This window comes from Macaca nemestrina, chromosome 5 (assembly GCF_043159975.1).
Source record: "Macaca nemestrina isolate mMacNem1 chromosome 5, mMacNem.hap1, whole genome shotgun sequence".
NCBI lineage: Eukaryota > Metazoa > Chordata > Mammalia > Primates > Cercopithecidae > Macaca > Macaca nemestrina.
In genome coordinates, this window is record NC_092129.1 from 89,771,749 (window position 1) to 89,843,837 (window position 72,089).

A 72,089-nucleotide genomic window follows, 5' to 3' on the forward strand; every position below is an offset into this window, starting at 1 on the left:
GGAAGTAACTAACTTGCTTTTGATTATATAGATTCATGGGAGGAAGGGACTTACCTTGTTTCAGATGAGACACTGGACTGTGGACTTACGAGTTAATGCTAAAATGAGTTAAGATTTTGGTGGACTGTTGGGAAGGCATGACTGATTGATTTTGAAATGTGAGGACATGAGATTTGGGAGGGGCCAGGGATGGAGTATGTTTTGGCTGTGTCCCCACTCAAATCTCATCTTGAATTCTGACTCCCACAATTCCTACGTGTCATGGGAAGAACAGGGTGGGAGGTGATTTAATTATGGGAGCAGGTCTTTTCTGCTCTGTTCTCGTGATAGTCAATGAGTCTCATGAGATCTGATGAATTTAAAAGGGGGAGTTTCCCTGTACAAGCTCCTCTTCCCTTGTCTGGCATCATGTGAGACATTGCCTTTCACCTTCTGCCATGATTGTGAGGCCTCTCCAGCCACGTGGAAATTTAAGTCCAATAAACCTCTGTCTTTTGTAAATTGCCCAGTCTCAGGTATGTCTTTATTAGCAGTGTGAAAGTGGACTAATACACTCTGGGTCTAGTGTCGTTTCTGAGGAAGGAATGAACTGTTCCTTTTCAATCTGATTCCAGCTTCAGATCACCATTGCACCCTGACCTTATCCTTGGTGCTTTTTGGTCTGACTAAAGCATATTCTCTAATAAGTTCAAGATGGCTCTACATTCAGGTTAAGCAACTATTACACTTACTGTCCTAATTTAGCATTAAGGTCTTTTCACAAAATACACTGCGATTTTGATACTATATGCCACTCTTCATTGGATCTTTCTGATGGCCAAGAGTTTCCTTTGACTCCTGAAAAACATGTAAGTCTAGAGCTGGAACACATGAACATGAATACCTAAGCACATTTTCCAATATTTCTACCCCAACTGCAATAGCAGGAATTAGCATATGCAAGAATACAGCTACACATTTGCTGAAATCTAGTTAACTGAGAAATCATTTACTAAGATAAAATGGTTCTAGAATGGCAAACTCTCAAGGAATGAAAGACACTGAGAGCTATGGAACTATTTTTGTGTAAGAAAAATAAAATCCTTTAATAATGTTCAAAATGAGAATTCAAAATATATATACATAAAATATATGCACCAATTAATCTTTGTGTTAATAGAAGCTTCAAAGTACTATAAAATTTAGTAGAATAGGTAACTTTATTTTAAATAACTTTCTTAACCCTGCCTATTAAGATCACAATAAACATATAATAATTTTTATTAAGGAAATTAATCTTTACACACAAAATCAGCTATGTAATTTTACTTACAAAACAATAAAAACCGTTCTTTACTGTGGCAACAAAAGCAGCATTTTGACAAATGAAAAAAATGCAAACAAATTAAAACAATGCTTTTCTTTTTACTTGCTTGACTGTCTCTATTTATTTTCTATGATCGTTTGACACAAACATGGATTACTTTCATATCTACTGAAACATAAATGATAAGGTTCTTAAAGGTTGAATTAAAAGTCTGGGCGTTCAATATTTTAGAAGCTGAATAAACAAAACGAAATTGGGGTTTGTGATTACAGAGGATTTATCATTTTTCCCTTTCCATATGAAAATATATAATAGAAAATTACCCATGGGAAACATTTTTAAATTTAATGTTGCATTCCTATCAACTTTAATATGCCAAGTCAGCAATTTAATTACTTTCACTAAGGATTAATACTTTGTCTAGAATGGAGTAGAGGTAGACTGATCTTTTTGTATTCAAATATTTTAAAATATAAAGTTTAAAATGTCATAAGGAATTATATAAAATAGTATTTTTAAATATTTGAAATTTAATTTGTAATTACATTAAAAATAATTAAATTCCTTTTTGATAAATAGTAAACTGTTGCCTGAAATTCATTTGGTTGAAATTATTACTCTAAGGACCTTTTTAAGTTATTTTTAACTAATAATCTTCAGAAAACAAAAATACTTATTTTTTAATAAGGGTTTCTAGTTTTGGAAAAAAGCTTGTAATGATTTAAATGCACGTACAGATGTTCCTACCACTGGAAAAGTCATCCTATCTGTTTTTCACACTAGTATTTACAAAGTATTATGTGATAGAGCAGCTACGGAACTAAAAAAATAAAATGTACAAATGCAAACTGGATCAAAGAAAAATCTTTGTATAAAATGCTTATCCAATGTTAAATATGACTTATGCTTACTGGTAATAAATTGCATGTGTTCTCTCTCTTGTTAGTAGCTTGTTTTAGAATAGAACACAACAATGCATGGGCCACTCTAGCGTTTCTTGTGCACCTGTAAAGGCATCCTTGTGGCCCCAACCAAAATCAATGTTTATTCTGCCAAAAATAAAGCAAGGGCTTAGTAATAATTTTTCTTTTTTTGTAAATTTCTGTATTTTAGTTTTGAAGTAGTGTTTTCTATTTAAAAATAAAATACGTGATTTATTTTCATTTCTGACACAGAAGTGTGTTTTTTTTTTGTTTTTTTTTTTTTTAAAAGACCACATTTTAAATTTCTACTTAAATGTATTTAAAGTATACATTTAAGTATACTGGCACTCACAACAAATGAATCCTTCCCCAGGGATAAATGGATCAGAAAATTTGTTTTTCATTCAACATTTGGAAAGAAAACAAACCTGAAATATGTAATTTTTAAAATTATGTGAAAATAATGTTTATGTGAAAAATTTCATATAGTATTTGTGTGAAAATAAGGTGGAAAAAAACTTCCATGAAGAACCCAATTTACAAAAATTCACATCTTTTTAAGATTTACATTTAACACAACACTACTGTTTTAACTGAATTGTGTGTGTATGAGGTGGTTTTTGCGAGGAGAGGGGAGCTGTATAGTGACTACTTTTGTGTGACCACTCACCTCCAATCTTGGGGGAAAATGTTTACTATATGACAAATGTAAATTAAGATCATTACTCTTCTGTCACAGATGATTTCCTAGATTTGAGAACAAGGTCTTTAATGGATGAAGAAAGTTCTTGAAGCTCTTTACGAGTATTGGCAACATCTTCTTGTTCTTTGCCTAATTCATTATTCAAGGGATAATCTCCCTGCCCAGTCTTCTTATTTTGACTGACTAGCTGCTTTACAACCAAACCTTGATACTTTACCAAAAGAGCATGCTGATCCTGTGAAAAAGGAAAGAAAAGTTAACCAACACAATTTAACTCTCTGTGGAACAGATAAAGTAGAATTTCTTTAACCAATACACATTGAAGGTCCTCATCTTTACAAAAAACTGGCCATGTAAGTAGCAAGTCTCATCTAGCAGTTTCTGCTCTCAAGGAGTGTACAATTTAGAAGAGATAAAACATGAATGCAAATCACTTTACCATAAGTTGACCCTGCCTGGTTCTATCACCAAAGATACAGTCAAAGGGATAGGGAAGTTCCCTTTTAGTTGAGGGGTTTTTTAGGTAAAAGGGACAGGAAAAGACTTTTGAATGGGTCGTTGATGGATAAGTTAAACATAAAGAAGCTGAAATGGGAGATTTGACATAATTGTATCTTTTCTGAAAGCTTAATTTCCAAATTCAGAACATTCTTGAAAGATTCTTGAGCTATGTGGAATTTTTAAAAATTAATCTCCTAATCCTCTGTTCACATTTTTGGAAATGGACTTTGATGTTAATATGTTTTATACCTGAGTGCTGACAATAATTCGTCTCAATCCACTCAAAATATTCAGAATCTAAAACTTTGAAAGTTTTGAAAGTTTCAAGTGTATTGAAAATGTAATACCTCTGGGATTTTACTATTAAGAAAAGCAATGATCTGTGGGACACATCTTCCAGGTGCATGGAGCATGGTGTGGGTTGAAAACTGAAACAACAGGACTGATGTGAGGTGCAGAATAAGAGCAGGGTCTTCCGTGACCTTCAGCTGTTCAGCCAGTGCTTGTCGATGCTGGAACAGTATCTGTCTAAAAAAAAAAAAAAAAAAAAGGGCACACAAATTCATTATCATAATTTAAGAAGTTCTCACCAATTTCAATTCATCCCTTTCTGTTAATTTTTAGCTTCTCTAGTTTATCTAATTCCATAAATATTTTAAGTTAACTTTTCAATAGAGATATATACACATAAAACCTAAATGGCATGGATAGATTAGTATGCTACAAAATTAAAGAAAAAGTTATAGAGTGGGAATACTCAAAGTATGTTTTTTGTTTTGAGTTGCTGGAGGTCAAACAAATTCGCACTGATTTAGATGAGGTTTGCTGTAAGGAAAGTCCCCAAGCTAATAAAAAGTTCCTGGGCTTGATGAACTATAGGATAAAGAAACTCTGCTACTTGATCCAGAGGGTCAGAGAGAAATATCTAACTATTTTAAGACTTCGAATATCTGGAAGGTCTACAGCCATTTAGATATATTAGACACATTAGATACATATTCTCTATGTAACAGTCAGACAAATTCAAATTTCAGATATGAAAAGTCCCACATTTAAGAACACTACCAAATATATACTAATTTAATGTTACCTTTCCCTTTTTTTGTCTCCCCTTTTCACCATAATATCACAAGCTTCTGCTGCAGAATCCAGACAAGAAATAAAGTCTTCTATGCTCTGAAAAGGCATTGAATACCATAATTTACTTCTATATATAACTGCCTAAAGAAGTACAGCCATTTAATAACTATGTTGTAATTTTACAACCTAAATACAATTTTTAAAAGGGTCACTTCTCAATAAATTAGAAATTGTGATATAGAACTAAAAATGGTAAAATGCCAGTAGCTTGGTCTTCTCTTCACCTTTCAAAGAGGCAGCTGAGCGCAAAATACTAGTTTTAGATTGGATTTACAATTACTCTGATAAAAAATCTACTCCAAGATCTTTGTAACAAACTGCTAGCCCTGACATGTAAACAGAATAAAACTTTACTTACCTTTTCATTCAGAGAATTATGGAGTTTTGTAAGAGCTACTTTGGTTTCTTCTGATAATTTACTTAAAATTTTTTTTCTTATCTGTAGGGGTAAATAAAAATTCTTTCAGTACTGTGCTTTTGACATGCAGTGGATACAAGATAAAGTGAAAAAAAATACTGTAACAAGTTGCTGAGTGGAATTTATCATATTCTTGAATTTTAGATCTCAAATTAGAGACAAAAACATTATTAGAGTCAATAGCCAATCAGCCAAACAGGCTAGATACAGCCCTGCTGCTCCCACCTGCTTCATCAACGTAAGAGAAAGACTAGAGTCACTGACCTTGTGAGAAACAGAATATTTGGGTTAAGAGGCTAATTCTTCCATTGGAGCAGGAAGAGAGTGTTTTTCTCTCCCCAGTGACAGCTGTGAAGGGCCCCACTCATAAAGACCAAGGATGCCTAGAAGATGGGAGACTGAGCTCTTGTTCGAGGTTGGATGCTTGTTATGCTCTATGGTGTGAGGAATCTTTTCAGCACCTCTCTCTACATGTAAGTGTCCACTGAAGTTTTACGGTATTCTTGATCAGAGTCTTTTAGTTTCTTCTGGCATAAAATTTTGGAGCAGACTTGCTGGAACGGCTTGACAACAGGCTCTGAAGTGTATAATGTCTGGGAAGATTAGGGACTAGTTGCTCCTGTCTAGCCTCCCTGCCCCAATCACACACCAATCCTTCTGTGGCCCTTAAAGGGCATGGAACAGGATCTCCTTTATTTTCCACAGCAGAGGTTGGTACAAGGGCCGGAGACATTAAACTGTCCAGACAATTGGGAATTTGCTGCTCAAGAAGAAGGGAAGGGGGCCAGCACCTTGCTGGGGTAGGAGGAATAACCGTTCCTCTGTTTGAGGGATGGTCCTTACTGTGAGAAGTCACATGAAACTAAACAACATTCCAAGGAAACAACTTATATTGCCTATGAGGCAACAACTAACTACATCACCAAAGACCACAAACATCAGACTGATTTGGTTTGACTGTGATCAAAACAGTGATATGTAGTCAGTCACATCAAGACACTTCTTCTTCCCTCATTTTTCCTAAATCTCCAACTTGAAGTGGACCTAGAGAGGTGAGGAAGGAGGAGGAAGAATAGGAAAGAGGAAGAGGAGGTAGAGGAGGTGGGAGGAGGATAGAGAAGAAAGAGGACGAGAAGGAGGGGTTGTCATCTTGGGATAGACCGCACCTTTCTTTCTCTATGCAATTGGGAGCCGTTGCTCGACATTACATCGCAGGAAGGGAATAGATGAGCTTTTGAATTTAGTTTGAGATTAGAATTTTAAAAAATTAAATTGGAATTAGTCTAAACATTGAAATGAGATGTCCTTAAAGGAAAAATAACTTCAAAGATATGGAAACGGGTCAGAATGTTATGGGATTTGCCAGTCATTAGGAAGAGGGAATGTGACATAATAATTAGGAAAAAACTGTTTATTCTAAAGTAATAAAGCATCATTATTTTTAACAGACTAGTTATACTGCCAATCCTGCTAGCAACTGTATATATTATTGTACAAAAGTTGAATAAAAAAACTTAGATTTTTTTCCTCAAACCTCTTTTACTGTATTTTATTCTCCTCTTTACTCCAAATAAGATAAGATAAAATGTGTATAGATGCAAAACAGAACACATGAAGAGCGGTAAGCAATCATTAACATACTTCACTTGTAATGGCTGCAGGATCATCTACGGCCATCATTAAATCCGAAGCTAAGAAGTTGAAAATGAGGTTAGTGATATCAGTACACACTGACTTCAGCAAGTGTTTGGTAAGAGCAGCCTGTGTGTCATCTGGAAAATAAAGGAGCTTTATTAAGACTAATTTATTCCCCAAATTATGAAAATCAATGAAAAAATAAGATTAACAAAGATTAAGTATACCTGCAAAAAACTTCATCCCTTTTTCAAATAACCTAATGTTATTGTACAGGTTTGAAACTTCTTCTTGCAAGTCCTTGATTGTGCGTTTTCTGCCCGTCCCAGAAGCAGAAGTTGTTGAAGACATGAATACTGAACGTACCACCTCGAGATAAGTTTTATTAAGAGGTCTGTGCACAAGACAAATATATTTAGTTCACTAAAATGTACTGAGTATTTATGTAGATAAGGAATTTTGTTTCTATGGAAATAATGCTTAAGAATAGAGATCTCTATTTTTTATACAAATAAAATTAATTTAGAGACAAGTTCACTAACAATTTGTTCCCCAACCCTAGGAATTAAAACAGGAATAGATTAATTTTCTCTATTATAAAGTATTCAACGTTATTGCAATTAAGACACCAAGAACAAAACCCCCATAATTCAAAATTGCTTTTTAAAATTAATTTGGAGAATAGTAGACTATAAATCTGTTCTTCATCTTCAGGAATTCCAACTTAAAATTCTCAATTTCTAAAATATTAAAATATATTTAAAGAAAATCTTTTTATGCCTAACAAAATAATTATTTTAAAAAGCAGTGCAAAATGATTAGTAACTATTTCATTTTTTACATGTGAAAAATATAGTTCTATAATACATTTATGCACAAAAAATACTTATATTAAAAAAATGATCACCACAGAAGTTATATTTCTAAAATCAAAGTTAGATACACTGCTCTCCTGGATTGCATTTATGGAAGCGTACACAGTGAAACTAAGTTGAGGGATGACCAGGTTAGTTAGTTACTAATGGTCAAGTTATACATAATCTTCCTCATTTTTATATAAAAATACCCTTAGCCATTCACAAGGTAGGAGTGCCTAAATTTGTTCTTTTTGAAGTGAATTTGTTACTCTATATTATCCTTAAACAGTTTACTTTCTGCCAAATTAAAATAGAAAATTATCTTTTCTTCCTTTTGAATGTTATTTTTCGTGCTATAGAAGAGACCAGCCAGTGGTTAATGCCGGTGTTTTTCTCCCTAACCAAGACTATGACTGTAAGATCAGTGAATGAGGACACTTTCCAGCTCCTGTCTTTTATTTCCCATACTGCTTTGCCCAAAGCACTTAACAAATATTTGTTGAATTAAACTGCTGCTGTAGGCAAACAAAATCTGAAATTTGGTGGCTAGGTTAAAGTCCAAGTTTGAAACAAAAATATCTAATACATTTGCTTTTTATGATCTTGGAAAAAATCTTACTTAACCCACTGAATTTCTATCATAAAACAGAAAAAATACATTTTATACTTGCTTTATTAAGTACTCAGCAAGTTCCGAAATAAACTCCTCGGGGGCATCTTGTATGTGTTTTCTCAAAAAATCTTCAATCTCATCCTGGAACATAAAGCTGATCTCCGGCTTCTTCTTTCCTATAACAGACATGAGCAATGGCAAATAAATAAATAACATGCAACCAGATGGCAAATAGGACTCCATTAATATATTTAGTAAGACAACAATTCATTCATTACTCAACTGTTAATGTCAAATAGCAACAACTAGTAAAAACAATTTTGAAATTAGGATATATAATAAAACTTTTAAAAAATATTTTATTTTATATTCAGGGGTTTTGTATGCATGTTTGTTACATGAATATAAGACATACTGGTAGGAACTGGGCTTCCACTGTACCCATTAACCAAACTGAACATTGTACCTATTAGGTAATTTTTTTAACTCTTGCCCTGCCCACACACCCTCCACAACTTCCCTCGTTTTGGAGTTCCTTCTGTTATTTTCCATGTGTGCCCATTGTTTAGCTCCCATTTGTAAGTGAGAACATGTGGTATTTTGTTTTGTTTCCGAGTTAGTTCACTTAAGAGTAATGAACTAACATCCATGTTGCTGCAAAGGACATGATTTCATTGTTTTTAATGGCTACATTGTATTCCATGGTATATACCACATTTTCTTAACCCAGTCAATCATTGGTGGACACTGAGGCTGGTTCTATGACTTTGCTATCGTGAATAGTGCCTCAATGAATATATGAGTATACGTGTCTTTTCAATATAATAATTTCATTTCCTTTGGGTAGAAACCCAGCAGTGGGATTGCTGGGTCAAATAGTAGTTCTAATTTTAGTTCTCTGAGAAATCTTCATACTGTTTTCCATAGAGGTTGAACTAATTTACATTCTCACCAACTGTGTATAACCATTCCCTTTTCCCCATATCAACACTAACATCTGTTGTTTTTTGACTTTTCAATAATAGCCTGGTGTATCTGACTGGTGTATGATGATATATTGCGGTTTTAGTTTGCGTTTCTCTGATTAGTGATGTTGAGCATTTATTAATGTGTTTGTTGGCTGCTGGTATTTCTTCTTTTGAGAAATAGCTGTTCCTGTCCTCTGTTCAGTTTTCAATGGGTTTTTTCTTGAGTTCTTTGTAGACTCTAGATATTAGTCCTTTGTCAGAAATATAATTTGCAAATATTTTCTCTCATTCTGAAGGCTATTTACTCTGTTGTAATCATTTATTTTGCTGTGCAGAAACTTTTTAGTTTAATTAAGTCCTACGTGTCAATTTTTGGTTTTGTTGCATTTGCTTTTGGGATTTTTATCATAAATTCTTTGCCTAGGCCAATGTCCAGAATATTTTTTCCCAGGTTTTCTTCTAGGATTTTTATAGTTTCATGTGTTACATTCTAAATATTTACTCCATTCTAAATATTTACTCCATCTTGAGTTGATTTTTGTATATGATGAGATGGGATCCAGTTTCGTTCTTCCCAGCACCTTTTATCGAATAGGGTGTCCTTTCCTCATTGTTTATTTTTGTTGACCCTGTCCAAGATCAGTTGGTTGTAGGTATGTGGCTTTATTTCTGGATTGTGTATTCTGTTCCAATGATCTATGTGTCCAATTTTCTAGCAGTACCATGTTGTTTTGGTTACTATAGCCTTGTAGTATAATTTGAAGTCAGACAATATGATGCCTCCATATTTGTTCTTTTTGCTTAGGATGCTTTGGCTCTTCAGGCTCTCTTTTGGTTCCATATGAACTACAGGAGTATATCTTTCTAATTCTGTGAAAAATGATGTTCATTTTTGATAAAGATTGCACTGAATCTGTAGATTGCTTTGGGGAGTATGGTCATTTTAACAATATTGATTCTTCTACTCCATGAGCCTGGGATGTCTATTTGTTTGTGTCATCTATGATTTCTTTCATCAGTGTTTTGTAGTTACTCTTGTAGAGATCTTCCATTTCTTTGGTAAAATGTATTCTTAGGTATTTTTTTTTTTTTTTGGTAGCTATTAAAAAAAATAATATTTGGTTCTCAGCTTGAAAGGCACTGATTTATAGAAATGCTACTAATTTTTGTACACTGATTTGGTATCCTGATATTTTACTGAAGTCGTTTATCAAGACCAGGAGTCTTTGGAGGAGTCTTTATGGCTTTCTAGGTATATGATCCTGTCATCAGAACAGAGATAATCTTACTTCCTCTTTTCCAGTATGGATGCTTTTCTTTCTTTCTCTTGCCTGACTGCTCTGGCTAGGATTTCTAGTACTATGTTGAATAGGAGTGGTGAGAGCGGACATCCTTTGCCTTTTCCAGTTCTTAATGGCTCTATCAATTTTTCTCCACTCAGTATGATGCTGGTTGTGGGTTTGTCGTAAGTAGTTCTTATTATTTTGAGGTATGTTCCTTTGATGCCTAGTTTATTGAAGGTTTTTATCATGAAGTGGTAAAATTTCTTATGTGATCATTTTCTAACTTCATTTAAAAATGATTATTTTCTACAAGTCAATCAGAAAATAATAAAGGGTTTTCCCCTTTGTTAAACCTGGATGATACAAATAGCCAGAAGTCAAAACAAGTATTTCAAAACAAATTTTTAAGGAAAGAATAATTTATCTTTGTTGAACAAGGAATATTGGGCAGTTTTTCCTCCTTTATAAAAATATAAATTTATTAGATATTAAATAATCCTTATAATTTAAATAAGATCTTTGGAAAGTCTTTATAATCATGTGAATCACAATTCCAATAATTGTTTAAGCTAAAATTTATCTTTTGGAAAAGGCATAGATAAAAAAAATCTCAAAATTCTGTATTTTTGCTCTCACAAAAATAAGTCTATAGTATGGAAAATTTGTATGCAGCTACTGTAATGAAAATAATTGTTAACTGTGCAAATGTCATGCCTACCCATTTACTTAGGAAAGCATGGGTTGTAGACAAAAGCAAGCTAACAATATTTCCATTAGAAATTGTAAAGGTATAAAAATGATTATTTCTAGCTTAATTAAGTTATTGATTCTACAAGCAAAAACCTTAGAAATAAAAATAAAATGGCTCAAAAATCAATTTTCACTATAAATAAAAATCTAAGGAGTTAACATCTTAGCTTCAGAGTAGACAGACAGTACTATTATTTTCTGAGATCTGCTGTCCATTCCTGATGTTCACATTAAATGATCTATGATTTCCCTGTTTAATTCCTTTATGCATTTTACAGGTTATTAAATTACATTTTCTTCTAGTAATCTTTCATACTGAGTTGATCCTATATTTTAGCTGAGAACCCAATTTCATCCTCCATTTCAGAGATTACAACACAAATTTTTTTTCAAAAGCACTGAAATTACATTTTTAAAGGTAAGATGGTTTTACTACGTTTATAGCGCCTTTCAATAATAATCTATTCACAAAAGGAGTATCACATGCCTCATTTAACAATTATTTAAGATTACAGATATTAGAGAAGTGTTTTTTTGTAATGCCTCTTCACCCACATGCCTAGTACACCTGGGCAAAAGGAATATTCATTTACCAGTGAAAAATTAAAATTCACAATGGATAGTCTTAATCCTATTTAAAATAAGGATAAAGCTAGTAGTTCCTATAAAGATACTTTTCCTTTAATTAACACTGTTTTACATACATGAGGAACAGTAGTTATTTCTACCTATCGCAGAATACTTTAAAGACAAATCTTAAACAACTGTGCTATTACAAACAGCAAGTAGAACATTAATAGCTGCAGGCACATCACTTGATATCTACATCTTCCAGCTATAGCCCGTATGTAATGAATTCTGTGAAAGAGGGAAAACACAAATCTCAACCTATTATCATTTAAATTTTTTTTTTTTTTAAATTTTCATTTAGGTGGGGATAAGGAAGAGGGTGGTATCATGGTTTCATTAAGTTTACCTTTTTTAAACAGAAAAATTAAAAATATCTTAATTTTAATTAGAAAAACAAAAGATGTCTCTTGCAGACTTTCTTTGCCAAGCACTAACAAGTCTAGGAAAAGAAAGATGCATATAATTAATTCTCTCTCTTAGATATAAGCAACCAACCTGTTAGGTGTTACTATGAAAGTAAAAGGTACATAAAATTAATGTTTCCTATTTAAATTTGCAAAAGTCTACTTTTCAAAAAAACCCTAATACTTGTTTTGCATGGCAGTGGAAGACCATAAAAATGATCAAGGTAAGGTGAAACCATGCAAAGCTTTCTTAATAATCAATGGGAAAAATTACAATTGGTCTGTGGCATTTAAAAATTTCTGGTAAACATTAAAAGCTTTTACTGTTGGTTATAAATGTATAGGAAAATGAAAAGTAAAACTAATGTTTATAATTTAATACGCTGTATTTTAATACATTAGAACATGGAGAATGAAAGTGTTTTATTTCTGTGTAAAATACTTATCAGGAATAGTTTGAACAGTGTTTGCTTTCTTCTTATTATCAATTAACTTGCAGTATGGAGCAAGTAGTTTTCCTATGCCTTATAAATTGTTATACCACTTTCTAACTCTGAATCAGCTTCCAATGTTTTATCCCTTGCCTTTTCAATGTCTTGGAATATCTCCAAAAATTGTAAAGTTTTTGCCCATTTTCACATCTTCTAAGATGTTTTCATCCTTTTTGCCATAACCACTTTCCTCATTTTCTTGAACAATGGCAGTGTCAACATTCCCACAGTCCCTCTATAACTCCATTTATGTTTGATTCCAATTTTATTTTCAGCGTTACCACTTTTCATTTCTTTGCTGCACTTTTATCTCTGTTGGCCAATTCTCTTTATGATTATCCATTTCTGTAAAATATCACAGCGTTTATAACTGGGAGACAATTAGGCAATACAGCTACATGCTTTGTTGTCTGTGCATAAAGAATAACCAATGTGTAGTGACCAATCATTGACAAACTATATAATGAGTGGTGTGACTGTCACAGATCATGATATGCATCTGTTATTTATGTACTGATTTGTGGACTGAAGAGCTAGCAGTGAAATCTGTACTTTATACAATACTCAGTATCAAAGTATCTTTGTATCTAGTATTTAAGATAAACAGTGTTGTTACTGGACTGATATTATTTAACTAAAGTGTGGTAACTGAAATTTGTGCCACTGAAACTGCAAAACAAGGACTTCCTGTATTAGCATATATACCTAATTATATACTTCTTAAGAAAATATGTTAAAAATATCACACATACACCAAGGAAAAGTAAAGAAAAGCTACCTACCAGTGTGGTATGATTGAGTTTCATCATCACTGTCATCATCTTTTCTTCCTTTCTTCTTGACTTTTCTAATTTTGTACTCTCTGGCATTGCCCCCACCTCCTCCTCTCACGCTTCCACTGCCCTCTGGTGGGAAAATGACATTAGTTAGCATTACTTAACTAAATCATCATTTTTAGAAAATAATGATGCTATATTGTTGTATTTAACTTTACAGCAGAAAAAATAAAGGTAAAAGAAACTTTTAGACTCTTTTTAAATTTGGAGTTCCCTTATTAAAAGTTTAGTAAATCTAATAAATAAAAAATAATAAAATATGAAATCTTTTGAGCAATCCACTTAGATAGACTGACTGCTCTAAATGCACTCTCTTTCTCCTTCTCTAATGTCACCTCTTTTCTGTAACTCTCAATATTTTAACAAAAATCCATTCCTTCACTTCCTCTTCTACCTTCCCCAAAAGAAATGTGTCCTCCTTTGCTCATCTGCGTTACCACAGCCTCATCAATAACCTTCTATTACAAGACTTCACAAATTTAATTATTCTTATTTTGCCTTCTTGGTTGAAAGATTATTACCTGTTTTTAGAGGAGACATCCTGACTCATCTGCCACTCAACCAGATTATAAACTTCTGAAGAGTAAGGATCATGTGTCATTAATGTATATATTCTTTACAGAAATGCTTGAAACATAACACGTGCTCCATAGATGTTGACAATGAATATTAATTGGTTAAGTATAAAAGTATCATTACCTATTGACTATAGACTTAAAAAAAATGAAACATTGCAAACACTGTAAATAAAAATAAAAAATACTACTTCAGCATTTCCCTGCTCTTTGATATTTACATGTAAAATATCTACTCTACAAAATGGAATACTGATAATGGGTTTAAACCATTGAACATATTACAACTATATTATATTACTATAAAATAAGTAAAAGATTAGTCTTTTTAATAAAATAATCACTAAAGATCTTTTTCTAAATTCTAAATAGATTTGCCTTAGATTTCATCATATCCTAGAATTAAACTTCTATTAATTTATTTTCCCATGCTTTGAAAATAAAAAAAATTCTATTTTCAAAAGCATAAGTCTAAAGTGAACATGCTTTTTACAATTGGCAATAAGTTTCCTATGGCGGGGGACATTCATGATTGATATGATTCCACACACTGTAATTAAACAATTATAATACAATAGCATTATCACTGAAAATAAAACAACAAATGACCCTTAACTTTTAATAAGAAATAAAATATTAAATAGACTAGTTATACTGACGTAAGGCAAATTTATAACTGTATCTTCAAATAACATGATTAAATATCCATAGCTACGAATATTATTGTGATTTATTTAAGTAATTTATTAATTTTCCTGGAAGAATAGAGAAATTTCATAATGCTATTGAAAGGTTTTACAGAAAAAGATTTTGGATGAGGAAATAAACTAACTCAAAGAATTAGGAGTGTATTTATTAATGAAAAATGCTGAATACTGAATTTCTTCAGTTCCGATAAAGCACTAATAACACTATTCCTACTATAAAAACTATGGAAATATATGTTACTTTTCCAACGCAAATTACAAGCATACCAGTGATACCTAGAATAATTTCTAGTGACTTTAGAAAAAGAAATATAAAAATATTTCATTGAGAAATTCTTTCATTTAATAAGTATGTTTATAGGACACCTAAAATATATCAAGTGGTGCTTTGGGTATGTAGCAAGAGTACAACAATAAATGAAATCAACACAGTTCCCAAACAATAAAACACAACATGGTGATAAAGTGATGCAAATAAATTGACAAAATGAGGTAGCAGAGAGTGACTGTGGCTACTACTCAGAAGGGTTAGGAGGCCTCCCTAAGGAAGTGGCATTTAAAGGCGAGCTCTGAATGAAAGAATAAACCAGTTACTAAAGTTTGGGAGAGGGCATTCTAGGTAAAAAGAACAGTGTAAAAGCTTTGAGGTGAATATGACCCTGGCAAGTTTGAGAATCAAAAAAAATAAAAGGGCTACTGGGCTGGAACGATGGGGAAAAACAAGAGCTAAGCATGATGACAAAATTAAGTTTTCACACATACACACAAAAAAACAGAAAACATAATCACCAATATTTCCATTTTAATATATAAAATTTAACACATTGGCAAAATATTTGGTTGGTATTAGCTGTTTAAAGGTAAATCAATAAAATAAAAGGCCTTTCAAAGGGCATAATAAATGTGATAAATGCAAAGTTCACTGCAGCAAATATAAAACTTATCTTTGAATATTCCTTGTTAACAATTTATTACCTGTTGCTTTCCTTCTTCGCTCATCTTTTTTATCCTTTTTACTTGTACTAACGCTTTCTAAAGTGGAGATTTGTTTCAGATCTTCTTCGGTGATTAAATGCACAGGATTATTTTTCATTTCCTAAAATAAAACATGTTTTTTTTTGGTAGGAAAAACATATAGCATTTCCAAAAGCATAAAAGTTGTTTATATACTCACTGATTATTCTTGTTTGGTTTTGTTGCTTAGAAGAACTCTAGAGCTTTGTTTCAGAGCTGTCACTCTAAGGCAAATGTTTCTCCTTGCCCAAAATAGGTCTCTTCCCTTGCTGCTCTTGACTTTTTTTGTACCCATTATTAACTAATGAGAAATCCTATCCTGTCACTTAACAACTGATTACACAGTGGCAATCAGATGCAATCCTCTCCAACTGTTACTGGCTGGTTTTACCACAGCTTAATCGATGCCCCATGCTCCTTTGCTTTTTGAGACTCCCAATTCCAATGCCACCTGGATACTTGAGATTATTAAAGATAATGAACCCTCCATCCCCTACTCCACCCAAATTACCATATGTGAGTTGCATAGTAAGTCATATAATCTTTTTTTTTCCCCCTCTGGACTCATTCTTAATAATCTCTGCTTTCCAAAAGTTTATAACAACGATGAAGTATTTCCAAGTTTGGATACTGATTCTTTCTGATGGGATAGGGTCCTATAATCTCTAGTGACAGAAGTATACATTTATGATAAAAACAATATTATTTCCTTTTTGTTTTTCTAAAGGAAAATGCTTAAAATGTTGACAGTTCACACGAGATAATAATCTTTTTCTGAATTTATTTTTGTGGTTAGAGGGAGGAGCCCAAGGAAAGAAGAAAAGTGATGACCATGTTAAATTTTTACTTGAGTAAAAAATCCCAAATAAGAGTCATTTAATAACTGGTAGTTCACATGGAACAGATGTTTTACATATATCCCTTATTTATATTTATTCTTTCCATAGTAGGCATCATAATCGTTTCTTTAAAGATAAGGAAACTAGAGTTCTATTTGTCCAAAGTCATACAGAGAATACACATTTTAAATTCAGGTTTGCTGACATCAAACATGTATACTTTTTAATCTTCTCTGCTGCTTATCAGGTTAAATGCAGAAATTTATCTCATTTTTAGACTATTAAAGAGCTTAGAAGGAGAACAGCTAAACAATTTACATATTTAATAAGCCCTCATAAATTTATTAACAGTTTAAAATAAATAGGCCTATTTTACCTATTTGAGAGCAGGCTTAAGGAGGTGACGCTGCCAACTAGAAACATGAACTAAAGAGTCATTAACACAGACCTGGCAGGACCTCTATTTCAAAATACTTTGACAGTAGTTGCTCTGAGGAACTAATAAATGGTAACAAAATTTCTTTCTTCAGTAATTTACCCTGTCTGTGTACCCCAAATAGGAAAAACTATTGAGACTCTGCTAGATTAATATATTGTGTATTGATTGACAAATACACTGTATATTTGTACATATCTACAGATACTGTTTTTTGTGCATTTTGATGTTTTAAAGTTGGACCAACCTCAGGAAACTTAACTGAAAAGTGTGTAATTTCATTTATGTTATTTTAATTTATAAAGTCAGTTCACCAACTTTTAAGTCATATGTTTTGATGGGAATAAGAGAAAAAACAAATCTGGGAGAGAAAATAAAAAGGAATGATACATTAAAGGGAAATAATAAATGACACCAAGTGTTCACTTTTGCTTATCCCATTTTTCAAAAGACATCAGATGATTCTACATTGAAAATATCATTAAGATTAGCAGATAAAAGGAAATCTGGCATACCTTTTCAGCCTTCTGGTGCATCAGCTCACGGAACAGTTCTGTACAGTCATTTATAAATTTTTCACTGACTACAACAGTGTCGCTAAAGACTACAGCTGAGGCCTGTTTGCTGAATGCCCTCATCACCTGCTGAAGCAATATGGCAGCATCTTCAACTGATAAAGAAGTGGGCAGCAGAGGCTACAATTACAAACAAAATAAAAATAAAGTATAAATGCAATATAATGCAGTGAAACCATTTGCTATATACATATATGCTCTCTCTAGGTGATCTCATTAAGTCCAGTGGCTTTTGGAACCATATTTATGCCGATTACCTCCAAATTGTATTTCTGGTTTCATCACCACTCTGAGCTCTGAAATCATATATCCTATTGCCTACCTTCCCCACTTGTATGCCTAACAGACATCTCCAATTGTTCAAAACAACACCAAAACCTACAAGGCACACATAGTTCGTCTTTCTCACGATGTCACAAGCAGTCCACCAGAATATCCTGATAACCTTCAAAATGTATTTTGTCATAACTCTTCCTCCTATCTGAAATTATCTTACTGTTTTCCTTAACTATCTCTCCCTAATGAAAGTATCCCTCCTAAAGACAGCAAGCTTGTCTGGCTACCATATCCACAACAAGTATTAATAGAATGGTGCCTGGCACACAGAAGGTAGTTTTGTTAGATGAATAAAAGAACACTTAAATCTGGAATCTTTGGGACTTTCATATCCAAAACAAAGAATTTCTGCTTTATAAAGAGGGTCTGGGCCCGACTAGAAAATAATGGATTGGCCTCATTTATTTATCTTTATCTACACTTATCTTTTTGGCATACTGAAAGGCAAGTCAACATTGAACACTGAAGTAAACACTATCAATGCCAAGGCAGCTTGTGTTAATACGTTAGAAGAGATTAATGGATAAGGAATAAACAAATGCTACACAATGCCTGATGCCAGTACAGCTGTAAATGCTTGGAAAAGATGTGAGAAGTCTCATCAATTCTTTATCACGATTAACAGGAATGTTATACTGTTTGCTTGTTTGTTTTGAGATTTATAGAATTCTGGATGTTGACTGTCCACACGTAGTAGGTCACCCGAAAGACTTTAAGCCTAAAGATTATTTTTGTTATAACAATGATTAGAATTTGCCTCCAAAGCCAAGACCATCTTTATGTATCCTAATTTCTAAATGGTCAAATATTAGTAAAATATCAGTTGTCATTGTTAAAGAAAAGTGAGGAAAAGATAAAACATACCGCAATATCAACCCATGTTCCAGAGCTGATGGCTTCTTCTACTGATGCTTCCACTTGATCCACAAGTCCCTGACCAACACAAGCTGCTTTCAAAAACAAGAGTTGTGTAGTCTTGTATCTTTTCTTTATGTAGCTTACAGCATCTGGGATTCCAAGTCTGGATAAAGCATCAAATTCTACAAATACATCACAAAGTTGGATTAGAACTGTCAATTACATGTAAGACAAAAGTGAAAAATAAAGACTTAAAAGTTACAGCCAATAAAGTTATTAGAGATATCTACCTTCTTAACTCCTCTAACTCCACCCCAAATAATCATGGTTAAGAAAACTAGTTATAATAAAGTTCTAATCCATGATTATAATTGAAGAAACTGAAAAGTACATTTTAGGAAGTCAAGAAAACATAAGAAAAACCCAGTATTTTATACCATACGTTTAAATTGTTTATATACTAAGGACATACAGGTTTATTACTGAGGAAAGAATCTGTTATGCATTTTGACTTGGATTATAAAATTGATTAAACTAAGCTATATATATATGTATATATATCTTATATATACGCTAATTGTTTAAATAACTAAATTCAGTCCAATTTATCCAAATGACAGTAGAACTTCAGACACAGAATTTAGAATAATTTCAATGTTTCCAAAGTATTAGGTAACCAATAAAAATACCCATTGTAAATCTGATAGTCAACAAAATATTTCTAAGATGATATATCTGAAAAACTGGGCAACTTCACAAAATGTAAGATATAATTACTTATATGAATTAATACTTTTAAGTTTATAGTGCCATCTTAATAAATGTAACTGGAAGATTGGCAGCAATTAGTACCAGCTTTTAGCCTTTTTACCTTATAATTGTTCAGTAACTATAGAACTAAACTCAGTTCCAAGACCCATAGAAACTCACAGTGTGATTACTTTATACTCAAAGGGAACCATTATAATCTTCTGATCATACAGGACAGTATATGTAGACTCTAGGGTTCCCATTTTAAAATTTTTATTTATTGTTATTTTTAATATAACCCACAGATCAAAGGAGAACTCTAGGGTTAGTATAATACTTTTGAAGAATGAGTTTAGTGTTAAAAAGAAATTTTAGTTTTAAAGAAATAAGAAAGTTACCTAGATAGCCATTCTGCCTAAAAAAGGAATCCACCCAAGTACTCTGTGTCCTGGAGTAGATGTCAGGGACAAACACAGCTTTATCCTGTCTCCCACCAACCACAGTGCCTCGTAAGCGTCCGCTATTAACAAGTTCCTCAAGCACAGCTTAAAACAAAACCACATGAATACAAATAAATCAGAGCAGGTATAAATCTTAAAAAGTAAAATACTTTATTATGTCATAATTTACTTATTCTTAACCTTTAAAAAACCAACCTGAAGTTTAAATAGCAAAAATAAAGGTAGTATATTTTAGACAAAATTTTCCTGCCATTTATGAGAATATTCAGATTATAAATTCAGGGAAATTTTGCATTTTGGCAACTAGCTAAAGGTGTTGAACTTGTAACTCAAACTAGTTAATATTAACCTGAAATTTTTAGTTTGAGTAATTTTGGGAAAAACATAGCATGCCATTATCTATTTCATGATTCACTAAAAACAGATGATAAAACACTTGAAGAACAGGTAATACACAATTATTAGTGTTAACAAGTTCCATTTTTTAATATTAAAAAAATCAAGACACCTAGACTATATTAGCACCAGCAGTGTGAAATAAAACTATGAGCATTTTAAAGAGTTATTACATTTCCACTGTTTACATTGAAGTAAGACATTTCAGCCCCACCTAAAAGAACAGTATAATGCCTTGGTTAAGAGGATCCATTCTGGAATCAGACTAAGTCTAAACCTCAACTCTGCCACCCACTAGCTATGAAACACTAGACAAGTCACTGTCCTTATTTCTCCATTTTTGTATCTGTGAAATGGGGATAATAACAGTATCATCTTACAGAATTGTTGTATTCAAGTAAATTGCTTGGAACGGTAGCTGGCAGGTAATAAAGACTCAATAATAATTATTAACTAAGTATCACTACCATCACCACCACCACGAAGTGGAAGGTGCTGCCATTAATACCAAATTTATATTTTTATTTAAACCATAACATTTAACATTTTGTTTTAGAAACTAAAATCCTCTAAAAAGGAAAAAGCAGATGGAAGGGAGCTATTTCTAAGTGAATCAGCAAGCACATTCAAAAGATGATTGGCAAAAAGAAAGGCTAATGAAAATTAGTCTGTAACAGAAATAAAAATTAGTTTGTGCATGAATTTTAAAATTGCAATGCTGAGTAAATTAGAATACATCAAAAAAGTCCAGATTTCTCAATAGACTACAACATACAATCCTCAATTTCATGACTGTACAATGTAAATCCATTCTAAATTCTGACCAAAGTTGTGAAGTCACTGTTATTTGAAGAACTTTACATTGTAATGAAATTACACCAACCCCTAATTACATAGATTCCAAAAAATTCAGTTTAATTTTAAATCAGTCAAACAAAAATTTTAAAGTTCATATTCTGAATAGACAGTGAAAATTAATTTTTGGTTCAATACTTGATATTTCTTTTCCATTTTTCATTTTAGTTCTTACATTTGCACAGATAATCTGAGTTGAAAGACAAAATCATTGCTTTTAAAAATTATTTCAGCAAAGCATTAAAAAACCCTCAAAACCTCCCAAGAGCTTCACAAACAACAAAGATAATGAACAAAGATTATTTTCGAGATAATATGTTGTTTCAATGATAGGAATGTACTTTTATTGCTATCAACTCTTGGTAACAATTGTTAGTGAAACACGATTTACTTTCATATTAGATAATGTAGCAAAATCATAAGAAACAAAGTAAAAACTACTCTTAATCTTACAATTTTAAATATCTTTTTTTTTTTTTTTTTTTTTTGAGACGGAGTCTCGCTGTGTCACCCAGGCTGGAGTGCAGTGGCGCGATCTCGGCTCACTGCAAGCTCCGCCTCCCGGGTTTACGCCATTCTCCTGCCTCAGCCTCCGAGTAGCTGGGACTACAGGCGCCCGCCACCACACCCGGCTAGTTTTTTGTATTTTTAGTAGAGACGGGGTTTCACCATGTTAGCCAGGATGGTCTCGATCTCCTGACTTCGTGATCCACCCGCCTCGGCCTCCCAAAGTACTGGGATTACAGGCTTGAGCCACCGCGCCCGGCCACAATTTTAAATATCTATATGTACATGTATAATAGAGTGTGTGAGACATATATTTTCATTATAAATGCTTACTTTTTTTCATTATAGTGCTCTAGGGCTAACCAATATTAAATGTGTGGTGAGTATCACAGATAGTTACATATATAAAACTCGATACAGAAACTTTTTTAAACCAGGAAATATTTTAGTTACATTAACAAAGAGGAAAAAGCATTAAAGTTAGTTTTACATTAATAGCCTATTCAGCAGCTAATTAAGTAAATATAATTTAAACCAAACTCACAGTAAAGAAGCTGCTCCTGAAATCCATATTTTGAAATCAAAGAATTCACAGCTGTAGGTCTTTATGGAAAGTTAAAAAAAAAAACAAAAAAAACTTCTTACTCATTATAGTGTTATAGATTAACGAACTTAAAAAATAGGATAATTAGAATTTAAGAAAAATACTTAAATACTTAAAATTAAAAATAAAGTCAAAAATTACACCAAATTTTAAATCCTTAATTGGAATGTTGTTACTGAAATATCAGGGACATCAACTTGTACTTGCAATCAAGGATCAGTTTACATTCCCATTCCTCTAAATTCTCAGATTTCCATGATACGTAACTATTTGCCTTGGTCTTTAGGTTTTTCTTCAATGTTTTTTCTGTCTGGGAGGCTCGTTCCTTACTTGGGAATATTCAAGTGGATGTCATATGGTTCTATTTTCGAAGAAAAATGAGATCACATGTGCACTGAAAATGTTTGGAATGATATGAGGCTAGATTAGGGTGACTGACTGAGAGGGATCCATTTTAAATTTTTTTTTTTTTTTTTTTTTGCTTTTGAGTATTTTCTATTTTCTGCAATGACTATGCATTTCTTTTGTTAACCAGTTTTATTGCAATAAGGTATAATTTAAATTACATGAAATCTACCCCACAGTAAATGTACAATTCAATGATCTTAACACATTTACAGAGTTGTGCAACCATCGCTACAATCCAGTTTATAATGTTTTCATCAGCCAAAAAGTTATCTGATAGCTATCTGCAGTTAATTCCTGCTGCCACTACTAAATCTAGACAATTATCTGTTTTCTGCCTCTATAAATTTGCCTTTCTAGCCATTAACATAAATGGAATTAATATGTGCTCTCCTTTCTGTGTTTTTGAGATTCATCCATGATGAAGCATACATCAGTAGTTCATTCCTTCTTATTGATGAACAGCATTCCCTTGTATGAATATACCACATTTTGTTTATATACTCATCAGTTGACAGACGGGTGAACTATTTCCAGTTTGTGGCTATTGTGGATAATGCTCCTATGAACATTTATGTTTTTGACTTTGTATGGATGAATGCTTTCATTTCTTTGGGGTGGACCCCTATGACTGTATCTCATTTATAATACCTATAGTTTTTTTTTTTTTAAAGTAAAGGATACAAGAAAATAATCTAGACTTTTTATTCTGATTACAATTTTTTTTTCTATTCATTTTAAGCCAGTATGCCTGTTCTTTCTAGTTAAGGTTGATCTGTTTTCATTTTTAATGCATATAACAAAACGACTTAAGTAATTCTAACATTTCAATCCTCCATTGTTGATGATTTAGGATAATGTAAATATTTTCTACTTCAAACTTGTGAAAGCAGAAACAGTTGTATGAAAATGAATTAACTATTTAAAACTGTGTTTTTGAGTAAATTATTATTTTTACCCAATTCTTAGGATCAATTTGCTTTTTATTAAATTGTTTTACTCAAAATTTTTAGCTATAGTATCTGGAAGCACGGCAGGGGCTTTAGTCAGTTTAGTATTGCTATAACAAAAGCCTTGAGGCTGGGTAATTTACAAAGAGAAAAGGTTTATTTGGCTCATGATTCTGGTGGCTAGAAAGTTCAAGATTGAGCAGCTACATTTTTTGAGGGTTTCAAGCTATTCCAATTTACATAGTGAAAGAGAAAACAAAGGGGAAAAACCAAGGAAGCCATACTCCTTTAAACAATATACTCTCTAGAGAACTAATGCATTCCCCTGAGAACAAGAATTCACTCACCTGGTGGGAGGGCATTAATCTATTCATGAGAGATCCACTCCTGTGACCCAAACACTTACTAGGCCCTACCTCCCAATTCTGCCACATTGGTGATCAAACTGCAACATAAGGTTTAGTGGGTACAAACCACATCCAAACCATAGCAAACCTCCAAACCAACAAAGTCTAGGTCCTCTGTGAATTTTGCTCTCCTCTGTTTACCTTATAATTGTTACAACCTCTCATGTTTTTTTATCTTTTGTTCCCTTCAACCCAAACACATCCTTACAAAAATGTAGAAAGCTCCTTGAAGGACTTCATCTTAAAATGTCTAGGTACCTAACTTATTGTGGGTGTTCAATAAACAATGAATTGAGTTGTGCAAAATTTCTAGCTTTTTTGTATGATGAAACTCTAGCTGAGTTTTTATTTCAATTTGGAATACAACGTATTTAGTATACCTACATATATCGTTCTTCTCACTAACTGCTTCCTGTGCTTCCCTCTGGCTATCCATAATAACAAGAAATATCCATAAAAACAAGAAATATAAACTTTTTAAAAGTCTGAAATGCAGGTGTCTCCTCTGAAGTTAGACTAGAGAAGTGGGATGGTTCCTTATTTTTAAGAGACAAATATGAAGATATGGTGCCTTAAATGGTACTATCTAGAAGCCACACAACCTAGCAACATCTTTTGAGGCTCAAAACTTATTTTCCTCTCATTATTTGATGGTACCTCCATATAGTGAAACTCAGGACTACTATGAATGAGAAAAACAGCTGATTTTGATGAAAATTACCATCACCACAATAATTAGTCAAAGAAAAAAGGTAAATATTTATAAATAGGAACAAAGATATTTCTAGTTTTTAGTTTTTGACAACGTAATGAACAGGGTACAAAAAAGTTATAAAACTGAAGAATCCCTCTCCATTCCTATCACCCAGCTACCCAGTTTCTCTCCCCAGAAACAACCATCCATTTCTTGTGTTAGGAGGGTGATCTGGTGCAGGCTGTCAGAGCCTACATGGAGTAAAGAGAACACCCACATGAGAAAGGGAGCTGCAGTAGCAATGGGAAACCAGTCACATAAGGGGAATTAATCAAGTAACTAAATACATTAAGGATAATAGGAGTTAGATTTTTCCTAGTCAGTGAAGAAAGCTACAAACATGGAAAATAAGGAAACTAGAATGAAATGAAACTTACAGTATTGGACTAGAATTGGAAGTATCAGCACAAACGCACAGTTTCCAATACACACAGATAAAGATATAGAAATACAGATGTATAGAGAGGTGTATGTACATGTGTATGTGTAACTCCTAGTTCAGTGGTCCCCAACCTTTTTGGCACCAAGGACTGGTTTCATGGAAGACAAATTTTGCATGGACCCAGGTTGTGGGGGATGGTTTCAGGATAAAACTGTTCCACCTCAGATCATCAGGCATTCGGTTCTCATAAGGAGCATGCACCCAACATCCCTTGCACGCACAGTTTACAATAGGGTTCACGCTTCTATGAGAATCTAATGCCGCCACTGATCTGACAGGAAGAGCAGCTCAGGCGGTAATGCTGGCTTGCCCACTCTCGCCTGTTGCACAGCCTGGTTCCTAATAGGCTACAGACTGGTACTGGTTGGCAGCCTGGGGACTGGGGGCCCTGTGCTAGCTTGTCTACTCTGAGAGGGCCTGGGAGCAGTGAGAACCCAATAGTGGTAAGTAATGTAGTATCCGGATCTTGGTTTCTAAATCCCATACTCTACTAAAAGAAAGCAGAGATCTCTGGAGAAATGGCTGATTGGAGGCTTGGGACAGGGAAAGTGTGAACTAAGCCTGGAACATCTTAAGCCAGAAAGAAAAGAAAGTTTCAAGAATGATGGGGGCATGTAAAAAGCCAACCTGCAGGCGCTACCACTAGCTACATCAGGGCCAGTATGAACATGTAAATAATGATAGCAGATTATAATCCAATAAATAGCAGACAAGCAACAATTAACATTCTATAAAATAATCGGCCTGTGATCTTCAAAAGTGTCAAGGTCATAAATGTCAAGGAAAAATCAAGTAAGTATTCCAGATTGAAAGTGACTAAGGACTCATATCAATTAAATGCAATCTGTGATCCTGAATTGGATCCTTTTTCTACAAAGAACACTATTACAATAATGAGTAAAATATAAAGGGGATCCAAGGACTAGATGGTAGTAATCAATCAATGTTAGTTTGCTGTTTTTGATGACTATATTATAGCTATATAGGATGATGCCCCTTTCCATAGGAAATACAGATTGTAGTATCTGTGGTGACAGAACATCATGTCAGCAACTCCCTCTCAAACTGGTCAGAAAAAATAGTTCTCCTGCACAGAGGAAGGGAGGGAGGAAATCATTTCATTAGAATACAACCTCTCCTTCTAACCTTCTCCCTTTTGTACCCTAGTGCCTTACATGCATTAGGTGCTCAACAAATGCTTGTTGATTGGTTGAATGACAAAAAGAGAAATCACTGTGGCTGCCATGTGAAATCACCTAAGATGACAGCACAGAACTGGGAAGAAAAGATGGCGTGAAACAACACTTTAAAGGATTGTGAAAGAAAGAGCTAGAGAAGGTAACTTAGAAGATGCAGCCAAAAGAGATAAGAAGAAATTTAAAGTGTTATGTTTAAAAAAAAGAGAATATTTCAAGAAGGAAGTTGTAACTGGAGTTAAATGCTGCTGTAAAGCCAAATAAACAGAAAGTATCCATTAGACTTACAGATATTGAGACATGAGTGCTATATATGTAGTAGAAGCTAGATAGGTGGGTTAAGAAGTGACAGAAGGTAACTGAGACACTGAATGTAGATTTCAACTATCCAGAAGGTTCACTTTAAGGGAGGGAACAAACAGCATGATAGATGATATAGAATAAAGGGGTTCAGAGAGATTTGTTTTAAAATGGGAGACTTTTGGACATACTTAAATGCTGGTAGGGCATATAGCCACTGAGATGAAGTTGATGACACAGGACAGAGGAGATAATTAAGAATATAGATTTTCTGAATTCTATGCTGGAGTCTGTTACACAGATTCAAATATTTCAGAAATTTTTATTTTAGAAAAGTCAGTAACTTTGAAAGTAACATTGTTATTCATTACAATTATAGAATGCTATAAAGTAAAAAATGTTATAAAATTCTCTAGCCCCATATGATGCCCAAAGAAGTTAGGTGACTGACTTATCTGCTCAAGGTCATGTGCCTATTCTGTGATAAAGCTATGAACCAAATTCTTCTGACTTTAAATTGCATGTTCTTTCCATGATTCAAGGGTGACACTTATATACTGATCTGGGCAGCAGTTTTTAAACTGCATTCTGCAGAAGTGTATATGGGGTCACAAGGGTGGTGAAGGTAGGGAGAGGAAGGAGATGCGGACTGGAGAGAGAGGCTGCATTCTAGAACTCTGGAATCTCAATTTCTATTTTACAAAAACTGCCCTTTAATCTGTTTAATAAACTGGGGTCCTAAATGAGACTTTATTAAAACAAAGAAAAAGATTCAGCTGCTGGGAAAAAAATGCAAACTATGATCAAAGAAATGTGAAAATATATATTCTTTAAAATATACTTACCGGGTAATGGCACTGAATAGTCCACGGATACGTGCTTTATGTCGAGCTACAAAAGCTTCTGTAAAAATTACTCCTCTATTATCAAGATCAATATGTCCACTGATAATTCTACCAAGTCGCTGAGTTAGTGCCTGTGGGTAAAGATGTAAATTTTTATTAATTTAAAAGAAAATAATTACACATATGCATTTGCATAGTTATACTCAAGTCATGCTGCATGCTGAGGTATCAATCATGTGACCGAGAAATTTCAACAAGCATAAATTATAAGATATATCAACTAAAGTAAAGATTCAGTATCTAGAAAAGTTCACTATCTCATAGCAGAGCCAAGAAATGAGTCAAATTGCTTGCTTACATGTTAAAAGGTTGAGCTGTCATATTAGCTCTTGTTAATGAGGGCTATTTCTAATATAAAATAAAAATGACTATCAATATGATGATGATTTGATATGATGGTTTCTAGATATGGGCAGCCTCCAATATACAGAGAGCCAAGACATACAAATGGGTCTTGGAGAAGACCCTTTCTGGAGCTTCTAATACTAACAGAAGTATAAGTGTTATTCCAGATTCTGCAGCATAGGGAAACGTAAGACCTCAAAAGTTATTCTCTCTAATGCAAATTTATGCCTGTCCAGAAGATCTATGGCAGATGATCTGATTTCTTGGTAACCTTCTTTCAAGTTCAGCAGAATTTTCTCCACAGCTATACTACGACTGGCATCAGGTACATCAGAAATAAGTTTGGACATATTTCACATTCTAAGTTAAATCTACTCAAGTCAGCTCAGTTCAAATTTTTATGATATAGAAAAATGTTTTTCAAACAACTTAATGAGCTTTTAGAATACTGCTATATTCAGAATGGAACTGAAAAATATTAAAAACTAGATACGTTACTAAAATGTATTCAGAAACAGTTTTATAAGAAATCATTTGGATTTGAGCTGGATACTTTAAAGAAGTATTTTAAAAATACATTTTTTGTCCTGTGATTAACATATGTTTGCTCATGTAAAATAGAACTTCAGCTCCTGAAATACTATATAAAACAGATCTATACTATAAATGGTATTTTAAATGGAGTTAGGGAAGCTCATTTTCTTAATATGAGCAAGTAAATCTGCTTGTATTATAAATTAATCTCATGCAATTATGGTTTGGCAAATTTTGCAAGTTAGAATTTCTCAAAGTGATAGATACCTAAAGAGAGATTTGGATTTTCCCTTGTTTCAGTAAATATAAAACAGGACTAGCATTATTTAGTTTCTCCATTGTGTTAGATATTTCACTAGATTTCAATGAAGCCTATAAAAAAGACAGTATTTCCTGTTTTACAGATACGTAATGTGAAGCATAAAAGAGATGAAATGATTTTCCTAATGTCAAATAAGAAGTGGTACAGACAGTATTCAAATCAAGGTCTTTTAAAAATCTCAAAAGCTTATGTCCTTTCCGCTCTACCAAATGAATTTCTATGATTCTAAAAAAACAAACAAAAAAAAACAGAAAAAAAGTAAACAAGAAAATAGCCTATGTTTTCAGGCAGCATTGTTATTACACATAAGATATTTGAGTACTGACACAAATACCTAAAGTTAAGAGAATGTCAGATTCCTTGGTTCTTCTTCCCATCATTCTGACAGTTTAGAAGAGGATAAATGGTGAAATCAAAAGATGTTGGCACTACTGACATTTGGAACAAAAAAACTCTTTGTTGGGGGGATGTCCTGTACACTGTAGGATGTTTAGCAGCATCCCTGACCTTTACTCACAAGATGCCAGTAGTACCCCCCATAAATTATTATCTCTATCAATTATTTCTTGAAATTTAACTGGGCAATCAGAAATTTAATTGTCTGGTTACAGTTTCTATATAGCTGGTATCAAAAGCATTAAATAAATCCATGCACTTATTATACAATTGCTAATTGCATCAAAGCAGCCCTAGAGCTTAGTCTATAAATTAGTTTTAGGATGTCTCTCGGTTCAGGAAGATTACAATCATTTTTAAAGTGTCTCCTCAGAACCATTAATGTACAAGAAGCACCCCACAAATATACTGCTACAACATATATCAAGTCAGACACCTGCAATAAATCAACTGATGGTAAGGAAGTCTCGTTTTTTTCCCCTTCCATTCAAAGTCTTTGTTTAAAATCCTTTGGTAAAAAGACATATTGTATTATTAGGAAAAAAAATACATACCTGTGTCAGAAAGTTTCCAGGAAGATCATAGGTTTTACACAGTTCTGATATGGTGACCTGACCACTTTCTTGCAATTTATCATTTACCTCTTCTGCCAACCGATCCAAGTAATTCCTAATAGTGAAAAAAAGAAAAGAATAGAAAAAAGAATTAGGAATTTTTTTCTGTTGACTCGTTTTATGTTTAATTTCCGTTGAAATGAAGTATGCCCCAAAAGTAATGAAATGTGTGTGTACATGAACACCACTCATCACTCATATTTTAAAAAATATTTTTTTCTCATTAGTGTGGCTAAATGTAAGGTTAATGAAACAATAAATTTTTTTTTCTTTTTTTTTTGGCATCAAGGTCTCACTCTGTCACCCAGGTTGGAGTGCTATGGCATGATTATGGCTTACAGCAGCCTTGACCTCCTGGGCTCAAGCAATCCTCCTACCTCGGCCTCCTGAGTAGCTGGGACTATAGGTGCGAGTCATCACATCTGGCTAATTTTTTAATTAGTAAACTTAATTAGTGAAATGGGGTTTTGCCATGTTGCCAGGTTGGCATGCTGGGATTTTTTTAAGTGGAGACTTGTATTCGATTTCCATTAACATTTTTGGAACAAATTTGCTTTCAGAGTTAAGATTACATGGGAAAGAATGTAAAAGTTATGTTTTACATTTTCTTCTTAAGAAAAACATAGAAGTCTATATTATTTCTAAGTATTCCATACAATAACACTAATTTTTTTTTTTTTTTTTTTAATTTGAGACAGGATCTTTGCTGTTACGTAGGCTGGTCTCAAATTCCTGGTCAAGTAATCCTCCAGCCTCCGCCTTCTGAGTAGCTGGGATTACAGGTACATGCCACCACATGTGGCTTAAGCACTTACTCTTAAAGTGAAATAAACCTTACCATGAAAATTAGCACCGTAAGAGTTCTAAATGAAATGTCTAACTGGCCATAATTGGCCTAAATTTAAACACTATTAAAAAAAAAAGAAAGAAAATCAACGAAGTGCTCCTAAATTTGTACTTTATTATACTTACTCATCTATCAGTTGTCCCAACACTAACTGAACATGTTTTTCTGATTTAATAATGTCACCAATTCTATTTTCAATATGAATCAGGTCCACATTAATTACCTGGAAAATAAACACAAATTCTATTAGTGATAAGTTTGCATTGTTTCTTAAGTTTGACAATATACACTTAGAACTATATTTTTAAAGAAATTGCTGGCCAGGCATGGTGACTCATGCCTAGATCCCAGCACTTTGGGAGGATGAGGCGGGAGGATCCCTTCAGTTCAAGAGTTTGAGACCAGCCTGGGCAACACAGGGAGACCCCCATCTCAAAAAAAAAAAAAAAAAAAAAAAGAAAGAAAAAGAAAGAAATTGCTTATTCTTAAATTTTGAATCAATCTGAAATAATACAAAAAGCATTGGCCAAATAAAAAATTAGAGGTGCATTGCTTATTTATTTTTAGTTCTAAAGAATTACACTGTCACTTGCTAGTAAGTTTATATAAAGCAGTAAATTACATATTTATATAACAGACAGCATTTTACAGAAAATTTTCTGGCTTCTTGTTTATAGTGTACCTTGGTAATGACATATATATTTGTATTTTTTGAAAGTAGCTTCTGCTTTTAAAAATATTTCTCTATTAGTTTCATATACTAAAAACATATAAACCTGAAACTGGTGATTTTTCTCCCAAAATTACATAAACTTACATAAGATGATAACTATGACTTCATTTGGTAAAAAATTAATAATAAGAAAGCCAACTGGGGAAGAGTTGGCCAACTCTTTAATAAGGCCAACTTACTAAATAATTTCAATAAATCAAAATTTATTAAATCATTTCAATGTATCAGAACTTATTAAATCAATTCAGTGTATCAGTGAGACTTACATAACTATTTCTTTACAAACACTATACAAAATATGATACCAGCATTAGTGAATACTTGAACAAATTCACAGTATCAAAAAATTGAGAAATTAAAGCAAAAATTTTATAAATTTAAAACTTACCTGTTGTAGATCAACAATGTTTACTCGACCTTTGAAGAAAAGACATCCATTTATTTTAAATGACATATGAGTACACACCAACCCAAAGCTATAAATTCTAACATTTAAGTTTTGGTCAAAGTCCTTCTGCATAGAACAGAAAGCCAGAATAATTAATGTCTTCAAACACACACCATGAGCTGATGGCTGAGTAAGTCTTCATGGCTGAAGCCACAAGCAATAATTTACTTTCCAAAATTTTTTTTTTTTAAATAACATCAGGCCAATTATGAGCACCAACTGGCACACAAATTGGCTATATCTATGGATATATTCATTTCTCTTCACAACTCAGAATTTATCTACTGTGATCAAAGAGATATTGACAGCTAAATTAAGATGAACTTTTTTCAATTATTTGATACTAAACGTTAGGTTTCTACATATCAGCATAAGAATATCTGTTAAGAATTTCAAATTATAACTCATATTTTAAAGGGACTGTGAAAGAAAATTGATAAAAAAAAAAAAAAAAAAAAAAAACAAAGACCAATGTTACCCTCTGATAATATGAAGAGATGCTTTCATAGTTAATTCTATTTTAATCAAATAGTATTCAAATATGCCTGGTACTCTGTTCAAATTTTAAGAAGACAAAGGAAACTAACTTTGTGTGTGCTTTTAATAGTATTTCATACAATATGATTGGTGTAGTACCACACTGGATTGAGTTATCTAATTTGTAAGTATAAGTAAGCCTTAAAAAGAAATACAGCCTTGATTTTCAAAAACCTATAATCCTGTAAGATACTGTCTCCCTTCACAATTACCACCTAATAACAGGCAGCTGAATACCCTTCCCTGAGTCATGCAATAAATTAAGGAATTGTAAAAAGAAACAATTCACATATAGTACACATAACTCAAAATGATAAACTATTTTGTTAAGTGATAACATTTGAGTTCATTTAAATTATATGACCATGTTTACATGAACCCCCAAAACATTAAGCCTGATTATCAACAATTGAAAAGGATATCTTATAATCTATAATTTAGTATGCAATGACATGTTTACAGGTTTTTGTTTTGCCCCTTCCAAAAATTCAAGAAAAAAAAACCACTAAAGAATTACCTACCACCTCGGACATGTAGCTCATCTCTCATTTCCTTACTAATTTGGGCTGGAGTAATATATTCCTTTCCATCGAGTGTATGAACTACTTCTAGCTGTTTCTGAGCAATCAACTTATTAACAATCTCAATGCAGTTTCGCTCGGACAACCTGAGGGAAAGAAAAACAGTTAAGTTTCAAAAGTCCACTTGATACACTGGTGCTCAAAACTAACATAGGCTTTTAAAAAGTTTGTGTAGTCACTAATTTCTACATCACAAAATCTATGTTTTTCACTAACTGATTCAATGTTAAAAAAAAAACTTTCAGAGTAAGTAGGTTTACATATGCTTAAATCATTTATTTAATTGGTACACATCATCCTATCACAAATTTCAAGTCTGTTGTCTCTTACAGGCCTGCTTCCAATCTTCAAATCTGAATAGAAAATTGAAGACATTTGCTGAGGTAGGAAAAAAGAAAAAAGAAAAAACAAACAAAAAGAATGCCCTACTTTAATTTCCAGTTTAATCAGAATTTTCTTTTAAATTAAGTGCATAATTGCCTCACTTACACACATGGTCTACAAGCAGGCAGGGGATGTGGCCTAATGAAATCATAACTGCTACTGTTAAGTTACCCATGCAGTTACGAGTTTGCTATCAGTGGTAGAAAATACAGCATAAGGCGATTGCTGTCTTCCGGCTCAAAATAAAACATCGCAGGTAGGAAGTGGTCAAAGAATAGAAAGGCTTCTATTAGCGTTATTTTAAAAAAGCAGAGTTAGGCTGCTCTGGACACATCCTCCAAAGGTTAGTGGGCTGGTAGAAAATGTCAGTGACCTGAAGGACAGATGGGGTCATGGGTCTAGCCCTAGGTCTGTTACGAGAGATAAAAAGGCAAAAAGTTTTAAGGGTCAACATACTATTTGCCAACTACTGTACTGGGGTCGGGGGGCGGGGCGGGGAGGGGAGGAATTAGCCTCTTCTTTGGAGCTCATTCTAGATCAGGAAGTGTGTAACAGCCAAGATGTCACAGTGATTTGATGGCTGGTGGGTGAGGGAGGGTCAGAGGAACTCTCAATAAAGGCAGCTCGAAATCACCTGCCCCGTCCATGGTGGGGCGGGGCGCGCCAGCGTCTCGCTGAGGCTGGGGGGCTCCAGGGCGTCCTAGGCTGCGGACTTGCCCGCCAAGCGTTGGACTTAGAACTGCGATCCAGGCTCGGGGCGGAGGGAGGAGGAGGGAATGGTGACAAGCAGTGAGAAGATCCGGGATGCAGGGCCGCGGGTCTAAAGTCCCAGATACAGGCGTGTCAGCCCACGGCCTAATTTGGGCTCCACAAAAGAGAGGGAGGGTCAGGCACCTCTGCGTGGCCTCGGCGAACTGCGCCCGCTGGAAGTCGGCCGCCAACCGCCTAATCTCTTCCCAGGCGTCCGCCATCACGGCCTGACTCGCAGTAGACGCGGAGGAACTGCAGACACGTCAGCCGACAGGCGGTGGGAGGAAAAGAAAGGCGGAACGGGCCGCGCAGAGGGACAAGAGGCTCCGCCCCAGACGCAGACACACCAAACGTTTGCGCCGCCCGAGGTGCGGAGGCGCGCCGAAGTGCTTTGGTGCTGTCGCGGCGCTGGGGATTCTTCCCGGCTGGTGGGGCCGCGGCGGTTAGGTGGGTGGTGCGCAGCTAGGTGGGTGGCTGAGGGGGTCGTGGGCAGGATGCAGGGCTCAGTAAAGTTCAGTGTCAGAAGTTTGTTTTCACTACCCCTAATATTTCCGTAGAGTAATAGTTGTAGTAACTACTATGTTTTTTTTCTTCTGTCCGCCATTTGTTTTGGGGGAGGGTGCGGAGGGATAAGCCTGGGCAAAGACTGGCACCTCTCTTCTCTAGCTGTTAACTCTTAAGAATTCCTTTTTGTATAGGCTTTCGTGTTAATTTTTACATGCACCCAGACGTGTGCCTTTTGGGAGATACATGGGAGACACTACAGAAAGTAATTACTTTTTTTTTTTTGCAGAGTGAATAAATTCGCATGTCATAAAGGCTGTATAATTGCTTTCCTGTGGAGTTCTAGAGTCTTTCCTAGTTCTTATTTTGATGATTAGCTTCATCAAACAATGAGGAATATAAACATAAGCGCGCATGGCTATCAAGGAAACAGGGGAAGCAAAGAGAACATGTATCCTGCTTCCTTGTTGAGTATTTACTCAGGTGTACCTTTCTCTTTTATATCTGTGAATGGAAAATCTTGGGACTCCAAAATCACTAAGCTAAAGGGAAAAGTCAAACTGGGAACTGCTTAGGGCAAATGGGCCTCCCATTCTATTGAAAGTCACCCTTCTGCTCACTAAGATAAATGCAAGTCTTATTTCCTCCTTTGGAAAGGCTCATCAGGGAATGCAACTGTCTCTTACCTACCTATGACATGGAACCCTCCTCCCCACTTGGAGTCCTCCTGCCTTTCCAGCTCAAACCAATGTTTGTCTTACATGTATTGATTGCTGTCCCATGTCTCCCTAAAATGTAAATAAACTTTCTGAGTTGATTGGGACCTGGCTTAGATATTTGGAGTTCCTATGTCTTACTCTTTACTATTTAAAAAATATTGTTCCAGTTAGAAAGAATAATTTCAACTATTTGATAGCACAACAGCGTGACTGTAGTTGTCAGAGGCGTTTGAACAAGAGCAACTCCATCTTGAGGGGCTGGGTAAAATAAGACTGAAACCTACTGGGCTGCATTCCCAGGAGGTTAGGCATTCTTAGTCACAGGGTGAGATAGGAGGTCCGCAGGGAGAAAATACAGGTCATAAAGACCTTGCTGATAAAACAGGTATCCACCTTTTTATTTATTTATTTATTTTTTGGTGTATCCACCAAAAACCAAGATGGTGAAGAGAGTGACCTCTGGTCATCTTCACTGCTCATTATATGCTAATTATAACTCATTAGCATCTTAAAAGACACTCCCACAAGTGTCATGACAGTGCACAGATGCCATGGCAACATATGGAAGTTACCTTATATGGGTCTAAAAAGGGGAGGAACCCTCAGCGCTGGGAATTGCCCACACCTTTCCTTGGAAAACTTGTGAATAATCTCCACCTTGTTTAGCATGTAATCAAGAAATAAGTGTAGGTATCTTTAGGCCAGCAGCTCAGGCCGTTGCTCTGCCTATGGAATAGCCATTCTTTCATTTCTTTGCTTAATAAACTTGCTTCACTTTATGGATTTGCTTTCAATTTTTTGTTGTGCAAAATCCAAAAACCTTCTCTTGGAGTCTGGATCGGGACGCCTTTCCGGAAGCATAGTCACTAATAATTCAATTGTACATTTTAAAAAACAAAGTACAAATGGATTGTAACACGAAGGAAATGCTTGAGGTAAGGGATGTTACATTTACCTTGATGTGATAATTACATGCTGTATGCCTGTATCAAAATATTTCATGTACTCCGTAAATATATACACCTACTATGTAGCCACAAAAATTAAAAACTAAAATAAAAATAAAAATATTCCTTTTAATCATATATTGATAGAGTTGGTAAAGGGGAGCTATTTCAATTTCTTTTCCATCTAAGTACATTACTGTGGGCAACTCAAATCCAATGCCATAAACGTATTTGTCTATTAAATTCCCCAGCTTTATTTAAAAGACAGGTCACTCAGTCATAAAACATTTCACTAAGTACTGCTAGAAAATGACAATGGCTACCTGATTATGGACCAAGAGGGAAAACACCAGAAGTCAAAGAGGTAGTTTGGAAGATGGTGGGTAGTGTGGTTCCAGAGAGAATCAAACTTCAAAACAAGCAGAAACGTTCATTCCTAAAACACATTTATTAATTCTCTATCAGATGCCATGGAGCACAATGCGGATAAGGAAGATATGGTCTGGCCGTAACCATTTAGAAATCTAATGAAGCAGATTAAAAAGATAAGTACTTAGAATAAAAGTGTAAAAATTCTAACAGTAGGGGAAGTTTAGGGCAGTATGTGACCACTTGGCAGCCAAACTTCTGGCTTCCAATATAAGACTCTCACAATCAGACGAGCCTACTTTCTGGCAACATCTCTGCTGCTGCACAACACATGGAGAATAGTCTTCTGTATCCTAGCCTCACAAAGCCCTTTCAGGACCCCCTGTCTTTACTAGAATGCCTGTCCACTTCCTCATGCCCCCCAACCCTCGTCCCTCCATATTATTTTGTAACATATTTCTTCATGGTGTCCCAGCTTAAAAGTCTTCAATGAAACCTTGAAACCTTATTCTATATGTTGTGTTTCCACAATTCTTTCTTTAGATGACTTTAATAGCAAGAATTGTAGTTTATATTGTAGTTTATTAACTTATTTACTGCATCTCTCAATATTCTGAGCTCCTAAAGGAACTCCTGAAAGTTCTTCAGCACTTAGCATGACAACTAGTACATAGTACCTGTTGTATTCTGTGAATGTCCTTTATATGAGTAAGTCAGTGTAAATGTTTTGGTGCAGCAGTATACTTTGGCACAATAGTACTATGTTAATGCTACTAACATGTACATTTATTCCTAAGAAAGGAAACCATAAGAATAATTGATGGTTATATTTTCTAGAGACTAGGCTTGTTTCATCCCATGTGTACTCAATAGATGTATGAAGCTATTTAAATGTAAATTAATAAATATTAAATAAAATTGATAATGCGGTCCTTCAGTTGCACTAGGCACATTTCAGATTCTCAGTAGTCATGTGTACCTCATGGCTATCATATGGGATAGTTTAGAAAAACATCTTCATCTTCACTGAAAGTTTTATTGTACAGCTCTGGTCTAGACCATTGATGGGATGCACAATTTGTTCAGACTCTGAGATCATATGACTTAAATATCTCCACCTGGCAACCATATACTCTAACTACACTTTCAGTTATTTTGAATGGGTAATAAGCATTTGAGTGGAGGATATTTCAGTGTTGGCTAATATCTGATATTAAGTAGAGCTTTAATAAATACAGTGCATGCCTAGAATAATGGTAAGAATCCCAAGTGGCTATTTAATAACAGATGAGAGATTCCTTTGAAGAGCAAGCTTTGTGTAGACTTGGGAAATAGAACTTCCATTCTCTACAAAATATTCTAATAGTTGTGGTTGTGTCTACAAACTTAAGTTGACTTTTGATATGTAGATGATGGGGGAGGATTGATGGTATCTTCAGCTGCGCTCTGTACATGATTTGTGACACTATCCTTAGACTCACTTTAAAATATGAAGGGCAATAAAGTATTGCCTCATGTATAATTTGAATTGATGGCCACCCTGATAGTTTATCAAGTGTGATCTGGTAAAGTTCCTACACGATAAACTTAAAAAAATAAAATTTGAAGCATTTTCTCCTTGTCTGTCAGGAAAATACAACTATAAACTTTGAAATACTTTCCCCAGGTCAACTAGGAAAATAAAACTAAGTAACTACAATTGGGTATTGTCAAACAAATCAGTATTCACTGTTCGTCACATAGGGAAATTACGAAGACATAGTGTTAATTGTATCACTGACATTATCCTATTGTAATAAAGATTTAAAAATTATTCTAATCCCATAATCAAAAATGGTAGTGAAAATCTGAACATAGCAAGTATTAGTGCCTTAGGAAAACACTATGATTCATGAGTGGAAGGAGAGGAAAAAGGCCACTGAAAAAGAGGAAAGTAATTAGAGAAGCAAAAAATTATAGAGGAAGGATAGTTAACAATAACTACAGAGTCAAGGAAAAGGAAAATAATTCGGGACCACTGGCTATTACAGCAAAAAGGTTATGCCTTTTACTTTATTTATTTATTTATTTTTAAAAATAGAGATGAGATCTTGCTCTGTTGCCCAGGTGGGTTTCAAACTCCTGGCCTCAAGTGATCCTCCCACCTTGGCCTCTTTAAGTTCTGGGATTACAGGTGTGAGCCATCGTGCCCAGCCAGGGTGTGACTTTTGACAGGGGATTGTTTCTTTTTTTCCTGCCATGGTTGCAATAGAAGTCAGATTGTAGGATCATAAAGAAGCCGTATTAGTGTGGAGACAAAAGTGACTCCACCTGAAATGCTAATCTGCTATAATGATTTTTGAGTATCCTCAGTCCCATGAATGCCTCCTGATTCCTACTTTATTTACTGTCCCTGGAGAAAAAACATGTCAATCTTGATGTTATCCCACATTTTACAGGCTGTGACAAATATATATCTTTGTTGCCTGTTCTGGAGGATTGCCTTTAATTGTCTTGCATAGAGAGCACTTATACCCTTTCACTGTAGTATATAAGCTCTGGGTTGGGAGGTAACAGGTTTAAAGATCTATCTTTCTTGCCGCTGCCCAAGACCACACTTCCATCTGTAAGTTACCTCCGTTACTGAAAAACTGGATTTTTCTACCTCATTCTTTGATTTCTCAGCTCCTCTGGCATTTGGGGGGAACTTTGCATATATGGGTGGCCCTTTCACAGAACAGTCAGGGTTCTCCAGAGTAACAGAGAGATTACAGTAATTGGCTCAGGTGATTATGGAGGCTGAGAAGTCCCAGGATCTGACAGCTGGAGAACCATAGAAGCTGGTGGTGTAATTCAGTCTGAGTTTGAAGGCCTGTGAACCAGGAGTGCTGATGTCTGAGAGGAGGAGAAGATGGCTGTTCCAGCTCAAGCAGAAAGCAAATTCACTGTTCTCTGCCTCTTTATTCCATTCAGGCCCTCAATGGATGGTACGATGCCCATCTAAATGTGTGAGAGCATCTTTTTTACTCAGTCTACCAGTTCAGATACTAGTATCTTCTGTAAACACCTTCACAGACATAGCCAGAAATAATGTTTTACCAGGTATCTCGGCATCCGTTAGCCCAGTCAAACTGACACATAAAATTAACTATCACAGAAGGACTACCTCATTAGCAACTAAGAACAATGGGGGCTTAGAACAAAGATAGACCTCATCAGGTATTAAATTGGAAGAAGATACATTAATGAAAAGAAATGTTATGATACTGTTGAAGATGGAGGCAACAAGACCCTCCAAGGCCATAGAAAAATAGAATACTAAACCCAGAAAGGCTCTTCAAGTTATCTATGCTAGTGTTCTACCTAACACAGGAATAATTTCTTTGCAAAGCCCCTGGCAGATTATTTAGTTTTGCTTGGATCCTTAAGGTGATGAAGTGTTCCGTTTTTAGCAAGGTAAATGAATCTGTTTTTGGACAGATGTAACTCTTAGAAATTTCTTCCTTGTACTGCTAAAGCAAGATCTGTTTCCCATATGGTTTCCTTAAGTGATAAACAGACTGACTGTAATATATCTTTCCTATGACAGCCCTCCAAATATCTGAAGCATGTCCCTCCTACCTGTTTTCTTTTTTTAAGTTAAGCATCCCAGATTCTTCAATTGTATGTCCTGACAAGATTATCAGACCTCTTAATATTCTGGCTGCCCAATCAGAATAAAGTTGTTGAACTCTAGTTTGCCAGTGTCAATTTTAAAAAGTAATGTCCAGAAGGAATTTTGTATTTTACATGTAGTCTGACTGGAACACATAAGAGACAGTGAGATTAATTTTGTTAGATATTTTACCCTTGTTCATTGGACTCTTGGCCTAAATTGAACCAGTAATGAACTGCACCTGTCTGGTATTTATCTAAATTACCATCAAACCAGGTTTAGTCTATTCTGTAGCTGAAAAAATTAATTTTATTTGATAAATTTTACCTTGTTAGTTTTGACCTATTCATTCATTTATTCATTCATTGTTTCAACCAATACTTTTTGAGGTCAGCAGTGGGGCCGTCTTTGTTATGCCCTGAGATTACTGCAAAGTACAAGTTATTCCAATTAGTTGAACAACTTGAGATCATTTCAAAATGTAAATCTAATATTCAACATTGTTATTTCTGCATCACCTATCATCTATAAATTTCATAAATATGATTATATCTTTACTCAATAACAAGATTGATTAATAAAAAATCAAGGACATATTGTGATAAGGTGGTGATTTTGAATCATTAGGATTCTAGATTTAAAAGTTTTTGGATATAAAGAACATTTAACAGTGTGATGTATTTATTTTATAGAAGAGAGTTAATATATAACTTAGAGTTTGATTGTCTTAAATACCATATTTCTCTTTATGTCCCAGGGGAAGATCACAGAATGCTGCCTTGCTTGTGGAATTATAGAATTCAAATCTATCAGTTTTACAGGGAGTAATTTGTCAAGACTTAAAGGAACTCATACTGATTCCTAATAATCATCATTTTCTTAACCTAAATCCCACAAAGCCATCCATTTAATCATTTGTTTTAGAATATTTCCTGCTTTCCTATATATTTCTTTTTCTTCTCACTTTAAAACAAGGTTTAAACATCCCTTTTGATATTTTTAGTTTTTGTCGGGGTGTAGGGAGCAAGGTTCTGCTCACTGTGACCTTTGCCCTGCAGCAATAAAGCAATAACTAGCATCATTTCTGCTTTGTATTGTTTTATCACTTATACATCATGTTTGTAGTCTGACAAATGAAGTCAAATGCATATAAATGCTTTGTAAACTATAAAGTTCTCCATTTATATATATTTCTGCCCCATTTATTTCTCATTAATGTTACTTGTGATTATATTATCAGAATTCCACTGTAGAGCCATGTTTTTGTGAACATTGTGCTGCAAATATATTTATTTATTTTAAAGCGCTAAGTATATTCTTTTGTTCCCAAGAAAGTAAATTCTATATGAGTCCTTTCTGGCTCTGTTTTTTTTTTTTTTTTTTTTTCCAATCTCTTCACAATATTGTATTTAGAGCCAGATTTATCAGCCCCAGGCATCTCTTGCTTTCTTGTGTCTACTTCTTCACAGTATAGCTCTCAGGCAAAATGACAAAAAGGCAAATTCACAAAGGAAAAAGTGAGTGTTCTTGTCAGTGCTTGGGTTCCATTCTCAGAGGAGCTGAAAATTCTTCTATTTCATCAACAGAATGTGATTTAAAGGGATATATTGCCAGCTTGTATCACTGCTAAACAGTGGTGTGTCACTGTAGAGCAAATAGTCACAAGAACACATTCTAAAGAAATATATAGTTATATCTATGCTTCCTGTCAAGCAAGGAAAAACCCAGACTGGCTCAAATCTCCAGAAGTGACTTGTATCCTTCTTCTTTATCTCTTACTCCAAAAGCGACTTGTATCCCTCTTCTTTATCTCTTGCACCTTTTCTTTTCTTCATCTTCTTTCTTCTTTCTCCATGTCCTCCTCCTGCTTTCACAATTTCCTCCTCCTTCTTATTCTCCTTCTCTTTCACCTCCCCATCTTCTTCTGTATGCATTAATAATTATGCCAGTAAGATGATATGTTGTAAAGAAATGGAATACTTTCAGCAGATGCCACACTATAGCCACAGCAGTGACATCTGGAATTTGTGAAGAGCCACAATTGGCATCCCTAAAATTAACCTGCCTGGATTCCATTCTGAGAAGATGGTGTCTGCAGGAAAGCCTGGTCAAGTTCCTAATAGAGGCAAAATCAAGGGTAGTTGGCATCTATCCTAGTTAATGTGAAAGTTAGAATTGTTTTCAGATACTTAGATACATAGATATACAGGCTATGTTATTACAACTTTCAAGGCAATTCTTATATTCTTATGTATTTATTTGCTTTTTGAATCATAAAACTTATGCTTATATTTTAAGCAGATAGAGTTTGTTTATGAAGAAGCGATTATTGCTGATACCCGTTATTATACATCAGAGTAGTTATATTTCTATGTAATTTTTGCATGGAGTAGGCATTTATGGTCTTGCTCTACATCTGTTTGACCATTGCAATTCCAATTGATTTCACAGGGTCAGCAAATACACAGCACATAAGCTAACACTCTTCCTTCTTGTAACCAGGGTAGACCTCTAATCAATTATGGCATTTGTCTTGCTAAGCCAGGAAACAGCTTCAGAATCCTTCTCAAACAATGTTTCAGACAGCTGTTATTAATATGTCAGAGGTGGCACTTGAGAAATACAGTTGCCATTCCAGAGTAAGGCCACCCTCCCTCCGAAAATAGCCTAATAAAAAGACTTCTGGGCAGTGGCATCAGAAATATAAGGGTCACTGATGGAATATGTCAGGAATGTAAGACAGAGAGAGATCCTAATTTCTCAGGAGCCAATAACTGAGAGTGGATAATTCTGGTTTGGACTTAAGTAGATGTAGGATGGAAGTAAAAAAGAAAACATACTTTGGGACTGGGTCCTTAGATCTATAAATTGTTTATTTGGGTAGCCATTACTCAGATTCCTCTCATTTTATAAAGTGTTTTTTTTAAAGTTTCACAGTGGTACCTAATTGACATCATGGGTCTTTCCTATGATTAGTGAACCAATGGAATAATGAAAAGGAAACTATTTCTTTTTGTACAACATAGAGGCATGAGCTCCTTCTTTTAACCCATTGTTTCTCACACTTTGATTTTGAGAAACTTGTGGTCTTAAACCTTCTGAAGACCCCCAAAGGGCTTTTGTTTATATGGCTATATCTATCAATATTGATCATATTTAAATTAAAATGGAAAAAATGTTAGAATAGTTATTGAAAATGAAAATAGCAAATGCCTATTCACCTAAATAATATTTAATCTCACAGATCCCTTGAAAGATTTTGGGGACACCAGAGTTTCCTGATTGGCACTTTGAAAATTGCTGCTTTAACCCATTCTGTGATGACTGCTGACTTGATTTAAGATGAATGCAGAAAGTCTCTTGCTAGGGCTCTCCCTAGCATTGCCTCATTCACAAAATTTCAAACACTATATATATCAATTCAGATAATTCATTTAGTTAAATGTTTATTAAATATATTTTCAGAATTTTTATTGAAATAGAACTAATTATTCTATCAAGGACACATAAAATAATTAGGTATAGAAAAAATGAGAAAGAAAAGAAAATCAAGGTTAGGAAAAAGTAACAATGCAGATATTCAGGCCATATAGTCCTGTAAAGTTTGCTAATGTGTTTACTGAGAACCTGTTCTAGACATAGGAAATGCATAGATGACTACAGTTACTCCAGTTGTTATCTCACTGAGGTTACATTATATTGTAGTTGTAAAATATGCACCCCCACTCATGGCTTTAGGCACAACAAATGACCAAAAACAAAAACTAATCAAACAAATATATGAGTTAAAAGATCCTTGACCAAAATGTTAAATGGAGTACTCTGAAGAAGCAAAGAGTTTTGGAGATATGCAAAATAATTTTCTTATAGTACATTTCCTGATTGACTTTATAAAGCTGTTTCTTATAGTCTTCATTAATGAAAGTTAAAGAGGCATGAGGACAAAGTGCTGCTGAGAATAGTATATCAACTAATTTTTGTGAAAACAAAAGTATAATCCATTTGTTGCCAATATTATCAGACTGTGATTCTAAAGTGAAACTACCTTTCTTTTTTACATCCATATTTTCATAGTATAAGCCCCTCCTGGTCCATTAAAAATGTAGTACTGCCAACCCAAAGTTAGTCCCAGGGCTTCACCTTATAGCAACAGAGTTGAGAAATGTCAGGGAGCACAGATCATTTGATGAGTAGTAAATGCCTGATATAGCTGGTAGTTTGAAGTAGTAGCTCTTTAGATGATTTTTTTTTCCAGAATGGGGAAGAGTGCTATGTGTTATAGATGGAATTCTGTCCTTCCAAATGTATATGCTGAAGTCCTAACTCCCTGTACCTCAGAATGTGACTATATTTGTAGATAGGGTTTTTAAACAGTAAGTAGGTTAAAATGAAGTCATTAGGGTACTCTAAGCAAATATGCCTGTTGTACTTATAAAGAGATATGCTTAAGACACAGATACCTACAGAAGGAAAACCACGTGAAAACACAGGGAGAAGAAAGCTATCTATAAGCCAAGGAGTGAGTAAGACCTCAGAAGAAAGCAAAGCCTGCCAACACCTGGATCTTGGATTCTAGCCTCTGGAATCATAAGAAAATAGATTTCTGTTATTTAAGCTACTCAGTCTGTGGTACTTGGTTATAGTAGCCCTAGCAAACTCATGTGATTCTGTGATGAGGGGAAAGAACTGTTGAAGAGTGAGCAATCAAAGATACAAGGAAAAGGGAAAGGGAGGCAGAAGAGAGGTAGGGATCAGAGCAAGAAAATATCAGAGGGGGCAGAAAAGTATGGGGTAAAGTCATAGATAGATGGTATGTATATTAGTCCATTCTTGCATTGATATAAGGAACTACTTGAGACTTGAGTAATTTATAAAGAAAAGAGATTTAATTGGCTCAAAGTTCTGCAGGCTGTACAGGAAGCATGGCTTGGGAGGCCTCAGGAAACTTACAACATGGCAGAAAGTGAAGAGGAAGGAGGCATGTCTCACATGGCTGAAGCAGGGGGAAGAAAGAGGGAAGGGGGAGATGCTACAGACTTTTAAACAACCAGATCTCTTGAGAACTAACTTACTACCACAAGAATATAAAGGGGGAAATTCTTCTTCCATGATCCAATCACCTCCCACCAGGCCCTGCCTCCAATACTGGGGATTACAATTCAACATGAGATTTGGGTGGGGACACAAATCCAAACCATATTATTCCACCCCTGACCCCTCCCAAATCCCATGTTCTTCTCACATTGCAAAATACAATCCTCCCTTCTCAACAGTCCCCCAAGTCTTAATTCATTCCAGCATTAACTCAAAAGTCCACCATCCAAAGTCTCATCTGAGACAAGGCATTCCCTTCTGTCTATGATCCTGTAAAACTGAAAGTGAGTTATTTACTTCCAGGATACAACACGAGTGCAGGCATTGGGTATATACACCCATTCCAAGAGTGATAAACCAGCCCAAAACAAAGGCACTGCAGGCCCCATGCAAGTCCAATACCCAGAAGGGTAGTCATTAAATCTTAAAGCTCCAAAATAATCTCCTTTGGCTCCATGTCTCACACCCAGGCCACATTGATGCAAGGGGTGGTCTCCCAAGGTCTTGGACATCTCTGACTCTATCTCTTTGCAGGGTACAGTCCCCTCAGCTGCTTTTACAGGCTGGTGTTGAGTGCCTGTGGTTTTTCCAGGCACATAGTACAAGCTGTTGGTGTATATACCATTCTGGGGTCTGGACGGCACGGCAGTGGCCCTCTTCTCACAGCTCCACTAGGCAGTGCCCAGTGGGGACTCTTGTGTGGGGCCTCCAACTCTACAATTCTCCTCTACACTGCTATAGTAGAGATTCTCCTGAGGGTTCCACCCCTGCAGCAGACTTCTGCCTGGATATCCAGGTGTTTTCATACATCCTATGAAATCTAGGCAGAGGCTCCAAAGCCTCAACTCTTGCCCTCTGTGCACCCACAGGCTTAGCACCACATGGAAGCCACCAAGGCTTGCAGCTTGCCCCCTCTGAAGCAGTGGCCTTATCTATATCTGGGGCCCTTTTAGCCATGATTGGAGCTGGAGTGACTGGAACACAGGGAGCAGTGTCCCAAGGTTGTTCAGGGTATCAAGGCCCTGGGTCTGGTACACAAAACCATTATTTATTCCTAGGCCTCTGGGCCTGTGATGGGAGGGGCTGCCATGAAGTTCTCTGAAATGCCTTTCAGGCATTTTCCCCATTGTCTTGGCTACTAACATTAAGCTCCTCTTTACTTTTGCAAATTTCTGCAGCCAGCTTGAATTACTCCCCTGAAAATGGGTTTTTGTTTTCTATCACTTGGCCACATTACAAATTTTTAAAATGTTTATGCTCTGTTTCCCTTTTAAGTATATGTTCCAACTTCAGACCATCTCTTTGCTCATTAATATAAGCATATGCGTTAGAAGCAGCCAGGAGACTTCTTGAACACTTTACTGCTTAGAAATTCTTCTACCAGATACTCTAAATCATCTCTCTCAAGTTGAAAGTTCCACAGATCCCTACAGTGGGGGCACAATGCCACCAGTCTTTGCTACAGCATAGCAAGAGTAACCTTTACTCCAGTTCCCAATAAGTTTCTTATCTCCATCTGAGACCACCTCAGCCTGGACTTCACTGTCACAACAATTTAACAAGTCTCTAGGAAGTTCCAAACTTTTCCTCACATTCCTGTCTTCTTCTGAGCTCTTCAAACTGTTATAACATCTGCCCATTACCCAGTTCCAAAATTGCTTCCACATTTTCAGGTATCTTTATAGCAATGCCCCACCTCTCTGGTACCAATATTCTGTATTAGTCCATTCTTGCATTGCTATAAAGAACTGCCTGAGACTGAGTAATTTATAAAGAAAAGAGATTTAATTGTCTCAGAGTTCTGTAGGCTGTAGAGGAAGCATGGCTTGGGAGGCCTCAGGAAACTTACAAGCATGGCAGAAGGTGAAGAGGAAGGAGGCATGTCTTACATGGCTGAAGCAAGGGGAAGAGAGAGGGAAGTGTGAAGTGCTACAGACTTTTAAACCATCAGATCTTATGAGAACTCACTCACTATCATGAGAATAGCAAGGGGAAAATCTAGCCCCATGATCCAATCACCTCCCACCAGGCCCCACCTCCAACACTGGGGATTGCAATTCCACATGAGATTTGGGTGGGGATATGAATCCAAACCATATCAGTGTGGTGGGCTAAAAAATAGCACCAGGCTGGGCATGGTGGCTCACGCCTGTAATTGCAGTACTTTCAGTGGCCAGGGTGGGTGGATTGCTTGAGCTCAGGATTTTGAGACTAGCCTCAGCAACATGGCAAATCCTGTCTCTACAAAAAATACAAATATTAGCTGAGTGTGGGGTTGTATGCCTGTAGCCCCAGCTACTTGGGAGGCTGAGGTGGGAGGATGGCTTGAGCCCAGGTAGCAGAGGTTGCAGTGAGCCAAGATTGTCCCACTGCACTCCAGCCTGGATGACAGAGCCAGATCCTGTCTCAATAAATAAATAAATAAATAAATAAATAAATAAATAAATAAAGCAAAAGCACCAAAAGACATCCATGTCAAATTCCCGAAACTTGTGATTTTTACCTTATATGATAAAGGATGGGATAAAGTCAAGGCTCTGAGAGGAAATGTTTATCCTGGATTATCTGAGTCAGTCCTAAACACAATCATGTGTATCTTTATAAGAAAGGAGGGACAGTTGTAAGACAGACACACAGAGGACAGACACACAGAAGAGGAGAAGGTGATATGATGTTGCCTCAAGCCAGAGAACACTTGGCACCCCCGAAAGCTGAAAGAGGCAAGGAGAGAAGAAATTTCTGTTGTTTTAAGCCACCAAGTTTGTGGTCATTTGTTACAGCAGACACAGAGAACTAATACAGATGGACTGAGCTTGGATATCAGAAAATAAATTTCTTCCTTTCAGACATGGGGTAGAAAAGTAAGGATGTTTACACACTGATTATCTTGGTGGAGGTGGTAGTGGTGATATTGTAGGTAAAGTAATTACAGACTATTCATTTTGTACATAATAATGCATCAAGAACTTTTCTGATTTTGTATTTGTTTGAAAACTCAGAGTTTAGACCAAACCCCGAATATAATAGAAAACATTGAGTTTTTTAAAAAAACTTTTGACCATTTATACCAACCAACTGTAAAGCTTCTTTTACATCTTTAAGCATTTAGCTGTAAATAATGAATCAGGGAACAAAGGGCCAATAATGACATAATGAACTCCTCAAGGTACGCATAATGTTTCATAAGTTAAGTTAGAAATTTCCAATTGCTTTTTCTGAAATGGAAACAACTTTATAACAAGACTGCTTCTTTGAAATATTGTAAGAGTATAATGTTCTAGATTGTGATATACTGCAACATATTAAACCCTAATGGATTTTCCTCATAAAAATCTGTAATACTGCTATGATTGAATACTTCTTCAGAACTTGGTAAACATGTTGCTTTTTAAAAATCTTGTATTTGTCATAGTACTTATTCTGGCAGGTGGGGGGACATTTGGGTGATGCTTGTTGTTAACAGAAGGATAAATTAGTTTTGCAGCATGAATTGGCATTCCATAAAATTCATTCACAAAATAATTGCTTGCTGGGGATTTTCATCATTATAACTGAGAAAGAGGAGGCACATCCGTGCTGTTTTGCAATATGAGACAATCATCTTTCAAACAAATGATACATGCAACAATAGATAGGAATATGGTGGGAAAAAGATTCAGTGGTTCTATTTGAACCCATGATTCCAATACTAGAGGCAGGATTGAGATTCAAGTCTGTAACTGTACTAGGAAAAGTCATAATAAGGGTATAGGGGTTGACACATTTAACTTCTGTCTATAACAGCTTTCTTTGGATAATTTGGTAGAAAAAACCAACATGAAATAAAAACATCTTTAGAAGTCTTAGACGTATTACTGATTATTTGTGGGATTGATTTCAGAAATCTGATACTTTAACATCTTAAACAAAAAAGGATAGCCAGGTACAGTGGCTCAGACCTGTAATCCCAGCACTTTGAGAGAGCAAGGAGTGCAGATTGCTTAAGGCCAGGAGTTCAAGACAAGCCTGGGCAACATAGTGAGACCCCCATCTTTACAAAAAACAAAACAAAACAAAACAAAAAACCAAAAACCTAGCTGGATATGGATATGGTAACATGTACCTGTAGTCGTAGCTACAGGAGACTGAGGTGGGAGGATTGCTGGAGCCCAAGGGTTCAAGGCTATAGTAAGCCATGATCAGCCCACTGCACTTCAGCCTGGGTGACAGAGTGAGATCTTGTCTTTAAAGAGAGAGAGAGGGAGAGAGAGAGACAGACAAAATGAGAGAGAGAGGGAAATACTCTCAACAGGCAGCATGAAATCATGTTCTAAATCCATACTTTTTTTTTTCCTGAAGATATTTGTTCAATAACATATGAGCCAAATAATGGAAACTGACATCGTGTGTGTGTGTGTGTGTGTGTGTGTGTGTGTGTGTGTGTGTGTGTGTTGGGTAGGGGCTAGGTATGCAGGAGAACCAACCACCAGGGGAATCTCCTAGCACTTCCTGAATCCCAAAGGTTCTTTTCCTCTAGTATCTGACATCTTTCACTTCCTTTCCCTTCTCTTTGCAACCACCAGCAACTTGACTTACATGTTACTTGGGTTTAGATACAATGTCATTAGTTTTTTTGTTTGTTTTGTTTTTACATGGCGTTCTCTCTTGTTGCCCAGGCTGGGGTGCAATGGCGAGATCTCAGCTCACTGCAACCTCCACCTCCCAGATTCAAGTGATTCTCCTGCCTCTGCCTCCTGAGTAGCTGGGATTACAGGCATGTGTCACCACGCCTGGCTAATTTTGTATTTTTAGTAGAGACGGGATTTCTCCATGTTGGTCAGGCTGCTCTCGAACTCCCGACCTCAGGTGAGCTGCCCACCTCAGCCTCCCAAAGTGCTGGGATTACAGACGTGAGCCATCGTGCTCGGCCAATGTCATTAATTTTTATATCGACAGATATACATAGCACAGTACCTTGAAGTGAAATATTAAATTGCCACTTTATACATGGATTATTACAATTGCTATTTAACTGTTTTGTGGATTCCAGTTTACATTTTATAATATATTTAAATTAAAACCATAATTATATTGAATGTAATTCAAGTGATGCCAGTTGTGCTTTTAAAATCATTTAAATGTTTTGTGTGTTTTTAAAATGTTAATGACTCTTTAGTGGTCAAATAAATGAAGTGCAGGACTCCGAAAAATCTCCTGAAATAGCCCAACCCAATCTATCCCCAAATTAGTCTCCCGATTGCAGCCTAATCTTCTCAGCACCCTTCATGAAGGCTGGCGTTCAGCCACATGCCACATTATTGCCTTTCTGGAAATGTGCCAGATTCTTTCGGAGGTCTGAATATTTGCAAAGAATGTTTTACCTTTCTGAAATACCCTTTCCTTCTTCTTCAGTCCTGGCAAAGTTAGTTTCTTCCTCTTATTTTTTCATTAGGTTTTATCTACTCTCCTCTTAAACAGTGTAAGAATATGGAAAACTTTAACCTTTCCACTTAAATAATTTTTAAACTTTATTCCATTATTTTTTACTCCCCAAATTCATGATAAATTTATCCAAAGTTTAACATCTATTTTCCCCTGAGTTTTACCTTTCATCTACTATTTCTTTCTTTCTTGGTTCCATTTTTTCATTGTAAAAAAATAAGGTGGATTTGATAGTAGTTTTTTCTGCAAAAGGTTATTAGTAGTAAAACTATTATAGTCTATATTTGTCCAGCATCAAGTCTATCAGAATGGCTAAAATTAAAAAGACTGTCAGAAACAAGTATTGATGAGTATGTGAAACACTGCTGGTGGAAATATAAGTAAATACAACAATTTGGAAACATTATTTGGTATTATTAACTAATGCTGAACATAACAAACATCTTATACCCCAAGGTAAAATCCAACAGAAATACATACATATTGAGGCAGGTTGAATAATCATCCCCCAGAGATGTCTATATCTTAATACTCAGAACCTGTGAATGTTACCTTATATGACAAAATAAAATTTGCAAGTGTGATTAAGTTAAAGATATTGAGATGGGGAGATTATTCTCGATTATCCTATTATCTGAGTGGTCTCAATGTAATCACAGGGATCCTTATAAAAGGGATACAGGGGAAGTCAGAGTTGGAGAGAAAGCAATTGATGACTGAAGCAAGCAGAGCATGTAGTGATGTGGCCACACAGGTCAATGAATACTAAGTCTAAAAGCTGGAAGGGTCAAGGAACAGACTCCTCCTGGAGACTCCAAAAGAAATCAGCCCTGCTGACACCCTTATTTGAATCCCATGAGCTCCATTTCAGGCTCTGACCTCTAGAATTGTGAGAGTGGCAACTTTATTTACTTTCATTAATAGGAGGTACCTATGCCTAGACAGTGTAAGTGCTCAATAAGAATTGTTGAACAATGACAAACTGTGTGAATGAATGAATTAGTGCAAATGTCTTTATTTCACTCTTATTTTGATGAGTAAATTGGCATAGTATAGAATTCTAGTTTGATGACTATTTTTTTCAGCACTTTAGAGAAGTTTCTGGCTTTTCTTTTATTATTTTCCCAGCCATTATCTCTTTGAATATTGTGCCTCCTTCATTTTCTCAATTCTTTCCTTTTGTAACTGTTACTGGACTTTCTAGCCATAGTGTCTTTAAATCTGTCTTTCATTTTATCCATCTCTTTGTTTCCTCGTGTTGCTCTCTGGATATTTTGTTCAGATCACATCCAGTTCATTTACAGTTTTGTTTAACTCATCCACTCAAAGTGCACAAGTCACAAGGGTGAATCTCAACAAACTATTACAAAGTAAACACATGCTGTAACTAGGTCAATAAATAAAATTCTGTCATTGCCAAGAAGTTCCCTCATGCCATCTTCCAATCATTATGACTTTCCTTCTATCTAGAGGTAATCAAATAAAGCCCCAGATGTTTGCCACTTGCCTGTCCTAGGCAGGCAATGAACTCCAATTTTTGTTTCCTTGGCACCATGAATCTGCTCAAAGTTTTGCAAAGCTCCTGATTCTCTCAGGTGCCTCTTCTGGCATGAGCATGGACATCTTTAATGAGTATGGACATTAAAAAAAAAAATGGCACCAGTTGCAGAACTCTTCTGTCTTTTTCATTTTCTCCCCTAAATATCTTGATCTTTTAATTCACCCCTGTCTCTTTAATGTTCAAATGACGTAGAACAGATTATAAAAAATTATTTTGCAAGCATTAATAGTTGCTCTGAGCCTGAAGCTTGATCTGATTTACTTTGTTTGCAATTACTGGAAGTCAGGAGCAATTGCAAGATATTCACAGCTATAAGTTCTATTCTATTCTTTTAAAAATTTTCTTCTTTTAAAATAGATTCTTCTTCTATTTTTATGTCTTGATTTCTTTCATAGTTCTTCTATTTTTATTCTAACAATAGCTATTTTATACCGTCTGGTCAACATTTATGTTATTGGAGGTTAGAGGATATAACCCTATTGTTTATTTTGGATTTTTTAAAAAGGAGCTCTAAGTGCACATATTAGTTCTATCCCTTAATTTTTATGGCCTTAATCAATTTGCTTATTTTTTTTAAGGTTTAGTTTTCCCCATCTCTCTGAAACGGAAACTGTGTTAAATATAATTTTCATAGTTAACTGTGCGACATAGTTTTATTAACCTGTTGTTTTGATATAAATGGTAAAGAATCCTGGATTAATTTTTTTTCTACCAAAAAATGAATTAAAATATAAATGTCTTATAGGATATGAAACTTGGTATTTTGGAGCTCTCTGTGATCACAGTTATTCATTACAACATTATCTTGACAGACAGTACTCCCATCTCTAATGATAGAGAAACATGGGAATGTCTGCTTCCAGCAATATAAAAAACTAGATCACCTACTATGAGATGTGCTATATATAATTCAACAAATTCTTTAAATTCACAAGGGAATTCCCTATTGTCTGAAAAATTTTAAAAAGTAGGAATTTGGTATGGTAAGCCAATACCAGACTTGTGACTGCATGACAGTATTTTATGATGCCAAGAGACTTGTGTTTTCATGATTCAGTAATAACCTTATGCCTAACCAAGGTGGTTTATATAGTCAGTTCCTTCAAAGAGATTTTTTTTTTTTTTTTTTTTGATGGAGTCTTGCTCCATCACCAGGCTGGAGTGCAGTGGCATGATGTTGGCTCACTGCAACCTCTGACTCCCTGGTTCAAGTGATTCTCCTGCCTCAGCCTCCCGAGTAGCTGGGATTACAGGCATATGCTACCATGCCCAGCTATTTTTTGTATTTTTAGTAGGGACAGGGTTTCACCATGTTGGCCAGGATGGTCTCAATCTCCTGATCTTGTAATCTGTCTGCCTCAGCTTCCCAAAGTGCTGGGCTTACAGGTGTGTCTCAACGCACCCAGCCCAAAGGGATATTTCCACAGTGAAAAGACAAACCAGGAAAAAAATAAGTCTACCCAACAGCAAAGACACATGACAAGGTTATTTGTTTGTTCTAGGCCCTGACTCTAGGTAGGACAAATATGTATTTCTTGAGTTTATAAATATAGCCCTGGCCTTGTATGGAATTGGTATTTGGATTTTTATACTCATAAATCTAAAAATTAATTTAATGTGATAATGAGTATTTGGCAGAAGAGAATACAATTACTCTCCAGAAATATCTACATTTAACTCAGACTCCCTCAATATTTCCATAGATTTAGATTAACTCTAAATTCCAAACTATAAAACTGATGAAACAAGATATCATGAGTGAGAAGTAGCATGAAAAACCAAAAATAGAATTAGAAATGCTGCATGGCGTTATTGTTTGCTTTACTTTGTGTTGTTTTTTAAAGACAAAATAGACTGAAGCATGATTATAGGTCAAGAGGAACACAGATTTGTTAAGGAAGAGCCTGGGGAATAATTGATGGGAATCTTGGAGTAGACCAGAAGAGAGAGGATCAGGAGTAGAGACTGGAGGGAGACAACCCATGCATCCCCTGAGGAAGGGAAGCTGATGTTGAAATGTTAAATTAAAAATGGACAGGAACGATCTCTGTTCCAAGATGGCTGAGTAGGAACAGCTCTGGTCTGCAGCTCCCAGTGTGATCGATGCAGAAGACAGGTGATTTCTGCATTTCCAACTGAACACCTGGTTCATCTCACTGGGACTGGTTGGACAGTGGATGCAGCCCATGGAGGGTTAGCCAAAGCAGGGTGGGGCATCACCTCACCTGGGAAGCACGAGGGGTTGAGGAATTTCCCTTTCCTAGCCAAGGGATGCGGTGTCAGACTGTACCTGGAAAAATGGGACACTTCAGCTCAAATAGTGCTCTTTTCCCATGGTCTTAGCAACTGCCAGACCAGGAGATTCCCTCCCATGCCTGGCTTGGCAGGTACCGCACCCATGGAGCTTTGCTTACTGCCAGCGCAGCAGTCCGAGATCGACCTGCAAAGCAACAGCCTGCTGGCAGGAGGGGTGTCCGCCATTGCTGAGACTTGAGTAGGTAAACAAAGCAGCCAGAAAGTTCGAACAGAGTGGAGCCCACCACAGCTCAGCAAGGCCTACTGCCTCTATAGACTCCACCTCTGTGGGCAGGGCATAGCTGAACAAAAGGCAGCAGAATCTTCTGCAGACTTAAACGTCCCTGACTGACAGCTCTGAAGCGAGCAGTCGTTCTCCCAGCAAGGCATTTGAACTCTGAGAATGGACAGACTGCCTCCTCAAGTGGGTCCCTGACCCCCGTGTAGCCTAACTGGGAGACACCTCCCAGTAGGGGCCGACAGACAGCTCATACACATGGGTGCCCCTCTGGGAAGAAGCTTCCAGAGGAAGGATCAGGCAGCAATATTGCTGTTCTGTACCCTCCGCTGGTGATATCTAGGCAAACAGGGTCTGGAGTGGACCTCCAGCAAACTCCAGCAGGGACTAGCAGGTCCCTGCAGCTTAGGGACCTGACTGTTAGAAGGAAAACTAACGAACAGAAAGGGATAGCACCAACATCAACAAAAACGAGATCCACACCAAAACCCCATCTGTAGGTCACCAACATCAAAGACCAAAGGTAGATAAAACCACAAAGCTGGGGAGAAACCAGAGCAGAAAAGCTGAAAATTCCAAAAACAAGAGCACATCTTTTCCTCCAAAGGATCACAGCTCCTCACCAGCAATGGAACAAAGCTAGACAGAGAATGACTTTGATGAGTTGACAGAAGTAGACTTCAGAAGGTCGGTAATAACAAACTTCTCCAAGATAAAGGAGCATGTTATAACCCATTGCAAGGAAGCTAAAAACCTTGAAAAAAGGTTAGACCGAATGACTAACTAAAATAAACAGTGTAGAGAAGACCTTAAATGACCTGATGGAGCAGAAAACCATGGCACGAGAACTTTGTGACACAGGCACAAGCTTCAATAGCCTATTAGATCAAGTGGAAGAAAGGATATCCGTGATTGAAGATCAAATTAATGATATAAAGTGAGAAGACAAGGTTAGAGAAAAAAAAGTAAAAAAAAAACAACCAAAGCCTCCAAGAAATATGGGACTATGCGAAAAGACCAAATCTATGTTTGATTGTTGTACCTGAAAGTGACAGGGAGAAAGGAACCAAGTTGGAAAACACTCTTCAGGATATTATCCAGGAGAACTTCCCCAACTAGCAAGGCAGAACAACATTCAAATTCAGGAAATACAGATAACACCACAAAGATACTCTGTGAGAAGAGCAACCCCAAGACACGTAATTGTCAGATTCACCAAGGTTGAAATGAAGGAAAAAATGTTAAGGGCAGCCAGAGAGAAAGGTTGGGTTACCCACAACTGGAAACCCATCAGACTAACAGTGGAACTCTCAGCAGAAACGTTACAAGCCAGAAGAGAATGGAGGCCAATATTCAACATTCTTTTTTTTTTTTTTTTTTTGAGACGGAGTCTCGCTGTGTCTCCCAGGCTGGAGTGCAGTGGTGCGATCTCGGCTCACTGCAAGCTCCGCCCCCTGGGTTCACGCCATTCTCCCGACTCAGCCTCCCAAGTAGCTGGGACTACAGGCGCCCGCTACCACGCCCGGCTAATTTTTTTGTATTTTTAGTAGAGACGGGGTTTCACCGTGTTAGCCAGGATAGTCTCGATCTCCTGACCTCGTGATCCACCCGCCTCGGCCTCCCAAAGTGCTGGGATTACAGGCTTGAGCCACTGCGCCCTGCCAAGAACACAACCCCTTTTATAATAGCTGCCTAAAAAAAAAAAAAAACAAAAACTTAGGAATATACCTAACAAAGGAGGTGAAAGACCTCTACAATGAAAACTACAAAGCACTTCTGAAAGACATCATAAATGACACAAACAAATGGAAACACATCCCATGCTCATGGATGAGAGAATTAATATTGTGAAAATGATCATATGCCAAAAGCAATATAGAAATTCAATGCAATTTCCATCAAAATACCATTATCATTCTTCACAGAATTAGAAAAACAATTCTAAAATTCATATGGAACCAAGAAAGAGCCCATATAGCCAAAGCAAGAGTAAGCATAAGGAACAAATATGGAAGAATCACATTACCTGATTTCAAACTATACTATAAGATCGTAGTCACCAAAGCAGCATGGTATTGGTATAAAAATAGGCACATAGACCAACGGAACAGAATACAGAACCCAGAAATAAACCCAAATGTTTATAGCCATCTGATCTTTGACAAAGCAAACAAAAACATAAAGTGGGGAAAGGACACTCTTTTCAACAAATGGTGCTGGGATAATTGGCTAGTCACATGTAGGAGAAGGAAAGTGGGTCCTCATCTCTCACTTTATACAAAAATCAACTCAAGATGGATTAGTTACTTAAATCTAGGATTTGAAACTAAAAATTCTAGAAGAAAACATTGGAAAAACCCTCCTAGACATTTCCATAGGCAAAGATTTCAAGACCAAAAACCCAAAAGCAAATGCAATAAAAATAAAGATAAATAACTGGAACCTAATTAAACTAAACAGCTTTTGCATAGCAAAAGAAACAGTCAGTAGAGTAAACAGACAACCCACAGAGTGGGAGAAAGTCTTCACAATCTATACATTTCACAAAGAACTAATATCCAGAATCTACAACGAACTCAAACAAATCATCAAGAAAAAAGCAAACGACCCCATAAAAAGTGGGCTAAGGACATGAATAGACAATTCTCAAAAGAAAATATACAAATGGCTAACAAACATATGAGAAAATGTTCAACATCACTAACGATCAGGGAAATGCAAATCAAAACCACAATGCGATACCACCTTGCTCCTGCAAGAATGGCTTTAATAAAAAAATTTAAAACTGGTAGATATTGGCATGAATGTGGTAAACAGGGAACACTACTACACTGCTGGTGGGAATATAAACTAGTACAACCACTGTGGAAAGCAGTGTGGAGATTCATTCATTAAAGACCTAAAAGTAGAACTACCATTTGATCCAGCATTTCCACTACTGGTATCTACCCAGAGCAAAAGAACTCATTATATGAAAAAGATATTTGTGCACACATGTTTATAGCAGCACAATTCACAATTGCAAAAATGTGAAACCAACCCAAATGCCTATCAATTAGCGAGTGGATAAAGAAACAGTATATATATACATATATAAAATATATATATTATATATATATGATGGAATACTATTCAGCCATAAAAAGGAATGAATTAATGGCATTCGCAGTGACCTGGATGAGATTGGAGACCATTATTCTAAGTGCAGTAACTCAGGAATGGAAAACCAAACATCATATGTTCTCACTCATAAGTGGGAGCTAAGTTATGAGGAAGCAAAGGAATAAGAATGACACAATGAACTTTGGGGACTCAGGGGAAAAGGGTGGGTAGTGGGTGAGGGATAAAAGACTACAAATAGGGTGCAGTGTATACTACTCGGGTGGTGGATGCACCAAAATCTTACAAATCACAACTACAGAACTTACTCATGTAATCAAACACTGCCTGTTCCCCAATAACTTATGGAAATAAAAAAAAATTTTTAATTAAAACTTAGAAGAAAAACAAAGGATGTAACAGAATGATAGGCTGGTGGTAAAATCTGTCTAATCTTGTTCAGTAGAAGGAATAACTTGTGAAAACTGTCTGATATAATATGGTGTTGCTGTACAGGCATACCTTGTCTTATTGCACTTTGCTTTATTGTGCTTCACGGTACTGCATTTTTTACAAGTTGAAGTTTTGTGCCAATTGTGTTTTGAGTAAGTCTATTGGCACCATTTGTTCAACAGCAGGTGCTCACTTTATATCTCTATGTCATGTTCTGGTCATTCTCACAATATTTCAAACTTTTTCATTATTGTTATACCTGTTACAGTGATCTGTGATCAGTGATCTTTGATGTTACTATTGACTTCATTTGGGGGCATTACAAACCACATCCATATAGGATGTCAAACTTAATCAATGAATATTGTATGTGTTCTGACTGCTCCATTGACTGGCCATTCCTTTTTTGGAATGACTCATCCCTTTCCTTTTTTGGGGGGCCTCTATTTCCTGAGACACAAGAATATTAAAGTTAGACCAGTTAATAACCTTACAACGGCCTCTAAGTGTTCAAGTGAAAGAAAGGGTCACAAATCTGTCACTTTAAACCAAAAACTAGAAGTGATTAAGCTGAGTGAGCAAGGCATGTCAAAAGCTGAGATAGGCTGGATGCTAGGCCTTTTGTGCCAAACAGTGAGTCAAGTTGTGAATGCAAAGACAGAGTTCTTTAAAGAAATTAAAAGTGCTACTTCAGGGAACACATGAATGATAAGAAAGCAAAAGAGGCTTATTGCTGATATGGAGAAAGTTTTAGTGACCTGGATAGAAAATCCAACCAGCCTCAACATTCCCTTAAGCCAAAGCCAAATCCAGAGCAAGTCCCCAATTCTCTTCAATTCTATAAAGCTTCAGAGAGTTGAGGAAGCTGCAGAAGAGAAGTTTGAAGTTAGCTGAGGTGAGGTTCATGGGTTTTAAGAAATAAGCCATCTCCATAACGTAAGAAGTTCCAATACTGGTGTAGAAGCTGCAGTAAGTTATTCAGGAGAACTAACTAAGCAAATCAATGCAATTGGCTACTAAACAGCAGATTTCCAATGTAGGCAAAACAGCCTACTATTGGATGAAGATGCCATCTAGGATTTTCATAGCTAGAGAGGAGAAGTCAATGTCTGGCTTTAAAGCTTCAAAGGACACACTGACTCTCTTTTCAGGGAGAATGCAGCTTGTGACTTGAAGTTGAAGCCAATGCCCATTTAGCATTTCAAAAATCCTAGGGTGTCTCTCGGAATGTTTGAGTGAAAAAAAAGAAAAATAATCTGAGTGATCTTAAAAATTATGTTAAATCTGCTCTGACTGTTCTCTATAAATGAAAAAGCAAAGCCTGTATGACAGCATATCTGTTTACAGCATGGCTTACTGAATATCTAAATATTTTATGTCCACCGTTGAGACATACTGCTCAGAAAATTTCTTTCAAAATATTTCTGCTCATTGACAATGCATATGGTCACCCAAGAGTTCTGATAAAATTGTAGAAGATTAATATTGTTTTTGTGCCTGCTATCACAATATTATTCTGTAACCAATGAATCAAGAAGTAATTTTGATTATTCTAAAGAAATGAAATCTTGTTACGTTTCCCAGGCTGGAGTCGAACTCCTGGCCTTAACTGATTCTTCCACCTCGGCCTTCTGTGTAGCTGGGATTGTAAGCATGCACCACCATGCTTGACTTTCAAATCTCATTATTTAAGAAAGATCTTTTGTAAGGCTATAGCTGCCATAGCTAGTGATTCCTCTGATGAATTTGGGCAAAGTAAGTTGGAAACCTTCTGAAAAGAATTTACCATTGTAGATGCCATTTGTGATTCCTGGGAGGAGGTCAAAATATTAACATTAACAGAAGTTTGGAAGAAGTTGATTCCAACCTTTACAGATGACTTTATGGGGTTCAAGATTTCAGCAGACGAAGTAACTGCAGATGTGGAAATAGCAAGAGAACCAAAATTAGAAGAGAAGCCTGAAGATATGACTGAATTGCTGCAATTTCATGATAAACTTTAATGGATGATGAGTTGTTTTTTATAGATGAGCAAAGAAGTGTTTCTTGAGATGGAATCTACTCCTGGTGAAGATGCTATAAGCATTGTTGAAGTGATAACAAACAGTTTGGAATATTCCATAAACTTTGTTGATAAAGCAGTGGCAGGGTTTGAGAGGATTTACTCCAATATTAAAAGAATTTCTATTGTGGGTCAAATGCTATCAAGCAGTATCACTTGCTACACAGAAATCTTTCATTAAAGGAAAAGTCAATTGATAAAACAAACTTTATTGTTGGCTTATTTTCAGAAATTACAACAGTCACCACAGCCTTCAGCAACTATCACTCTGATCAGTGAGCAACCATCACCATGGTCAGTGAGCAGCCATCAACATCGAGGCAAGACCCTCCACCAGCTAAAAGATTATGACTCGCTGCAGGCTCAGGTGATCATTAGCAATTTTTAGCAATAAAGTATTTTTAAATTAAGGTATCTACATTTTATTTTTGTTGGAATGCTGTTGCACATGTAATAGACTACAGTATAAGGTAAATATAAATTTTATATGCACTGGAAAACCAAAAAATTGGTATGAGCTGCTCTAATGTGATATTTTCTTTATTGTGGTGATCTGAAACCAAACATGCAATATCTTTGAGGTATGCCTGCCTTGTTTATCTTAGAACTTTCAGATATATATCAGGCCTAACTTAGGATCACAACTAGAACTCAGTATTGTCAATGGTTTACATCGTTTCTGCATTTAGTCGAGACTTAAACATTCATCCAGATCTTAAATTTTTTTTCTCTCTCTTTTTTGGGGTAATTTACAGTTTGGAAGGCATTGAAATATCTAAAGAATAATGAAAAAGTAGAATTGGATGAGGCCGACACACTCATGGTCATTTATTTCCTGTGTTATTACTTTCTGTGATACCATCCAGCACAAAATAGTATTTATCTATTTTTAATGACATCCAGGGGATAAGATTCCTCTTGGCCACTTGGAGCAATGCTTAGGAGACTCCTCTGAAAAGAAATGTTTCATATGTAGCATGAATCCTTCATGCTGTTCATTGAGTTCTTGTGAGTAAATTCAGAATTAGTTGAGCACCTGCTATGTACAGTACCCATGGTGAGGGCCATGAAGGGCAAAACAATATTTATAAAGTGTCTCTAACCTTATTAAATGTAAATAAGAAGGAAAATATATAAATATTCAAGTAGTTAATTAAAATACTAGGAATATGATAAATACTATGATAAATATTAATTGCTTAACAAAGAAAATAAATGCCATATGAGACTCTAGAAACCATAGACAACTGGGAGATTGGGCGATTAGGGAAAACTTCAAAGAGAACATAACACTTTCACTGAAGCTGGAATTACGGGTAGGGTTTAGGCTGAAGGAGAAAAAATGAGAGTACACTCAAAGTGAAGAAAATTGGGCAACAGTGCTGTGCCATAGCAAATCTCTGCATTGTGCTCAAAAACAAAGGGCAGACAACACCAATTCAGCAGAGGATTTGAGTAGGCATACACCAGGGCCTCAGACAGGAAAGGCAGATGGGCAAGGCTTATGGAAGGCAATAAATGCAGGTTAGGCTGTTTTGAGTATTACTAGGAAATCATTGGGTGTGGTGGAGGGGAAAAGTAACATGGTATAAGTATTTTATGAAAATCAATCTGGCTATAAAGTACTGCCTGGTTTGGAAAGGAGAAGATTCCTTTTATTTTGCCTTTAGTATAACCAGAGAAGGATTTGAATAAAGCAGAGCTATATGAGAGTAAAAGAATAAGTACATTTACTATAATTTACTTTTATAAAGCAGATAAGGTAATGCTAATATTATTAATTATATTATTAAGTAATTACATTAATTGTAATATTCAATGAGAATGTTACATGTTGTCAAGTATCCATGAATTTTTACCTAAAAAGTTTATGTGGCCCTAGTTATGATATTTTAGTAATCATATAGTTATATATTCTAATAGCCTAGTAGTCAATCTGGATGAACTGCACTGGGCACCCAGGAGAAAGCACACAGAATTAAAAGCCTGTCATTGACTTGAATTTATTAGCTCTTCTTTGTTCATAAGAAATGGAAATATTCTATAAAAACCTATTTTTTATTAATGAAAGTTAATAATACCTCTGTAGAGGCATTTTACTCTACATTTCACTCTGGCTTTGGGCTTATTTCAACTTTCTTTATAATAAAGTAGAGGTATATCTTTATCTTTTTTTTTTATGAGAGATTTACATAGCTCAGGTACCAAAATATCTAGAGCACCTGCATGACTAGAAACTTTATAGTGCTAATTGGCAATACAGTACACAACCAGATAAGCACATCAGATGAAACTCTTAAAAACAAATATTGAGGCTGGCAAGATGGCCAAATAGGAACAGCTCTGGCCTGCAGCTCCCAGCAAGATCAATGCAGAAGGTGGGTGATATTTGCATTTCCAACTGAGGTACTCGGCTCATCTCATTAGGACTGGTTAGGCAGTGGGTGCAGCCCACGGAGGGTGAGCTGAAGTAAGGTGTGGTGTCACCTCACCTGGGAAGCGCAAAGGGTCAGGGAACTGTCCTCAAGCCAAGGAAAGCCTTAAGAGACTGTGCTGTGAGGAATGATACATTCCAGCCCAGATACTATAATTTTCCCACAGTCTTGGCAACCCGCAGACCAGGAGATTCCCTGAGGTGCCACCAGAGCCCTGGGTTTCAAGCACAGAACTGGGCGGTCGTTTGGGCAGACACTGAGCGAGCTGCAAAAGTTTTTTCCATACCCGGTGGCACCTGGAATGCCAGTGAGACAGAACCATTCACTCCTCTGAAAAGGGGGCTGAAGCCAGGGAGCCAAGTGGTCTAGCTCAGCTGATCCCACCCCCACAGAGCTCAGCAAGCTAAGATCCACTGGCTTGAAATTCTCGCTGCCAGCACAGCAGTCTGAAGTCAACCTGGAACACTCAAGTTTGGTGGGGGGAGGGGCGTTCACCATTACTGAGGCTTGAGTAGGCAATTTTCCCCTCAAAGTGCTGTTGGGAAGTTCAAACTGGGCAGAGCCTACTGCAGCTCAGCAAAGCCACTGTAGCCAGATGGCCTCTCTAGATTCCTCCTCTCTGGGCAGGGCATCTCTGAAAGAAAGGCAGCAGCCCCAGTCAGGGGCTTATAGATAAAACTCCCATCTCCCTGGGACAGAGCACCTGGGGGAAGGGGTGGCTGCGGGCATGCTTCAGCCGACTTAAACGTTCCTGCCTGCCAGCTCTGTAGAGAGCAGTGGATCTCCCAGCACAGTGCTCCAGCTCTGCTAAGGGACAGGCTGTCTCCTCAAGTAAGTCCCTAACATCTGTGACTCCTGACTGGGAGATACCTCCCAGCAGGGGTCGACAGATACCTCACACGGGAAAGCTCTGGCTGGTATCTGGTGGGTGGCCCTCTGGGATGAAGCTTCCAGAGAAAGGAACAGGCAGCAATCTTTGCTGTTCTGTAGACTCTGCTGGTGATACCCAGGGAAACAGGGTCTGAAGTGGACCTCCAGCAAACTCCAGCAGACCTGCGGCAGAGGGGCCTGGCTGTTAGAAGGAAAACTAACAAACAACAAAAAGAACATACATACCAAAATCCCATCCAAAGGTCACCAACATCAAAGACTAAATGTAGATAAATCCACAAAGGTGAGGAAAAACCAGCGCAAAAAGGCTGAAAATTCCAAAAACTAGAACGTCTCTTCTCCTCAAAAGGATCACAACTCCTCTCCAGCAAGGGAACAAAACTGGACAGAGAACGAGTTTGACAAATTGACAGAAGTAGGCTTCAGAAGGTGAGTAATAACAAACTCCTCCAGGTTAAAGGAGGATGTTCTAGCCCAATACAAGGAAGCTAAGAACCTTGAAAAAAGGTTAGACAAGTTGCTAGCTAGAATAACCAGTTTAGAGAAGAATATAAATGACCTGATGGAACTGAAATATAGCACGAGAACTTCGTGAAGCATATACAAGTATCAATAGCTGAATCGATCAAGTGGAAGAAAGGATATTAGAGATTGAAGATCAACTTAATGAAATAAAGCATGAAGAAAAGATTAGAGAAAAAAGGATGAAAAGGAATAAGCAAAGCCTCCAAGAAATATGGGACTATGTGAAACGATCAAATCTACATTTGATTGGTGTACCTGAAAGTGACGTGGAGAATGGAACCAAGTTGGAAAACACTCTTCAGGTTATTATCCAGGAGAACTTCCCCAACCTAGCAAGACAGGCCAACATTCAAATTCAGGAAATACAGAGAACACCACAAAGATACTCCTCAAGAAGAGCAACCCCAAGACACATAATCATCAGATTCACCAAGATTGAAATGAAGGAAAAAATGTTAAGGGCAGCCAGAGAGAAAGGTCGGGTTACCCACAAAGGGAAGCCCATCAGACTAACAGTGGGTCTTTCTGCAGAAACCCTACAAGCCAGAAGAGAGTGGAGGTCAATGTTCAACATTCTTAATTAAAAGAACTTTCAACCTAGAGTTTCTTATGTAGCCAAACTAAGCTTTATAAGTGAAGGAGAAATAAAATCCTTTAGAGACATGCAAATGCTGAGAGATTTTGTCACCACCAAGCCTGCCTTATAAGAGCTCCTGAAGGAAGCACTAAATATGGAAAGGAATAACTGGTACCAGCCTCTGCAAACACATACAAAATTGTAAAGACCATTGACACTATGAAGAAACTGTATCAACTGACAGGCAAAATAACCAGTTAGCATCATAATGACAGGATCAAATTCATACATAACTATATTAACCTTAAATGTAAATGGGCTAAATGCCCCAATTAAAAAACACAGACTGGTAAATTGGATACAGAGTCAAGACCTGTTGGTGTGCTGTATTTAGGAGACCAATCTCATATGCAAAGACACACATAAGCTTAAAATAAAGGGACGGAGGAATATTTCCCAAGCAAATGGAAAGCAAGAAGAAGTAGGGGTTGCAATCCTGGTCTCTGATAAAACAGACTTCAGAAAAAAAGAAAAGAAAGATCAAAAAAGACGAAGATAATCATGTGGTTCTTGTCTTTGGTTATGTTTATATGCTGGATTATGTTTATTGATTTGTGAATGTTGAACCAGCCTTGCATCCCAGGGATGAAGCCCACTTGATCATGGTGGATGAGCTTTTTGATGTGTTGCTGAATCCGGTTTGCCAGTATTTTATTGAGGATTTTTGCATCGATGTTCATCAGGGATATTGGTCTAAAATTCTCTTTTTTTGTTGTGTCTCTGCCAGGCTTTGGTATCAGGATGATGTTGGCCTCATAAAATGAGTTAGGGAGGATTCCCTCTTTTTCTATTGATTGGAATAGTTGCAGAAGGAACGGTACCAGCTCCTCCTTGTACCTCTGGTAGAATTCAGCTATGAATCCATCTGGTCCTGGACTTTTTTTGGTTGGTAGGCTATTAATTATTGCCTCAATTTCAGAGCCTGCTATTGGTCTATTCAGGGATTCAACTTCTTCCTGGTTTAGTCTTGGAAGAGTGTAAGTGTCCAGGAAATTATCCATTTCTTCTAGATTTTCCAGTTTATTTGCGTAGAGGCGTTTATAGTATTCTCTGATGGTAGTTTGTATTTCTGTGGGGTCGGTGGTGATATCCCCTTTATCATTTTTTATTGCATCTATTTGATTCTTCTCTCTTTTCTTCTTTATTAGTCTTGCTAGCGGTCTGTCAATTTTGTTGATCTTTTCAAAAAACCAACTCCTGGATTCATTGATTTTTTGGAGGGTTTTTTGTGTCTCTATCTCCTTCAGTTCTGCTCTGATCTTAGTTATTTCTTGCCTTCTGCTAGCTTTTGAATGTGTTTGCTCTTGCTTCTCTAGTTCTTTTAATTGTGATGTTAGAGTGTCAATTTTAGATCTTTCCTGCTTTCTCTTGTGGGCATTTAGTGCTATAAATTTCCCTCTACACACTGCTTTAAATGTGTCCCAGAGATTCTGGTATGTTGTATCTTTGTTCTCATTGGTTTCAAAGAACATCTTTATTTCTGCCTTCATTTCGTTATGTACCCAGTAGTCATTCAGGAGCAGGATGTTCAGTTTCCATGTAGTTGAGCGGCAATGCATGTTCTCACTCGTAGGTGGGAACTGAACAATGAGATCACTTGGACTCGGGAAGGGGAACATCACACACCAGGGCCTATCATGGGGAGTGGGGAGGGGGGAGGGATTGCATTGGGAGTTATACCTGATGTAAATGACGAGTTGATGGGTGCTGACGAGTTGATGGGTGCAGCACACCAACATGGCACAAGTATACATATGTAACAAACCTGCACGTTATGCACATGTACCCTACAACTTAAATTATAATAATAATAATTAATTAATTAATTAAGAAAAAAAGAAAATACATGTAGAGAACTTCAAACAACACCTGGTCCATAGTAAGCACAAAATAAATGTTAGCCTTTGTATTAGTCCTCTTATTTTATTAGTTGGTTGTTAAATTTTAGTTACTAACTAGCTTATTTTTTGCTTTGATAAGATAAACAGATTTATGAAACTGAAAAAAAAAAAGACGAAGAAGGGCATTACATAATGGTAAAGGGATCAACACAACAAGAAGAGCTAACTATCCTAAATATATATACTCTCAATAGAGGAGCACCCAGATTCATAAAGCAAGTTCTTAGAGACCTTCAAAGAAACAGACTCCCACACAATAATAGTGGGAGACTTTAACACCCCACTGTCAATATTAGACAGATCAGTGGGACAGAAAATTAACAAGGATATTCAGGACTTAAACTCAGCTCTGGACCAAGCAGACTTAACAGACGTCTACAGAGCTCTCCACCCCAAATCAACGGAATATGCATTCTTCTCAGCACCACATCACACTTATTCTAAAATTGACCTCATAATTGGAAGTAAAACATTCCTCAGCAAATGCAAAAAAACAGAAATCAAAACAAAGTCTCTCAGACCACAGTGCAATCAAATTAGCACTCAGGATTAAGAAACTCACTCAAAATCACACAACTACAGGGAAACTGAATAACCTGCTCCTGAATGACTACTGTGTAAATAACATAATTAAGGCAGAAATAAAGAAGTTCTTTGAAACCAGTGAGAACAAAGACACAATGTACCAGAATCTCTGCGACACAGCTAAAGCAGTGTTTACAGGAAAATTTATAGCACTAAATGCTCACAGAAGAAAGTGAGAAAGATCTAAAATCGACACCCTAACATCACAATTAAAAGAACTAGAGAAGCAACAGCAAACAAATTCAAAAGCTAGCAGAAGGCAAGAAATAACTAAGATCAGAGCAGAACTGAAGGAGACAGAGACATGAAAAACTCTTCAAAAAATCAATGAATCCAGGAGGTGGCTTTTTGAAAAGGTTAACAAAATAGATAGACCACTAGCCAGACTAATAAAGAAGAAAAGAGAAGAACCAAATAGACTCAAGAAAAAATGATAAAGGGGATATCACCACTGATCCCACAGAAATATAAACTACCGTCAGAGAATACTATAAACACCTCTAAGCAAATAAACTAGAAAATCTAGAGGAAATAAAGAAATTCCTAGACACATATGCCGTCCCAAGACTAAACCAGAAAGAAGTTGAATCCCTGAATAGACCAATAATAAGTTCTGAAATTGAGGCAGCAATTAATAGCCTACCAACCAAAAACAAACAAACAAACGAACAAACGAACAACAACAAAAAACCAGGACCAGACAGATTCACAGCTGAATTCTACCAGAGGTAAAAAGAGGAGCTGGTGCCATTGCTTCTGAAACTATTCCAAACAATACAAATAACTAACTCATTTTATGAGGCCAGCATAATCCTAATACCAAAACCTTGCAGAGACACACCAAAAAAAGAAAATTTCAGGCAATATCCCTGATAAACATTGATGCGAAAATCCCCAATAAAATACTGGCAAATTGAATCCAGCAGTGCATCAAAAACTTATCCACCACGATCAAGTCAGCTTCATCCCTGGGATGCAAGCCTCTTTCAACATACACAAATCAATAAACATAGTCCATCACATAAACAGAACCAATGACAAAAATGGCATGATTACCTCAATTGATGCAGAAAAAGCCTTCGACAAAATTCAACACCGCTTCATGCCAAAAACTCTCAATAAACTAGGTATTGATGGAACGTATCTCAAAATAATAAGAGCTATTTATGACAAACCCACAGCCAATATCATACTGAATGGGCAAATCCTGGAAGCATTCCCTTTGAAAACTGTCACAAAACAAGGATACCCTCTCTCACCACTCCTATTCAACATAGTATTGGAAGTTCTGCCCAGGACAATCAGTCAAGATAAATAAATAAAGGGTATTCAAATAGGAAGAGAAGAAGTCAAATTGTCCCTGTTTGCAGATAACATGATTGTATAATTAGAAAACCCCATCGTCTCAGCCCCAAATCCCCTTAAGCTGATAAGCAACTTCAGCAAAGTCTCAGGATACAAAATCAATGTGCAAAAATCACAAGTATTCCTGTATACCAAAAACAGACAAACAGAGAACCAAACCATGAGTGAACTCCCATTCACGATTGCTAGAAAGATAATAAAATACCTAGGAATACAACTTACAAGGGAGGTGAAGGACCTGTTAAAGGAGAACTACAAACCACTGCTCAAGAAAATAAGAAAGGACACAAACAAATGGAAAAACATTTCATGCTCATGGATAGGAAGTATCAATATCGTGAAAATGGCCATACTGCCCAAAGTAATTTATAGATTCAATGCTATCCCCATCAAGCGACCATTGACTTTCTTTACAGAATTAGAAAAAAATTAATTTAAGTTTCACAGGGAACCAAAAAAAATCCCATATAGCCAAGACAATCCTAAGCAAAAAGAACAAAGCTGGAGGCATCATACTACTTGACTTCAAACTATACTATAATGCTATAGTAACCAAAGCAGCATGGTACTGGTACCAAAACAGATACATAGACCAATGGAACAGAACAGAGGCCTCAGAAATAATACCACACATCTACAGCCATCTGATCTTTGACAAGCCTGACAAAAACAAGCAATGGGGGAAGGATTACCTATTTAATAAATGGTGTTGGGAAAACTGGCTAACCATATGCAGAAACTGAAATGAGACCCCCTTCTTACATCTTCTACAAAAATTAACTCAAGATGAATTAAAGGCTTAAATGTAAGACCTAAAACCATAAAAACCCTAGAAGAAAACCTAGGTAAAACCATTGAAGACACAGCCATAGGCAAAGACTTCATGACTAAAACACTAAAAGCAATGGCAACAAAAGCCAAAACTGACAACTGGGATCTAATTAAACTAAAGAGCTTCTGCACAGCAAAAGAAACTATCATCAGAGTGAACAGGCAACCTAGAGAATGGGAGAAAATTTTTGCAATCTATCCACCTGACAAAGGGCTAATATCCAGAATCTACAAGGAACTTAAACAAATTTACAAGAAAAAAACAAACAACCCCATCAAAAAATGAACAAGGATATTAGTAGACACTTCACAGAAGAAGACATTTATGCAGCCAAAAAACATGTGAAAAAATGCTCATCATCACGGGTCATTAGAGAAATGCAGACTAAAACCACAATGAGATACCATCTCATGCTAGTTAGAATGGTGATCATTAAAAAGTCAGGAAACAACAGATGCTGGAGAGGATGTGGAGAAATAGGAACACTTTTACACTGTTGGTGGGAGTGTAAATTAGTTCAACCATTGTGGAAGACAGTGTGGCGATTCCTCAAGGATCTAGAACCAGAAATACCATTTGACCCATCAATCCCGTTCCTGGGTATATACCGAAAGGATTATAAATCATTCTGCTATAAAGACACATGCACATGTATGTTTATTGCAGCACTGTTCATAATAGCGAAGACTTGGAACCAACCCAAATTCCCATCAATGATAGACTGGATAAAGAAAATGTGGCACATATACACCATGGAATACTATGCAATCATAAAAAAGGATGAGTTCGTGTCCTTTGCAGGGACATGGATGAAGCTGGAAACCATCATTCTCAGCAAACTAACATAGGAACAGAAAACAAAACGCCACATGTTCTCACTCATAAGTGGGAGTTGAACAAGGAGAACACATGGACACAGGGAGAGGAACATCATACTAGGGGCCTGTCCAGGGGTAGGGGGAGAGGGTAGGGATATCATTAAGAGAAATACCTAATCTAGATGATGAGTTGATGGGTGCAGCAAATCACCATGTCACATGTATACTTATGTAACAAACCTGCATGTTCTGTACATGGATCCCAGAACTTAAAGTATAATAAAACAAACAAACAAAAAACAAATATCAAAAGCGCCTTTCTTCTAGATTTCTTGATAACAGCTTTTTTAAAAAAAAATAAAATGCAGGGGATTTGATTGAGGACTGAATTGAAAAGGAATTGAAGGAGATATTTTAATGTGGAAAAAAACTTTAGAGAAAAATTTATTCCTTTGAGCCTTTTTTTTTTTGATTGTGTATAATCTGCTCCTATGATGTTAGTGGGCATCATAGTCAACAAAATTTCCTGTGAATTCTATTCTGCCTGACTTATGTCATCTTGGTATATCAAGAAAGCCGTATCTATCAAAGGTGTTCCTGGATGAAGTATGAAATTGGACTTTGCAATTTGATGACAAAATGATGCTACATTTTAGATCATTTCAGGGGAAAAATTGGTCATACTTAGACTGGGTACAGTTTATTGTACTATTATGAATGAAAATACTAGGAATCCACTGAATTCTGATTTCTTTCACTTTTAGCCTTTATGTATTGTTTTGTATCACACATGTTCCTACCTATTGTAACTATTATGATTTTGATGAATAAAGAGATTATCTAATATTGCAAACCCAGTACAATTTAGGTATCTTACTGATGGTTAAGTTACTGACTGTTAAATGAATGAGTCATTGAATGCTACAAAGTAATTCTGTATACAGAACAAAATTCAGCAATTTTTAAGGCATAGCTCTTGTATTGTTTTCCTGCTCTTATATAGATCATAACTTTAGAGGAAGCACTAAAACCAATGAGGGAAAATTCCCTTACAAAAAGTCTCCCACTTGTTAGAATCTGAACAAATCCTTGACCAGAGGATTCTTGCCTCAGATAAATTCTAGGATCATTACTTTGGACTCACCTTTAAGGAGTGTGGAGTGAATAGCACAGGTTCTATTTTATCCTCTGTCCTCTTCCTGTTTGGAGGTTTCGCATGAAGCAAATTTTAATTTCCGTGAAATGGAATCTTCCGACTTGCACATAGGATGGATGTATATACAATTATTCACAAGCTGACATTTGTCTCTTTCGATGGTTCAGTGATGTTTTACTTTGACATGACTCTATTTCTTCTTGTTTTCACATGTGCGTGTGTATGTGTATGTGCATGTGTATGTGTATGTGTATGTGTGTGTGTGTTGAGGGGAGACTGGGTTTCTGATCTCAGAAATTCTTTGCCGGGCTTTCTTATTTTTCCCTT

The 72,089-nt window shown here is 36.1% G+C and overlaps 1 protein-coding gene across 2 annotated transcripts; it reads right to left on the reverse strand.

The window, feature by feature from the left end:
- Positions 1-1,180: 1,180 nt before the first annotated feature.
- Positions 1,181-34,500, reverse strand: LOC105498566 (UFM1 specific ligase 1). Of its 2 annotated transcripts, none has more exons than XM_011770710.2 (19): positions 34,366-34,500; positions 33,028-33,173; positions 31,910-31,938; positions 30,914-31,011; positions 29,882-29,996; positions 27,671-27,801; positions 22,312-22,370; positions 19,947-20,093; positions 18,805-18,980; positions 17,545-17,724; positions 15,716-15,836; positions 13,405-13,527; positions 8,155-8,272; positions 6,854-7,020; positions 6,633-6,763; positions 4,932-5,012; positions 4,524-4,609; positions 3,781-3,961; positions 1,181-3,167 (listed from the first exon to the last, which is right to left on the reverse strand). In XM_011770710.2, the coding sequence occupies exons 1-19, from the start codon at positions 34,440-34,442 to the stop codon at positions 2,952-2,954; spliced, it is 2,382 nt and encodes a 793-aa protein (XP_011769012.2). In that variant the 5' UTR covers positions 34,443-34,500; the 3' UTR covers positions 1,181-2,951. The 2 variants fall into 2 exon arrangements, with proteins under 2 accessions (XP_011769012.2, XP_011769014.2); XM_011770712.3 differs by lacking the exon at positions 34,366-34,500 and adding an exon at positions 33,577-33,597.
- Between the last annotated feature and the right edge of the window lie 37,589 nt (positions 34,501-72,089).

Coding starts and splice junctions, on each gene's coding strand:
- LOC105498566 (XM_011770710.2), bottom strand. CDS start 34,442: ATGGCGGACGCCTGGGAAGAGATTAGGCGGTTGGCGGCCGACTTCCAG. Junction 18,981..19,946: donor TAGGCAGAATGGCTATCTAG/GTAACTTTCTTA, acceptor ATGTATTTGTAG/AATTTGATGCTTTATCCAGA. Junction 8,273..13,404: donor AACTCAATCATACCACACTG/GTAGGTAGCTTT, acceptor TGTCTGTTATAG/GAAAGAAGAAGCCGGAGATC.